Source organism: Cupressus sempervirens, chromosome 6, assembly GCF_028749045.1.
Source record: "Cupressus sempervirens isolate cs-2001-9-10 chromosome 6, ASM2874904v1, whole genome shotgun sequence".
NCBI classification, from domain to species: domain Eukaryota; kingdom Viridiplantae; phylum Streptophyta; class Pinopsida; order Cupressales; family Cupressaceae; genus Cupressus; species Cupressus sempervirens.
The window spans coordinates 397,050,149-397,122,237 of NC_143123.1; positions in this window are offsets into that span (position 1 = coordinate 397,050,149).

A 72,089-nucleotide genomic window follows, 5' to 3' on the forward strand; every position below is an offset into this window, starting at 1 on the left:
CTTGTGTCAACACCATGGATGGTGATAGTGTTTCTTCTGATGATACTAATAATTCACATCATACCCAACAAGAGAAAGGAGAGTCTAGTCATGCTTTACACATTGAGTATCTTTGTAAAAATCTAGAGGATAAAGGAGAGTTTTTCCTTATCACTATTGGGGAATTTTATAGTCTGTCACCATGTAGCATAGATTCTTGAGAATATGAATTTGACTCCCTCAGAAGCAACTATAGACAAAGACATAGATCAAGTTCATGTCTATGAAAATATCCTCAAAGTAGGTGAAGTGTCTAGGGTTAGGTCAGATGAGTCTTATCCAAATAGTGTCGTTGAGTCTTCGATTAGTGATGTTAAAACTTAGAGGCATTCAAACTCACTTGTGGATGAAGCCAATCTAAATCTAAAATTACTTGTCCAAGAATTTGATGATTATACAACAAACACAACTAAAGCCACCACTTCTCTCTCACTCACCTATCTCGAGCTCATAGACTAGAATTCTAATATATCTAGTGAAGTCTCTACATTCTAGAATGACTATGCTCTTGCCTGTTACTTAAACATTGTCAAACCTATAACATCTTCCACCACCAAAAAAAATATTGACATGAATGAAGCTGACATCAACTATCTTAGTCATACAATAAAAAAGAAAACAAATAAAAGGTTCAATGGTGAAAACCACATTGTGGTAGTGTTAGAACCCAAAAAAGTAAAAATAAAAGACATATCCAAGGGTGAAAACCTCTCTGAGGTGCATGTAGATGAGATATTTGATGCACTTCTTAGTCATTTTTAGGAAATATCATCAGTGTTGATAGAGCCACTAATCAACTTAGGAATAGAAGAACATCCTCACATGATACATCTAGCATAGTCACTATCTCTAGAAGAAAGAGAGGAATTTATTGCCTTCTTCCAAGATAAAAAGATAAATGTTGCGTGGACATAATCAAACATACTAGGATTAGATCTAGATCTCATAATGCATCACTTTTCTATTGCACTAGGAGTTAAACCATTTAAACAAAAACTTAGAAAAATGCATCCTCATATTGCATTGCTTGTCAAAGCTAAATTGGAAAAGCTTTTGAAAGCTAGTTTCATCTAAGCTATTGATTATGCTGAGTGGATATCAAACATCATTCTAGTCTCCAAGCATGACAAATCTATTAGAGTCTATACAAATTTTTGAGATCTAAACTTAGCATGTTTGAAGGATGATTTTCCACTTCCTAACATTGATATGATAGTGGACATGACGACAGGATATGAAATGTACTCACTCATAGATGGATTTTCTAGATATAATCATATTAAAATTGCACTAGAAGATCACAAAAAGACTACTTTTACTTGTGCATGGGGAAGTTTTTGTTGGAATGTAATGCCATTTGGCTTGAGAAACATTGGTGCTACATATTAGAGGGAAGTCACTACAATTTTTCATGACATGATGCATAAAACAATGGAAGACTATGTGGATGATACTTTGGTTAAGAGCAAAAAATGCAATACTCACCTCCAAGATTTGGGACCTATCCTAGATTGCATGGAGAAATTTGATCTAAGACTTAATCCCAAGAAATGTGAATTTGGTGTAACATCTGGAAAATTGATTGGGTATATCTTGTCTGCAAAAGGAATTGAGGTTGACCCAAAGAAATTTCAAGCAATCATGGACATGCCTCCACCTTGTAATATCAGTCAAATGAGGGGCTTACAAGGAAGACTTCAACCCATTCATAGATACATCTCACAACTAGTGGATAGGTTATAACCTTTTACCAAGACTCTGCATAAAGGTGTGAAATACAACTGGAGCCAAGAATGCGAACAAAGCTTAACATACATAAAGCAATATCTTGCTAATCCATCAATCTTGGTGCCTCCTATTTAGGGGAAACCTCTCATTTTATACATCTCAGCATTAGAGACATCTCTAGGTATCTTGCTAGCACAAGAGGACAATGATAACATAGAAATAGCTATGTACTATCTGAGTTGCATGTTGATTTCTTATGAAATGAATTATAGTATCATTGAGAAAGCTTGCTTGGTAGTTTTCTTTGCTTCTCAAAAGTTGAGACACTACATGATTTCCCATACTATGCAACTGGTCACTAAAATTGATCCACTATAGTACTTGCTTAGCAAGGCAGCTCTAAGAGGAAGGTTGGCTAAGTGGGTCATGATACTAAGTGAGTTCGACATTCAGTATGTTGAACGAAAGGCTATCAAAGGAAAAGTGATTGCTGATCAATTAGTAGAAGCACCAATGGAAATCCTTCTTCCACTCAACATTAATTTCCCTGATGAATCAATTTTAATGATTACACATCAAACTTGGGTCATGTTCTTTGATGGTTCCTTTACAAAATAGGGATATGGTGCTGGGCTCTTGTTCATCACACCATAGAGGTACTCACTGCCTAAGGCATATAATATTCTATTTCCTTGTACAAATAATATTGTAGAGTATGAAGCCCTTATTAATGGCATAAATATTTTAGTTGCATGGAGAGTGGATCAATTAAACATCTTTGGTGATTTACAGATTATAATCAACCAAGTCAACAATGTATATCAAAAAAAGGATGAGAAGTTGATTCCATATAAATGCATGGTGGATGACTTGAAGAAATACTTTGCTTACATCACTTTTCAATAGATTCCTCAAGTAGACAAAAAAGTGACTGATGCCATGGCTACTCTTGCTTCCTTGTTACAGATGCCAGAAAATGATATTTGACATGAGTTCCTAGTGGAAATGTCACTCTACCTTGCATATGACTCTCCTGAATCTAGGATGATCTATTCTATTGTAGGACATGACTCATCTCATTGCCATCACATATACTCTTACTTGCGTGACCAAACTACTTTGGACAATCTAACCCAGAATGAAATACATAACCTTATCTATAATGCTTCATGGTATGTTATTATTAATGATGACTTGTTTTGGAGAGGTCTCAACAGAACACTCCTTAGGTGTCTAGAACCCACTGAGTCCAAATGTGCATTAATAGATGTACATGAGGGCATTTGGGGATCTCACTCTAACAGCGTGAGACTAGCTCATAAACTTATTAGAGCTAGTTTCTATTGGACATATATAGAGCAAGAGGTAATCAAATATGCTAAGTCCTACAAAAAATGCCAACTCCATGGGAATCTGATTCATGCTCTAGCTAGAGATCTAATACCATCTATCACACTGTGGTCATTTCAACAATGGGCCTTTGATCTCATGTGTTATATTCACCCGTCCTCTTCAAATGGACATAAGTTCATCATTACTGCTATAGACTACTTCACTAAGTGGGTAGTGGTAGTCCCTCTCTCTATAGAAAATGAAAAAATTGTAGCTTTGTTCATCATGAATTACATCATATGCAGGTATGATGTACCTTCTTCTATTTTTACTGATAATGGAGGATAGTTTAAAAACAAGAATCTTAAGGAGTTGTGCAAAATGTTTAGAATCACACAACATTGGTATTCTATTTATTACCCCTAGGGTAATGGTCAAGTAGAAGCATCCAACAAGGTGATCCTTAAGATCTTGTATTGGATAGTTAGCAAATCTAGAAGGCACTGACACCTTCAGATCAATTTGACTTTATGGGCTTACAAAACAAGTATTAGAACTCCAGTGGGTACACTAGTACAGTAGGCCCCCATTTTTGACCAAAAATTTTAACCAAAGGCCTATTTGGGTTGTTAAATTCATTTTTTTTGAAAAAATGGGCCCGATATGGTCGAAATTCTGACCAAATTTTGAGTATGGTAAAATTGTTTAAATTTTAACCTTCAAAACATAAGAAAAAAGGTCATGGCAGTGTTAATTTTATTTTGGGATGCACCGTGACTGTAATGGGCAAGAGTTTGGTGCAGGGTCAATAGGAGAGGAGAAAGGAGGTAAGAATCTGGTCATTAGATATCATTCCAAGTTTTTTATCTATCAGAAAGTTGTAGAGGTGGATTCCAAAGCTATTCAATGCTTTTACATTTTCTCTTTCTCTTCTACTCATAGAAATTTAAAAAACAAAACCACTATTAATTCTTTCAAGTCATAAAGTTGTTTTATAGATGATGTTTAGGTTCAAGGTTAGCATATATTTAAGTGCAAGGATAAAGTTGTGGAAAATTTATATTTCAGATATAATGCACCATTCATTTTTTGTATTTCTTTTGCATGCAGGGAATCTTGAGATGTCTTGGTGTTGGAAAACTTTGGATCAAAAAAAAAAGAATGTAATATGCCATAGCTACTCCCATTTGCTTTTTCACTCAAAGTAGCAGCATTACCTCTGATAGAATTTGATCCAGACCCATTCACATAGGTTTGTGGCCATTTTACTGTAAAATTGCTTTGCAAGACATTAAACAAGAACTCAATCTTTGGGAGGATTGATATACTATAGAACGTCTGTATCTGCATTCCTTTCCTCTTCATTCCAGTAGTTTATTTTCATCTTTCTATATGGCTTGCATCTAGAACATGACCTTGTTGAGTCAGGAGTCTTTTTCACTACTTTATTTAAAGAAGAAAGGAAGCTTAGCTTGCAAGTTTTCAAAAGAACTTCATTGTAGAGTTTTGAGCCCCAGTAATGTATATACTATGAGGAAACTATATGAGATGCATTGTTATAAGTTATACAAGCTTTCCTGGTGCAATCTAGAAGTACCATTTTAAGGAACTATTTCTCCAAAATAGAAAATGTAATGTAGTGATTCTAGCAGATGATGTGCAGATGGGTATGCTTGTGTGGGAGAAAAAAGAAGAAGAAAAGAAGCAATTTTCTTTATCATCTTTGGCTAAAGACACAACTCATACTCTTGAAGCTGTGTTATATTCTCTCATAGATAGTCTTGCTATAAATAATTATTCATTTTTTCCCTCATGCTTGTGCTTTGAATGATTAGGAGTAGCGTGTATCTTGTTGGTGTTTCAAATTGCTAAAACTATCAAGCAACAAAATGCTTAATATCACAGTGAAATGACTCACACAATCTAGGTATTAGCCAATTCCCACTATCAACTATATGAATGAATCACTATAACCCAACTTCAACAAAACCAAATGATGGTTTCCTACTCTTCTGGCTCTGCTAAACCAAGGCGGGTATACCTAGGGATAATTCTAATGCAACTGTGTATGAAATTATCTTGGTTTTATTCTGATTCTCATCTATTACCTTCACATACATACATAGCTCACTTCAATTCTTCAATGCTCTCAAACTTATACACATCCCTTATCAGTAGATTTGGTCATAATTCTGCTAAAATTTACAAATATTCTTGGAAATAACAGCTATCTAAGACTCAGGAATTAGATATAAATGAGTTGAGACTAGCATTTATAATTCTTGAACATGATTGAAATAATTTTGATTTTGTAAGATGACTTGATATGTAGTAGCAGAATTCATCCTTGTTTACTTCAGATTTATAGGACCAGTGCCTTATCCATTGGGTAAGAAATTGACTATTAGCAGGAGATCTAATTCAAATAACTTGTATAAGAATTAATCAACTGCAATCACCCATCTCCATTCTTATGCAATATCCCTTTTATGAACTCATAAACCCTACTGATTTACTAAAGTATTTATATAATTGCTTGAATTAAAAGAAACAATAAAACTAGCGTACAACCCATCCAGACTGCATTCAGCCAAATAAAATTTATTCAAATGACTTCAAAGTAAACAAACCCATAAACTAGAGACATAAATTGATGACACAGATATAGTGTAAATACCCTGTTGTATTATCCTTTTCATATGACTAATACAATAACCAATAGAAAACCAATTGAATGCCCATAATAGATTGCCATTATTGTCATTTCAATTTGCTTATCAGAAAGTACAATGGAAGCAAACTCAAAACCATTGCATACTATTGGACCGACTATATATGTACTCTTCTTGAAAGAAAAAAAAAATTACACAAGTCTCAGACCATCAAAATGCCTTGAAAACTCATTGATATAGATATGATTTGGAACAAGCAAAGGGAAAATGTGATTGACAGGTGTCCAAGGAACAAAACATTACACAAAAGACAAAAAGGTCACAACAGAATGCCAGATGTATCAAATATTCTTTTAGGTAGGCTTGTTCCTGTTACTACTGTACTTTTCAACTTCTGATTTGTCTCTCATTGTTCCAGATCCTCAGAATACGTGGCTGCCAGGCTAGCCAATGAGGGGTGATCTTGTGATGCCTTCAGATCAGTTTGTTCCTGTGGGTTTTCACTACTTTCACCTTGAGCAAGCACTATTTCCTTTTCACTTTCTTCTTCCTTCAATTCTGGTGCTAATGTGTCAATGAACTGCACCTCATTTTCCTGTTCCCTATCATTATCTAAACTGCCTTCCTCCAACTACTGGTTCGAAGGAATATTTTCCATCCATGTGTTAAAAATGTATGTCATCCAGCCAGTTGAACCACATGATATCATCTTGTTTCTTTAATATATAATCAGCCTCCTTTTAAAAACCAATAAATTCTTGCCTCAAAGAATCAAAAAATAACTAGACTTTAACTAATTCCTCTGTCATGGTGGCCCACCAGGCATGCCCCTTTTCATAAACAAATTTATTTATCCTTATGCAGAAAAGGTCATCCAGTTCTTTACTCCATTCATCCTTATTTTTCAATTGGTTCTTTCTATCCAAAGCACAAGGAAATAGATCAAATTTTTGATTCTTGTATTTATTCAAATAAGAAACAATTTTCAGTTGCAAAGCAACTCTCCTGTTATCAAAATCTGTCAAGTCATTAGCAATATCATATAATTTTTCAATATGGTCATTTGAAGACCTTATAACTGAATAACATAAAAGGGTGATTTCTTTTTCCCTTTTTCCCCACTTGTTAACAATAGGATTGAGGATTTCATCATGGGTTTTCAGTTGCTCCCATATACTTATTACTCATGCTAATTGATCAAAAAACAAGGGCCATTCAATCTTATCTACCAAATACATTAGGGCCTTTCTAAGCTTAACCTCATATTGCATATTTAACTCTACATGTAAAGGCCATAGCTTATTTTTTTCTTCATCAAAATCCTCAGCTGTATAATATTCTGGCCTTTGAGGTGTGTCTAGTAGTTCTACAAGGGGGGTGGATTTAAAAGGTTCCACTGGAGGACATGGGTATGTTATTCTTGGCCTTGTGGACTTCCCCATTACCTTGTTTTCAAGTTCAATTCTCCTTTTTACCTCCCTATTATAGGCCTCAAGAAGTGTTTCATATTTACCCTATAACTTAGACATTGCCTATTCCTCTGTCTTTGCAGTATCCAAAAGAAACTTGGAAGATTCCACATTCCAAGATGCTGCCTGCACATGTGAGGTATCAACAACTCTTCTCACAATTAAGCTTCCCATCAAGCCAGAGTCATCTGACTATGATGATGTGGCTTTGGATCCTCTTCTCAGTGACCAACTAACCAATGTAGCTTGATCTTCAATGAATGCAGTGCCTTGAAAGTTCTCTTTATTCTGGTCTTGCAAAGTCAATTTATTTGAAACAGAACTAAAAACTAAAGCATCAACAATATCCCAATTTGGCAACAATAAAATGTTAGATTCCTTGATCATTTTCCTCCCTTCCTCAGGGCTTATATTCTGCAATTCTTTTATCATTTCTTCTTTAGTTTGGTTCTGAATGGAAGTTTCATCCATTTTTGGATGCTCTGTTTTCATCTTTTTACATTTCTTCTCAAAAATGTTCATTTTTTCCCTCCATGCAAACTGCTGAAAAGCCCTAGATTTAACAAAACTGTCATCAGTCAAAAATTTATGACTTTCCTACTCTAACACAGGGTCCAATTCCCTGCCACTATAATCTACTACAGTTAGATCCAAACTTGGGAGGGAAGGTTCTGGAGGGTTACCCTCATCTAATTCTGCTTGAGTAATAAAAATACCTCCCTATGATCCCATTTGTTTAATCTGTTCACCAGTGAGATGTTCTTCTCCAATCCTCAGAGGGGACTGAGTGGGTGAATATTCCTCAACTTGAGGCCTTTCTTCTGTTATTACCTTCTATCTCTTAGGACTAGGCTCATCAGGTCTCTCCTCTTGGGCTATACTAGTGGATCCTTTTATTTGTTTGCCCTTATCTATAGGAACCCTTTTATTCTGAATTATAGTATACCCAGGCCTCTTTTATACAAGTATTTTACTAGCTCCCACATTTGGGGTGAAAGCCAATCTTCTTATGACCTCTCTAGCCTTATCAGGATAGGAAACAATAAAAATTTGTTTCTTTTCATTCATGACTTCCATTATTTTAGGGAAGGTATTCATGAGTTTACTTATTTTGTTAGCCTCTGTAACAGCATTATCTAAAGGATCATATTTATTATCAAAACAATGAATGGATTCTAAGACTCGAGAATAAACTCTCCACTTTTTCTTTTTAGTTTCCTACTCCTGCAATGAGAATTCATTCCTTATAATGTCCTCTGGATAATAAGAATCATGCTTGACCGGTCCCAACTTGATTCTATGCCTCAACATCTAATTGAAAAATCCCTTAGAATCACAAAAATGGGGATGAGAGATATCCATCATATACTACTCCAAATTTTTATGCAAAAAGAGCCATCCCCCTTTTGTAATCACAAATTGATGGGCCACTATGCAGGTAGGGAAAATTGACCTTAGTTGCCTTTTCAACAAAAACATTTCTTCAACTCCCCCTAATTGCCACAAAACTTCAACCACTCCTACCTTCAAAGGTACTTGGTAAGGCAAAACATGAGGGTTCCCCTTGAAACCATAGATTCTAAAAATAGTAGAAACAAGGTAGGGGATGATATCTCCCCAATTATGTGAAACTTTCAAGTCATGGGGGTTATCCATAGGCCTGATGAGACTCATTAGTACCCTAGGGATTCTAGGATTGTCACTCAATATAAGGCACCTCAACTTAGAAGCAAAATATCTATCAAATCTGACAAAACTAGCATTACTTGCATCCTAGGTCATATTTGCACTCCACAACTATACTGGCAGTATTTCCCCATTGTCCTCTCTGTTTAGCTCCATCTCATTACCAAAATATGTCACTCCTTTGAACAAAAACATATGCATTAATAGAGATTAGTGAACAAAAGTTTTTTCCACCTTGCCCTTTGCAATTCCAACTAAACCAATGTGAATTTCTTTAGCCAAAAAGGAAGAAAAATAAAAAATAACATCTACATCGAAGGAAGCAATCTCAACCATCATGTACATGAAACCAATGGGCATAAGTTCTTGCTCATCTTCACCAAAAACTCGGCATAAGGTCCTGTATATCTCTACAGCCCAAGAAGTAAAAATACTCTTCTTAAAAGGCTCTCTAGAGGCTACAGTAATTATTGGGAAAGTTCCTATTGTACCAATATGTGCCCTCAGTGCACCTCCCCTGATTACATCCTTCTTTGCTTTATATTCATTCTCTAATTCTAGCATATTGATTTGCACATGGTAGTCTGATAATGGTTCCAGGTGAAAAACCTCTCTAATTTCTTCAGGAGTAATTGAGACTAGAGGCACACCATCCTTTCTTCTTATAACCCTAATGGCTTGGTCATAATTATTAGCAATGGCTTGAAGCAAATCATAATCCATGAAAACACTTGGGACTACTAACTTTCCCAAATAAAAATTCTAGACATTAGCATGCGAGGCAAACAACTTCCTTTCTGAAAACCACTTTTTAAACAGGATAAGACTAGTTTGAGTAGTTGTTGCATCCCTTACCCAATTCCCCTTGTCATAGAGGCCATCCGCAATTTTAAGCCTAGGGTTTAAGGAAATCAAATTTTTAACTTGTGCAGGCTCTATAGTAGACTCTGGGAGTAATTCTAATAAATCATCATGAACATTCCTATCCATATAGTTAATTTGCCTAGAAAATGGCTTCTTAGGAGGCATTTTGATAGTATTGAGAGAACTGGAATGCCACAGAGGTTATAGTATGAGTATTTACTTGACTTGCTAAACTTGTTCTTCTCTGAACCTTTGTAATTGATCTTGAACAACTGAGTAATAGTTTTCACATTCTTACCAAGCTTAACACGACGAAATCAATAGGCTCTTGTGCTCAGAAAATCTATAATCTTTGTTCTTGTGAGATTGGAATTAATGAAAATCTCTTGTATTATATTCTATTTTTTCCACACGCGAAGCTTTCATTTATCATAAATATGCAGGACAAAAAAATAAAGTGGCGTCGCATTTTCTTTTTTAAATTTGCGCCGTTGATCCATGAAAAATCCTACGACTTGGGAATGACAACTAGGCTGACTCAGCTTTCTTCTTAACACATTGGCAGTCAAACCAATGAAATACCTCCATCTGTACCTTTCCTTCAAGGCTGACACTTCAAACTGGGTCCACGGATGACCATGGACATGTGTCATCAACTCGCTAACTTGTTATACATAACTCTTGAGCACCTTTCCACAGCGAGCTAGTGATAACCACTAATCTTACTTTAATCATGTGGCAGATAATTGAAACAACCTTTAAGAACACAATGGTGGGTCCCTTGCTTGTTAAATCGCTATACTTATTTATTGCACATCTCCTTATAGTGAGTTAATGAGCGTTGTCGATCTAGATTTGATCTTGCAGTCAGCAATTTACTACAACAGTGGTGGTCCACCACTCACCAACTCACTATACATAACTTCCAAGCACTTCTTCATAGCGAGCTAATGATGGCCTTTGATCCTCGCTCGATCTTATGATCAAAAATCTTTGTACTTTATACATGGGAAGTGGGTCCATAATACCATTGTCGCTAAGCTGGCTCAACATGCTGGCACATATATAAATTTTTAAATCTCTTGATGACATCACATGTCTTGGGCCTCACTATTTTTATGACTTTCAGGTGGGTCATTATGTCACTATCAGCAAAAAAAACCAACAATCCAACTAGCAACATGGCGAGCTTTGACGAATCAAAGTTTTTTGGCTCAAAGATATTTCAACAGGATGCCACCATGTAATTTGATCTACACAGCTTAGCCTTATTACATCACTCATTTGGGGCCCACCTTTGAGGATTTTTCAGTTACATTACCATTTTTTGAGCAATCGTTACATCGCTACCGACATAAAAACCACAAATCCAGCTAGCGATATGGCAAGTTTCGGTAAGCACTTTAAAAACAACGCCCAAAAAAAGAAACTACAAAAGAAAATAACCTGGAGAGGGACAAAAGTGAAACGTGCACCATATCTTCGTCAGGATCCTCAAAATTACTTCTGATCTCAGAAACACGCCATCTTTGGAAAATTCGAGCATTCGCTATATTGCCACTGGCAAGTCGCAAGTGTTTTCAATTAGTGACTTGGCAAATTGCCAGATAAAATTAAACTCCGGTGACACCACTTGCAAATATTTCCACGTGCCTTTCTTGTTGAAACTGATTGGTCTGGGACATAGTACATGGTCAATAGATCTTCTCGCCAACACATTTCAAAGAACCGAACTCCACTTTTTAGTATCACACATAATTCTCTGATGGTCGCTACCTTGCTATGCGTAACATATGAGCATCTTGCCATAGCGAACATTCGACAACTGTAGATTCAAATCAGATCAGATGGCAAGATTAAAACCCCTTTTTCAAAAGACTTAACAACAACAATCAAGTAGGCGGGAAAAGAATATTCGCTCCTTATTGTTTATTTTTTATTTTTTAAAAATTTTGCGCCAGGAAAAATTTAAAAGGACAAACCTAAGGCTTTTCACAAATTTTTCAAAGGTATCAAAATATACTATGCCAAAACCTAAAGCCCTATGACTTATCAGAACTTCTCATCTAATTTTTTTTATGATCCTAAGAAAATTTAATTCACAAAAAATTAGACCAACATATCTGATGTACTCATTAAAAGATACTTTGTCCTCAATTGAGGGATCATTTTTGTACAATTTAATGTGAATAACACACAAATTGTATTGCACATTTATCTGCTAGATGTTGGGTACGTTGATTTGACATAATAAATTAGTGGCTGCTAGTTCTGATAGATTCAAACTTGTGAAAAAAATTCTAGAAAATATTTTTACTATCCAACATAGTTAACCTGAGAAACCAACAACTCCATGGATATATCCACACAACCTCTGTAAGTTTTTTATATGCATAGCTATGGGTATTCTGTTTAAATTTTCAAACTTAGTGCCGTTGACTTAAGCAGTCCTTGATATGTTCTCCTGATAAGTCAATGAGTCACTACTAATATGTAAGACATGCAAACAAATAGATTCTTATTATGGGCTAGGATATTTATTGCTTCTGGGCACTAACATACTGCAGATCTTTACTTCTGCATTAGAAACCTTGTGACTGTTAAGCAGTACAAACTTAATAATTTTACTACCTAGATCAGTGGGATCAAGAATGCTTTCAAGCACAGATCTAGGTCATTTCTTGATTTCCAACTCTTCAACTATTTTTTGTCAAATTTTCACATAACTCTTGTATCACTTCCAGTCCTCCAGGAAAATTCCTATTTACTTTGTGTTCTTGTGTTGTAACTTTTTAAGCTAAGCCAAAGCTTTTTGATGTATGGGTTTCAGGCTTGCATGCTTATCTGTTCAGTGAGATACATTATATGATCTTTTTCCTGTTGACATGATGAATTTTGAAGAATGCACTGGTTTAGGTCTAACCCTTTTTCGTACTTCATTCCTGCATTTGTAGAAATGTTTGTATCATACTATTACTTGAATTTGTAATAGTAGCTTGGATAGTTATTGACATTTTAATCTATAAAATATATACCCCCACTTGGGTCTACTCACCATGTCATCATTCTAGAAAGTTAATTTACAGCAAGGTAGTGCATTGTAACATTGTGAGGCCTTAGTTTTATTTGTTGTTTTAATATATAATTGAAAATAGAAAATATCTTGGGAATAGTAAATAGTTTCTAGCTACTGCTTCCAAGTTCAATGACCCTTCTCATGTTTGTAGTTCTATCTAATTCCAAGCACTACCCCATAAACTTACAAGTCAATTAAAAAAACTCATCAAATCAAGCTCAGTGTTATTCTCAATTATAACAACAACCATTTAGGCCAACTGTTCGTAAACTACATATTGATATTTGGTTCAAACTCAATAGTTTGGATGGTGAATCTGATAATGTTTTTATGGTTGTAGAAGAAGAACTCATTTTTAGCATATCCTTGCTCAAAATAGTTTCCACACAAATTAAGATCCACCAAATATTGTACACCTCAAAATAGAAAACAATCAAATGATGCTAGTTGTGCACACCATGTTTACTTTGGTTCTAATTATCTTCCTACCAAATAATAGTATAGGGCTTTTCTATAAAACAATGCTACTAGCTGCCACATTTCTAAAATGACCAACTGCATGCCACTATCGACTACACTCTTGCACCTATGCTTGGTGCAAGCACTAGTATATAGTACTTAAGATACCACTGAATATCTAAATCATTGTTTTCAAAGAAGCCATAAGGCATAATTCGAGTAAATTTAAATACTCGAGGCAATTCCTGAGTGTGGATGTTTCAATTCCTTCGTGTCAAAACTTGAATATATTTCATACTTATCATTTCCTCTAGCAATTCTTACGTAAAACATCATTAAAATAATTTTTCTCTTTGATAGTGTCAAAGAGTGTATATATACAATATTTTTGAAGTTGTTTTGTGCTAAATGAACCTTTTGTGATCAAGTCTTGTAAATATCTTGGTTGGTACAACTGCAGATTTCTTATTGGCTTTGTACTAGTACCCAAGATTAACATTGATGACATTAGTAGAATTCCAAGTTTTGCTCTTGTATTCCTATTAATTGTACTTGATTTTTGAATATGTTAAAGATGAAACAAATGCCAATTAATTTACAGACTGGAATTGACCTGAATTGCTTGATGTATTTTTTAAATGTTGAGATGCATATACTAAGAATTTTTTGTTGCTGTAGGCCAAGCCACAGCTGACAGACAGGTCAAAGCTTCCAACTATTGTGGATCCTGTGATTAAAGAGTTGCTGAACTTGAAATATCTTCAGCAAGTAAGTTGCATGTAAAATATTTCTTTTGAAGGGAATTGACATTATTTTAAAAATATATTCAGTTTATACAATTTTACTCATGTTTTGGTGGATAAAAACTTAACGTTCTTCCACATTTCTTGCCCATTTTATTTCATATCTGAAATAAGACATAATCTTACCATTTTCCAATAGCTAAATGTCTTTAACTATGATTGGAATTTGGCATAAAACATATTTTTAAGGTTAGATTGTCAACTAGGTCTGGTTGATTGCCATTTGAAAATTAGAGGTGCTAATCCTTTCATTGAAGAGAAAATTTATAGTTCACTACATATCATCACACTTACCCAATAAAGTTGAGCCAAACATTTGATTATCTAGATTGAAAGTCATTGTCCACTTCATAATCTTAGCAAGAAGAACACCATGAGCACTTGTGAACCAAGTATTTATGATGAAGCAAGAAGGAAAGAAAAATGAAAAAATGTGTTGAGTCAAGAGATAGACATTGGAAAGAAAGCCATTGATTATAAAAAGTATTAAGATCAAGTTTAAAAATAATTTTTTAATTGACAAGCACAAAGCAAGATTAGTAGCTAAAGAGCAACAAAATTTCCTTGTACATCTGTGCACTATCTCCATGATTCCATGTTTGGTCCTTAGCCTCTTTGCAATAACCACATGATTGATGATTGCCAAATAGTGCCAACATACTATGTGGAAAGGCCCTTTCTAGATCATATTTCAATGCAACAATTTATCAAACGATATTGCTCTGAGGGGATAATGATCATCTTCAACCATGTGACTTTGGCTCATTGCTTCAAATTTCTTAGAGGATATAGAAACTTACTGACTATAAACAACAGGTATGTTCTTAGAAAAAAAATCCAATTGTAAACAACAGCTATGGACTTAATGCATATTTCATGAGCTGTAGTTCATAAAAACCCATACTCATCAGCTTGAATTGTTTGTTTAATACCCAATGCATTGAGGTGACGCTTACAATTTGAATTCATAACAACTATTTCTCATCAACTTAAATTGTTTGTTTAGTACCCATTGCATTGACGTGACACTTACAAGGTTGAAGTATTGCAACTTCCTAGAAGGTCTGCCTACTCAATTCCATGATGATCCAACTTTCCTTGATCCTTGGGAGAATGATGCAAGAGCATCAAGGTCAAGGTTGAAGACATGAGAAGACATTAAGGTCTCAAGATAACCAACATGACCATGCTAGAACAGTTGATGTAATAAGACCCTGTGAAAGTCCTTTTTGATATGTTTGTAATCATTTTAGTTACATTTGAAAACATTAATTAACAAAAACCATATGTGCAGATATAAAAATTAATCACAACATGTCCAATTTATTTGTAGGTATATTTTCCTATGAAGAAAGACCATGCCTGACAATATGAACCCAGAACAAAATAATGAGACAATGGCTGCATTATGGGCTCATTTCCAAAGAAACCCTGATAAATGTTATTGTCCTTGCAAAAAGTGTAAGGGCTTAAAGAATCGAAGAATTCTAATCAGAACAACCCAGAGTCATTGTAGGTAATATGGTCATGTTGAATAGGGCCACAATTTTTGTCCATTGTTGAATGTGAATTTCCAACTGGAGGAACATGGAGGTGTGAATATCCAAGTTGAGGATAACACTCCCATGGAAGAAGATGATAATGTGCTAGAGGACATGATTGAAGAAGATGGTATTGAGGCAAGTGATGAAGAGGCTCACAATGATGGCACTAGCGAATCTGATAATAATGATGAAGATGGTCTTGATATACCTTTACTTGAGAAGGCACACAAGCCCTTATACAAAGGCTCCCAAATAACTCTACTGTCGGCTATAGTGTTGTTGGTGAACTTAAAGGTTATGAATAGTATATCCAATGTAGCAATGTCACATATGCTAAGGTATGTCACTTTTTTAATCTTTGAAATGTTAGCATACAATTACTATTCATTATATTAACAATGCATATTTGTTGTTGTAGGTTGATTAGTGACTTTTTGTTACCACCATCAAATATTTTGCCTCGTTCGTACCAAGAGTTATCTAACATTATGGATTAGATTGGAATGAAGTATCAGACAATACATACATGTCCCAATGATCACATTCTATATCATAAACAACATGAATTTGCAATAGAATGCCTTGATTTTCATGTTAGTAGATATCGGCCAGATCAAATAACAAAAAAAGTGCCTTACAAGGTTCTTCGGTACATTCCCATTATTCTACATCTTGAACAATTATTTAGGTGCACTAGCTTGGCACAATTTATGGATTACCATGCATACAATAGAAGTTAGGATGACATTATGTGAATGCTTGCCGATGGTTCTGCATTTAAAGAGATAGAAGAAACATGGTCACACTTTAAAGAAGAACCTCATAATCTGAAACTTTCATTGGTGGCGGATGGTATCAATCCAAATGGAGATATGAGATCTGTTTACTCAGTATGGCCTATTTTTGTTATTAACAATAACATTCCTCATTGGATGTCCATAAAGAGGGAGCACATAATGTTGTCAATGATTGTGCCAGGTATTTTTTTATTTTATGGTTATCTAAATTAATTTATAAATAGTGCATAAAAAAGGTTATAATAATTATGTAATGTTTATGTTCATTCAATTGCTAGGTAAATACCAAGTTAAAGATATGAACGTGTATATTGAGCCCCTAATTGACGAGTTGTTGAAATTATGGAATGGCATCACTATGTATGACATCTCTAGACCGATAGGACATTGACAATTTCAATTCCATGCAATACTTGTATGGACAATTCATGATGCCCTTGGGCTAACTCATTTTTGCGGTATGTTATATTGTTAAGATTACATATTTTTGGTATGTTATAGTGCTTACACATAACTATCGAATGCTTAAGTTGCGCATGATCATTGTACATGATCCAATTATACATGATCTTTGAGGTCTTCAGACAAAAGGAAAAATTGCATGTCTAGTTTGTGGTCCGAAGATGAAATGTCGTCATTTGAGAAGTTTAAGAAAGTAGGTGTTTGATGAGTTTAGACACTTTCTTCACCATAATCATAAGTATCGAATTGCCAAAAAATATCTTTTCAATGGGAAAGAAGAGACATCATCAAGGCCATGAAGAATGATACCTCATTTATGGAAGTTGGAATACGATTGACTAAATCATCGAGGTAATATCCAATTTGTCGTCTGAAGTTTACAATTTGTATTTCAATATTATCTTATATTTACTAATACTGTAACTGATGCTCATGAAGGTTGTCAAGGCATCAATGACCAACTTCCTCAAGGAATGAAAAGTTATCCTACTCAATTTAGTAGGTTACCATACTACAAGGATCTCCCAATCATGCATTTGTTTGATGCTATGCATATTGGAAAGAATGTAACAGAGACACTATGGAAAATGTTGGATGGAAGGCATGATAGAGAACAAATTGCTAAAATTTGTACCGACATTCATGAATATAATCATGCACTAAAAGTTTTCATTGAATCAAATAGGAATGGAGACCGCATAAATACAAGTGCCCTTCCTTGGTTATTAACGGAGCAACAAAGTGATGCATTAAAAGAAGTCATAACAAAAAAATTTCCAACAGGATTTGCTGCAAATATAAGCACTCTTTTATCAAAGAAAGGTGATTTTGGGCCAGGGTTGAAGACACATGATTGGCATACCTTCCTCAAGGTAAGTCATGTTTTCTATTTACAGTATATTTGTAAGATTGAATGTAGTAGCAATTGCATTATTTAATAATATATTGAAATGATCATTTTTTAATGATTACAGTTCGTCCTACCTCTATCCCTTCTACAATAGTTTGACAATAGTATTAAACAAGTTATATATGATCTTGAAAAATACACGAGGTTAGAAGAGTGTTTTTTCTTAGATTTGTAGCTTTTTATTTGAAATCTATTGTATAATTTTATTTGAAATCTCCTCTATTTGTTTTTGCGTGTTGAATCTCTTTTAGGTGGTTACCATCTAAAGAAATTGATAAAAAAGATATAAAATATTTGAAGAGAAAAATTCCACAGCTTATGTGTGAAATGCAAAAGTGTTTACCTCCAAGATTTTTCAATGCTCAAGAACACTACCTCATACATCAAGATGAGGAGATTGAATTGTGTGGACCTGTACAAGCTAGATCAATGTGAATGGTTGAGAGGCATTTGAAATTTATGAAGGGCTTGGTTCGAAAAAGAGTATATTCTAAGGGTTCTATGATAGAGGGATATATGATATACCAGACCATTGTGTATATCAGTGAATATCTTCCAAAGTTTGTAGCAGGTATCCATGTAGATCGCATTTGGGATCCCAACTGTAATGACAAATTCAAAGGGGAGTACCTGACGGGGATAGGTAGATTGAGGAGGGTGAGAGGTAATTATAAGTTCTTTTTTGTAATTTAACAATTCTTATCCATCATCAATATATATAAGTTTTTTCTAACTGGTGTAATTGTATTCTTTATAGTTGGTCGTGAGTGGGATGCACTACACTTGTACATTGCAAACAATCTTGATTGGATGACAGTGTGGATTGAACAGTCTCAAGAAAATGGTCGCTCATTAACATGGGATGGTGTTGCATCATTGGTTAAAGAAGCTCATTGTAATGGAGATCCCAATGTTACGCCAATGGTACTTGATCTAATATATGGCTTAAGAGATACAAAGGTATGCATAAGATTACTAATCATAAGACATAAGTTTAATATCAACTCATAGATCAATGAGAAGATTCTTGACATGTTTGAATAATTTTGGTCAAACACCACAAAGCTATGTATTACCATGGCTATAAATTCCACACAAAAAAGTTAGATGAAACGAAGAAAACGTGTGATTCCAGGATAAGTGCTGTCTTCACGGTTACCAATATTTCATCTAGAACTGACATACATCGTCAATAATCTAAAAATTGATACTATGGAATTTTGGATGATATACTTGAGTGTGACTTTGATTCATTGAAAATAGTTCTATTTGTTGTCAAATGGTTTAGGTTACGACTGAATTGAAATGATCCTAATAGGACTGTTATTGAACACGATAGTGGATTTACTATGACTAATACAAGGTCATTTGAGCTATTCAGAGATGAGCCCTATGTTCTTTCAAAGCAATGCGAGCAAGTGTTTTATTTTGGTGTTCCAGACAAACCAGGTTGGTCATTTGTTGTTAGACATGACCCAAGAGGAAGGCCAGTAAAGTATAATGTGATCGAAGAAGAAGATATTGAAGAAGCACAAGAGGAAGTAAATGATTATCAGGAGCAATAGTTACCCAGTGATGATGAAGAAGAAGATGGTGATGATTTTGGTCATGCTAACAATAATGGCGATAATGATGATGATGATGATGCTGATGATCATGATCATGGTGATGAAGATGGTGATGATCATGGCGATGATGGTCATGATGATGATAGTGATCAAGAGGATGATGATGGTGATGAAGATGGTGGTGGTGACGACGACGATGAAAGTGACAAGTTTGATGATGATGATGATGATGATGACATGAATGAAGATCATGATGATCAATGAAATCTTCAGATACGATCAATGTCAACTATGATAGGGTCTTGTATGACCAAATATTTCTTTCCAAACCATATGTGCACATATAAACATTAAGTAGAACATGTCAAATATTTTTAAAGATATAAACATTAGTTACGCTAAATTTTTAACTTAAGACAAATGATTTACATATACAATCTACTTTATTATTAATATTTTTTTTGGTAAGTCTATTACTTTAATTTCGCTGCTGATTTCTAAGACTTACTAATTTTTTTCACAGGGCGCTATGGATGCACCATCTCAAACACCTTCAATAGAGGTAAACATTAATTATTGTAAATTTTAATGTTAATATAGAAAAAAATGTCCTATTATTATGTTATTTTCTTTATGGCTTTGGAGTTATTTTGATGAAAGTATACGAATATTTGATGTCACAAATGATAGGATAAAGCTACAATGATCGCTGATCAAATGCAATTTGAAATATGGGCATCATATCTACATGACATTGGCCTTAGTACTGAACCTGTATTCATCACCCAAAAAATTATGCAAAGATACACTAATGAGCTTGTTAAAATTATCATCAAGGGTGACAGAAGTGAGGAGAAAGAGGCACTGAGAATAGAATTGGACCGCATAATCCAATATTTGAAAGTAAGCAATAATAGAAGTTCAATAGATATTAATCTTTTATAGTATCTTATGGATCATGATCTCTAATTTTATGTGTTCTTGTATAGACATATGTGCCAGTTGTGAGGTCACATGGTGAATATGGTCAAGATTGTTGTGCAGTACCTTCGTGTAAGTAACACTTTGTTTGTTTTGATCAACATTATAACACTTACCTTTTTTTGTGTGGATGTTTCTCACTAGTATCCCATTTGATATTTATCCATTGTGAATGTCTTTGATAACAATATTCTATTCTTTAGCTCATGATGAAGTGCAGACTCCTCCTTCAGTTGGAGGTCCACTATGGTCTGCTGTATTGTCGGCAACAAGGACCATGCAAACATCATCATCTATGCCCATTAGAACTGGTAAAACCTTATTTTTTCTATATTTTGTAACGTGTTATATTTTGTAATGTCTTTTTACAAGTTGATGAATAATGAAGTAGCATATTAGTGCTTAAATGATGTCTACAGAAGCTTGCATACACACAAACACATGCATACACACACCATGCATACATACATACATACATACATACATATATATATATATATATATATATATATATATATATATATATATATATATATATATATATATATATATATATATATATATATATATATATATATATATATATATATATATAGCCACACATAGAGAGACATGGACATAGGTAGGGAGGTAGACCAACAGAGAGCAGTACTAAAATTGTCATTTAATTGTATGATGTTTCAGTTGATAGAGCAACAGAGAGCAGTACTATTGAAGCTGATCCATTTCCTGGAGTAGTTCATGTGATTAGTACTGGTTTGTATGGGGGGACATTATTGCTGAATAAGAAAACTATGTTTCCATTAAGAGAACGAAAGCTTCCAGGTGCTTTAAAATTGATATTATTTAAAGTGTAAATTTAGTTTACTTTTACATTACTCATTTTGGACTGATAAATCCTTTATGTTTTTGTAGGTAATAATGCTTTCTTTGAACATCTTTTTCATATGACATTGAGACTATTTGGACCCACCATACGTTAAAGGTATGTAGTTTACTATCATTGCTACATAATTTTTGTTTTCTTCTATTTATTGTAACATATTAAAGTTATTAATCTAACAATCTATTTATTTTTAAAAAGGTGGAATTTACAAGCTGTGGAATTAAAAAATTAGCTAATTGCATCCATTGAGGAGAAATTTGGGAAAAAACATTTTTGACACTGGCCTACTTCTGAAAAGAGCAGCAAAGCATATAAAGACTATAAGGGATCAATATAGAAGGGTTCTTAAGGATAACCCAAAGTACAACCATCCTCCTATGATTCCACCGATGGAGTGGAATGAAATAATAGAAGATGCAAAGGAGAAAAGGCTATGTGAAGATAGAGATAATGAAGCAGCACAAGGAAAAAAGAGGTATGTCATTATAGTATTAAGTACATTGTAATCATGCACTAATTATTGATATTTGTAAATATATAATCTAAGATGTTTGAAATTGTTCACAGATTGCAGGACACATCCGTGGCTACAAAAGTGAGAATAGAAAAGGTTGGCCAACACAAACTTGGCTCTGGTGGCTATATGAATCTGCAGTCTCGACTTGTAAGTAGAGCAATGAATTTTGTATTTTTTTTTTAATATAATGTTGCAAATAGTTTTGTTTAATGAAACCATACATGGAAAATTGATGTTATCAAGAAAAAAACACAGGGCACATATTTCAATGTGGAGGTCACAGATGAAAATAGAAAAATTGCCTTGAAGGAAGGCTATAAAGTTGTGGTTGCACGCCTACGTGAAGAATCTGTAAGCCTTGCCCAAGAATCTAGTGCACCAAATGATATCTCACAGGTAAATTGGTCAGATGAAAAGTAAATGAAATTAAATAGTTGAGAAGATTCTTTTTTGGTATTAGTTTTAAACGTAAATTGACTACATAACAATGTGCATAACATTTTACTGCAGCCTTCATATCCTACCATAGAACTTGCTCCTGACGAAGGCCATCATGTGCATTATAGTGTTGGAGATATTAATTTGCTATTGGAAATTAATTATGCAATTATGAATACAATTTATAAAATCTTCAATTGGAATTTGACATGTATCCTTTTTTTGAATATTTCAGAGCATGTTGAACATCATGCTGAAGTAGTGGACCATGTTCCAAGTGTTCAACATGTTGATGTGGTGGCAGATCAAAATGTTAATGTAGATGATGTGGCATTGTTAGGTAAGAAAAATGCATTTTATGTTGTACTCGTACTTAATTACAAACTTGTAATAGTTAGAAAAAGAAAAAGAGTATGCCAATTTATCACATTCACTTGTTCTTGAAACAGAGCCCCCTTTAGTACAACAACCTCCAGCTCCTCCAAAAAGAAGGAGCCATTATAATTTGACATTACACATGCCAGAAGAGGAGGAGAATGAAGCAGATATGGATGCTCCTATGAGCGCTTTTCTTAAGAGAGCTCAGAAAAATTAAAAAAAAATGATGTTTTAAAAATCTTCTTTGATAAACCTTGTTGGATAATGAAAGAGCTTTTTTTAAAAGTAATTTTGTATGAATGATGCGTATTAATAGTGATTTTTAGTTTATGTTAATGAATATTGTTGTGTTAATGAAGTTTTGATTAGTATTGTTTATTAATGAATTTTATATCATATTAATGAATGTTATGTGATTGTATTGATTGAATGTTATAGTTCATAAATGGATGAATGAATGAATGAAGCATGTAATTAAATGATAATAGGTACTTTAGATTGGTGTTAGGGGGAGGGGGGTGAGGCCAGATGAGCTTCCACCTTCATGTGGTTGGCTTTGTTAAGTAGAGAATATTATAGTATTCTTGAAACCAAGTGAAGCTCAAATTTGTTAAGTCTTCAAACACACATCCCAATTCTCTTTAACAAGACTGAAGTTTTTTCACTTGTAATAGTCTCATTACAGTCATCTTTTGTTCCTTGAACATATAGTTCTTGCTTAGTTTAAATCCCAAATATTAGATATTTGTCCACATTGGAGTTAGTTTGGCATAGAAACCTGCATATTTTATTATATATATTTAGTCAACTGAAAGCAATGTAGAAAGCATTCACATAGTTGATGTCTAACAAAAGAAGACAAGATGCATATATTATTTAGCATGGAAATCCTTGTAGGTGAATTGTGTGTGTATGTACACACACACACACACACACACACACATGTATGTATGTATATAACTTCAAACAAATGTGTAGACTCAATTAGCAAGAGACACCAACCTCAAATCCTGCAATGCAGAAGGAACTGACCTTTGAAATGCAAAGTGTTTATAATGTAGGTAGATTTACCTTAGATCTCCTTCAAGGTCTTCAACAAATCTTCCTTGTACTTATGAATAATCCACCAAGATTTGAAATAGTGTTTTTCAATAAATTCTCTAAACTTGACATATACCTTCATAAAAATTCTGCCTTAGATCTGCTCATCATATTCAAAATAAGCCTTCACATGTCTGTTCACTTAGGTTTGATTTAGGTCTTCCACAAATTTGGCTTATAATTATGCTCTTGAATCTCTTAAAATATTCTTTGTATTCAAATGATATTTAATGAATTGATTGATACAAATTTCCTCATAGTTGAATCCAAATATCATTATCATTGTCAAACATAACACAAACATAAAATCATTTTGTTTATTCGCTTGTTATACAAGTTAGTCTTATCTTTTTGGTTTTCACAAATCATGCACTTATGCATCTTTGCGATATCCACAAGCTATTAGAGATGTTTGGATGGTTCATGTCCTTATTTTTTTTGTGTTGTTTGTAGGGTTTTTTCCATGAAATCTAAGGACAAACATGTTGGATGTTTGTGATAGACATGTCCACCTATAAGAAAAGTATCAAATGTAGAAAAAATGCAAAGAAAAGTTTATAAGGGTTTTAGGTGTCTTTGGAAGGGTTAGTGAAGTTATAAAACCTTTGAAAAGGTTAGTGAAATATATTAAAGGCATATATGATTGTAAGTTGTCGAAGTTGACACTTTGTGTCAGCTTAGACAACAAATTTTAGTTTATAACTAACTAGTAACAGTTAGATAGTTAGATAGCAGTGGTTGTTTACTATTTTTTGGTTATTTAGAAGGGATTTGTCGAGTGTTTGGGGGAGAAGTAGAGTTGGGGTGGTGAGACAAGGCATTGTGAAAGAATTTTAATCAATAAAATAATCCTGTTCTCTGCAATTTAGTCTTTGACCCATGGAATAGTGAGTTCCTATGATGTATCAAATGCATTTTGACTAATATTTAATGTGAGAACATTTTATTATTTTTTTTATCTTGTCCACGCATTCTTTTAATTTTCATTGCGGGTTGAGTAAGGAATAATAGACTAGTGCATTCAAACTAGTGACTGGTTAGGCACAATCAACTGTACTTATTCTAAAGTTTCCAATGTAGATTCTCTCCTACCACCTATAGTCACTGTTATTGGTGGGAGACAATGAGATTGTGATAATTTATTTGTACTATATTAACCAAATGCAAGAGAGTGGGAAAACTTGGTGTAAGTGCATTGTTGGATGGTAATTGCTGATGGAGGTTTAGCTTGGATTAGACACCAGTCTAATAGAAAGTGGATCGTTTCATGTTTGAAGATGTTTGGGGGGTGAATCCTTCATGTTTGTGGGGTGTCTCTGTTACCAAAAACAAGATAGTAGAGCACTGCTAGTGTTATGATGGGAAAAATATGTCTTTCATTGTGATAGACTATTTCTAAGTCATCTGTGTTGTTTCTTGCTATTGTCAAGCAGTCTTTGTTTTCCTTGAGACCATGAACAAAATTATCCACCATTTTTGCTAATGATAAAATTTTGACTTGAACAATGATAAAGTTTATTATTAATCATTATAGTGGAACAACTTTTGACTTGTTCAAAAATTTTAGTCGAAGGTGTTGGAATTGATAGTGAACCCCAAGCTCCTAGAAATCACCTGCAACCAAAATGCATGTTACATCTGTGTCTGAGAGAGAATATGATCCAAAAAGCATGCCTACTTTGGTGATTTGGCTACTATTGCAGCACTACAAAGTGTCTTATAGTGTTTCTCATTTTCTTAAATAATAGGCAATTAGTTCATGATTTCATCATATCTTATAGTGGAACAACTCCAAGAATCTTGGGTAAATTGCTTGCTATAAGACTTTCTTGTATAGGAAACTTAATAATGTGGGCTAAGTGGTGGGCACAAAGAGGAACAAGAAAGGATCTCTACAAGTGCATGGTGCAGTAGAATTCAAAAATGAAATTGAAGTGCTCTCATATATTCATTATAGGAATCTAGTTTAAAGGAAAATTGGCTTTCATCTCCATTCATGATGGAACTTACAATGATGCATATCCACAACAATCTTTAACATCTAGCAAACAAGTTAAACTTGAAGATAAGCTGTTCGAAGACCTGGTTGACTTTGCCAAGGAAAAAAGTAAAACTTCACCCAATAAAAGTGAAAGTTTTTAAAAATTAGAGGTTGTTCTCTGGGATGGTTTGTACTACATATCTTTAAGTAGCTTGCTACAAGTGATGGTTTAGGTGTAGCATCAATTTTATTGAATCCACTGTATAGTCTTTTGTTCAATTGAGGTTTAGTATTCATTATGTGTTATATTATTCCTAGTGCACTGCAATTTAATTTATTTCTTGTTACTTTTTTTTTCTGATATGAAATTCCTTTTGAAGATTTGTATATTGAAACAAACTTATGTTCTTACCTAGAAGGTAAACGATTTTAGTAACAATGCCAAAAGATCCATATATATATATATATATATATATATATATATATATATATATACATACATATATATATATACATACATATATATATATACATACATATATATATGTATATATATATATATATACATATATATATACATATACATATATATATATATATACATACATATGTATATATACATATGTATATATACATATATATATACATATATATATATGTATGTATATATATATATGTATATATACATATATATACATATATATATATGTATATGTATATATACATATATATACATATATATATACATATATACATATATACATACATACATACATACATACATACATACATACATACATACATACATACATATATATATATATATATGTATGTATGTATATACATATATATGTATATATATATATGTATGTATGTATGTATGTATGTATGTATGTATGTATGTATGTATATATATATGTATATATATATACATACATACATAATACATATACATATATACATATATATACATACATACATATATACATATACATATACATATATACATATATACATATATATACATGTATATACATATATATACATATATATGTATATGTATACATATACATATATATGTATATATATGTATATACATGTATATATATGTATATATGTATATATGTATATGTATATGTATATATGTATGTATGTATATATATGTATATATGTATATATATTGCAATGTATTGCTGAAGCTTGTTCTATTTTAGATCTCAAGTAGTGTGTGAGCTGTTGGTGTTTCAAAATGCTGAAACTATCAAGCAACAAAATGCTTAATATCATAGTGAAATGACTCGCACAATCTAGGGATTAGCCAATTCCCAATATCAACTATATGAATGAATCACTATAACCCAACTTCAACAAAACCAAATGATGGTTTCCTACTCTTCTGGCTCTGCTAAACCAAGGCGGGTATACCTAGGGATAATTCTAATGCAATTGTGTATGGAATTATCTTAGTTTCATTCTGATTCTCATTTGTTACCCTCACATACATACACAACTCACTTCAATTCTTCAATGCTCTCAAACTTATACACATCCCTTATCAGCGGATTTGGTCATAATTCTCCTAAAATTTATAAATATTCCTGGAAATAGCAGCTACCTCAGACTCGAGAATTAGATATAAATGGGTTGAGACCAGCATTTATAATTCTTGAATAGGATTGAAATAATTTTGATTTTGTAAGATGATTTGGTATGTAGTAGCTGAATTCATCCTTGTTTACTTCTGATTTATAGGACCAGTGACTTATCCATTGGGCAAGAAATTGACTATTGGTGAGAGATCTAATTCAAATAACTTGTATAAGAATTAATCAACTGCAATCACCTATCTCCATTCTTATGCAATATCCTTTTATGAACTCATAAACCCTACTGATTTACTGAAGCATTTATATAATTGCTTGAATTAAAAGCAACAATAAAACCAACATACAACCCATCCAGACTGCATTCAGCCAAATAAACCTTATTTAAATGACTTCAAAGTAAACAAACCCATAAACTAGAGATAGAAATTGATGACACAGATATAGTGTAAATACCCCTTTGTATTATCCTTTTCATATGACTAATACAATAACCAATAGAAAACCAATTGAATGCCCAAAATAGATTGCCATTTCTGTCATTTCAATTTTCTTATCAGAAAGTACAATGGAAGCAAACTCAAAACCGCTGCATACTATTGGACCAACTGAATATGTACTCTTCTTGAAAGAAACAAAAAATTGCACAAGTCTCAGACCATCACAATACCTTGAAAACTTATTTATATAGCATGAGTTGCAACAAGCAAAGGGCAATTGTGATCTGACAAGTGTCCAAGGAACAAAGCATTATACAAAAGACAGAAACAATCACAATAGAATGCCAAGCGTATCAAATATTCCTTCAGGTAGGCCTGTTCCAATTTTTGTTGTGAATCATCAACTTCTGATTTGTCTCTCATTATTTCGACTCCTCAGAATACGTGGCTACCAAGCTGGCCAAAGAAGGATGATCTTGTGATACCTCCAAATCAGTTTTCTCCTGTAGGTTCTCATTGCTTTCACCTTGAGCAGGCATTATTACCTTTTCCCCTTCTTTTTTTAGTTCTGGTGCTAAGGTGTCAATAACTTGCACCTCGCCTTCTTGTTTCTCATCATCATCTGAACTGTCCTCCTCTAACTGCTTGTCCAAGAGAAGATCTACCATCCAAGTGTCAAATTGTATATCATTTGGCCAGCTGAACTGTAGGATATCATTTTGCTTTTTTAAAATATAACCAACCTCCTTTTCAAAACCAACAAATTCTTGCTTCAAAGAATAAAAAAAAATTGGACTTTAACCAATTCCTCTGTCGTGCTTGCCCACCAGGCATGCCCCTTTTCATTAATAACTTTATTTATCCTTGTGCAGAAAAGGTCATCCAATTCTTTACTCCATTCTTCCTTATTTTCAATTTCTTCTTTCTATCCGAGGCATAAGGAAATAGATCAAATTTTTGATTCTTGTACTTATTCAAATAAGAAACAATTTTCAATTGCAAAGCAACTCTCTTGTTATCAAATTTGATAGGTCATTAGCAATATCATACAATTTTTCAACATGGTCATTGGAAGACTTTATAACTAAATAACATAGAAGGGTGATTTTCTTTTCCCTTCTTCCCCATTTATTAACAATAGGCTTGAGGGTATCATCATGAGTTTTCAATTCCTCCCATATATCTATTACTTTAAACACTAATCAAAGAATAAAGGCCACTCAATTTTTTCCACTAAATACATTGGAGCCTTTCTAAGCTTATCCTCATACTGTGTATTTAACTCTACATGTAAGGCCCATAGTTTGCTCTTCTCTTCTTCAAATTCCTCAGCTGTATAATATTCAGGCCTTTGAGGTGTGTCTGGTATCTCTACAAGGGGGGTGGATTTAAAAGGTTCCACTGGAGGATGGGGGTATGTTATTCTTGGCCTTGTGGATTTCCCCATTACCTTTTTTTCAAGTTCAATTCTCCTTTTTACCTCCCTATTATAGGCCTCAAGAAGTGTTTCATATTTATTCTATAACTCAGACATAACCTGTTCCTCCTTCTTAGCAGTGGCCAATAGAAACTTAGAAGAATCCACATTCCAATATGCTACCTGTACATGTGAAGTGTTAGCACCCCTTATTACAAGTATATTTCCCATCAACCCAGAATCATCTGATTGTGATGGTGTGGCTCTAGATCCCTTTCTCAAGGACCAACTGACCAATGCAACTTTATCTTCAATGAATGAAGTGCCTTGGAAGTCTCTTCTATTTGGGTCTTGCAACTCCAATCTACTTGAAACAGAATTGAAAATTAATGCATCTGCAATATCCCAATTGGGAAATAATAAAATGTTAGATGCCTTTATCATTTTCCTCCCCTCCTCAGGGATTATATTTTGCAATTCCTTCATCATTTCTTCTTTAATTTGGTTTTGCATGGAAGTTTCATCCATTTCTGGATGCTTTATTTTCATCTTTTTACATTTCTCCTCGAAAACGTTCATGTTTGTCCTCCATGCAAACTGCTGTAAAGCCCTTGATTTCACAAAACTGTCATTAGTCAAAAATTGATGACTTGCCTACTCTAATATAGGGTCCAACTCCCTACCTCTATAATCAGCTATTGTTAGATCCAAACTTGGGAGAGGAAGTTCTGGAGGGTTACCCTCATCTAATTCTACTTGAGTAATAAAAATATCTCCCTGTGATCCCATTTGTTCAACCTATTCACCAGTGAGTTGCTCTTCTCCAATCCTCAAAGGGGACTGGGTGGGTGAATATTCCTCATCTTGAGGCCTTTCTTTTGTCATTACCTTTTGCCTCTTAGGACTAGGCTCTTTAGGTCTCTCCTCTTGGGCTATACTGGTAGATCCTATTATTTGTTTTCCCTTGTCTATAGGAACCCTTTTATTCTAAATTATAGTATATCTGAGCCTCTTTTGTACAATTATTTTATCAGTTCTCACATTTGGAGTGAAAGCCAACCTCCTCATGACCTCTCTAGCCTTATCAGGATATGAATCAATAAAAAATTGTTTCTTTTCATTCACGACCTCCATTATTTTAGGGAAGATATTCATGAGCTTACTTATTTTGTTAGCCTCTGTAATAGAATTATCCAAAGGATCATATTTATTATCAAAACAATGAATGAATTCTAAGACTCGGGAATAAACTCTCCGTTTTTCCTTTTTAGTTTCCCGCTCCTGCAATGAGATTTCAATCCTTATAATATCCTCTGGATAATAAGAATCGTGCTTGACCGGTCCCAACTTGATTCTATGCCTCAACATCTGACTGAAAAATCCCTCAGAATCACAAAAATAGGGATGAGAGATAGCTATCATATACTGCTCCAAAATTTTATGCAAAAGGATCCATCCCCCTTTTGTAATCACAAACTGATGGGCCACTGTGTAGGTAGGGAAAATTGACCCTAATTGCCTTTTCAACAAAAAAAATTTGTTCCACTCCCCCTAGCTGCCATAAAACTTCAGCCATTCCCACCTTCAAAGGAACTTGGTAAGGCAAAACATGAGGGTTCCCCTCAAAACCATAGATTCTAAAAATAGTAGAAATAGTGTAGGGGATGATATCTCCCCAATTATGTGAAACTTTCAAGTCATGGGGGTTATCCATAGGCCTGATGAGACTCATTAGTACCCTAGGGATTCTGGGATTGTCACTCAATATGAGGAATCTCAATTTAGCAGAAAAATATCTATCAAATCTGACAAAACTAGCATTACTTGCATCCCAGGTCATATCTGCACTCCACAACTGGACTGGCAGTATTTCCCCATTGTCCTCTCTGGTTAGTTCCATCTCATTACCAAAATATGTCACTCCTTTGAACAAAAACATATGCATTAATAGAGAGTAGTGACCAAATTTTTTTTCCACCTCGCCCTTCGCAATCCCAACTAAACCAATGTGAATTTCTTCAGCCAAAAAGGAAGCAAAATAAAAAATAACATCTACACCGAAGGAAGCAATCTGAACCATCATGTACATGAAACCAATGGGCATAAATTCTTGCTCATCTTCACCAAAAACTCGGCATAAGGTCCTGTATATCTCTATAGCCCGAGAAGTGAAAAGACTCTTCTTAAAAGGCTCTCTAGAGGCTACAGTAATTACTGGAAAAGTTCCTATTATATCAATATGTGCCCTTAGTGCATCTCCCCTCATTGCACCCTTTGCTTTATATTCATTCTCTAATTTTGGCAGATTGATTTGCACATGGTAGTATTATAATGGTTCCAGGTGAAAAACCTCTCTAATTTCTTCAAGAGTAATTGAGACTAGAGGCACACCATCCTTTATTCTTACAACCCTAATGGCTTGGTCATAATTCTTAGCAATGGCTTCAAGCAAATCATAATTCATGAAAACACTTGGGACTACTAACTTTCCCAAATCAAAATTCTAGACATTAGCATGCGGTGCAAACAACTTTCTTTCCAAAAACCACTTTTTAAACAAGATAAGGCCAATTTGAGTAGTTGTTGCATCCCTAACCTAGTTCCCCTTGTCATATAGGCCATCAACAATTTTAAGCCTAGGGTTTAAGGAAATTAACTTTTTAACTTGTGCAAGCTCTACAGTAGATTCTGGGAGTAATTCTAATAAATCATCGTGGACATTCCTATCCATATAATTAATTTTCCTAGAGAATGGTTTCTTAGGAGGCATTTTGACAGTATTGAGAGAATTGGAATGCCATAGAGGTTATAATATGAGTACTTACTTGACTTGCTAAACTTGTTCTTCTTTGAACTTCTAAAATTTCTCTCGAATGACAAAAGAATAGTTTCACGTCTTTACCAAGTTTAACACAACACAATCAATCAGGCTCTTGTGCTCAAAAAATTTGCAATCTCTGTTTGTGTGGGACTAGAATTAATGAAAATCTCTATGTTGTACTCTGTTTCTCCCACACATGAAGCTTTCACTTATCATAAATGTGCCGAACAGAAAAATAGAGTGGTGTCCCACTTTATTTTTTAAACTTGTGTCGTTGATCCTTGAAAAATCCTACTATCTGGGAATGACAACTAAGTTGACTCAGCTTTCTTCTTAACACATTGGCAGTCAAGCCAATAAAATACCTCCACTTGTACCTTTCCTTCAAGGCTGACACTTCAAATCGGGCCCATGGATGACTACGGATACATGTCATCAACTCGCTAACTTGTTATACATAATTCTCGAGCACCTTTCCATAGTGAGCTAGCGATGATCACTGATCTTACTTTAATCGTGCAGTAGACAATTGAAACAACCTTTAAGAACATGATGGTGGGTCCATTGCTCGTTAACTCGCTATACCTAATTTTTGCACATCTCTTTATAGCAAGTCAATGAGCATCGTCGATCCAGACTTGATCTTGTGGACAACAATTTTACTTCAATAGTGGTGGGCCACACTCGCTAACTCACTATACTTAACTTTTGAGCACTTCTTCATAGTGAGTCAATGCCACCCTTTGATCCCGACTCGATCTCACGATTAGAAATCTTTGTACCTAATACACGGGAAGTGGGTCCATGATATCGCTATCGCTGAGCTGGCTCAACACGCTGGCACATATATATATTTTCTAATCTCTACATGACATCACATGTCTTGGGCCTCACCGTATCTGTGACTTTCAGGTGGGTCACTATATCGCTACCAGCATAAAAACCAACAACTCGGCTAGCGATATGGCGAGTTTTGACAAATCAAAATCTTCCTGCTCAAAGATGCTAAATGGGATGCCATCATGTAACTCGATCTACACAACTCAGCCTTATCACGTCACTCATTCAGGGCCCACCTTTGAGGATTTTTAGTTACATTACCATTTTTTGAGCAATCGCTACATCGCTACCAGCATAGATACCAACAAACTTGGTTACCGATATGGCGAGTTCCGGTAACCATTTTAAAAACAATGCCTGAAAAAAGAAACTACAAAAAACATTAACCTGCAGAGGGACAAAAGTAAAACCTGCACCATATCTTCATTGGGATCCTCCAAAATTACTTCTTAACTCAGAAGGATGCCGTCTTTGGAAAATCTGGGTATTCACTATATCACCACTGGAAAATTGCAAGTATTTCTCGTTAGCAACTTGGCGAATCGTCAGATAAATTTGAACTCCGGTGACACCACTTGCAAGTTTTTTACCACATGCATTCCTTCTTGAAACTAACAGGTCTGGGACATATCACGTGGTCATAAGATCATCCCATGACCACATTTCACAGAATCAGATTCCACTTTTCACTATCACAGGTAATTTTTCATTGATTGCTATCTTGCTATGCATAACATATGAGCATCTTGCCATAGCGAGTATGCGACAATTGTGGATTCAAATAGGATCCAACGGTAGGAATAAAACCCTTTTTTATAAGACTCAACCACGATGTTCAAATAGGCGGGAGAAGAATATCCGTTCTTCACCCCTTTTTTCAAAAAGAATTCATGCCAGGGTAAATTTTAAAAGCCAAACCTAGGGTTTTTCACAGACTTTCAAAGGTATCAAAATACACTAGACAAAAACCTAAAACCCTATGACTTACCAAAGGATTCTTATCTGATTTTTTTTACGATTCAAAGAAAATTTGATACGCAAAAAATTAGACCAACATGAGCATTATCTTTTCTTATCATAGTATTTGTAGGAAGTAATTGCCTGTGTGGCCTTCCACTATTCTCTAGTTCACATTTTGATTGTGGCATTTTGTTCGAAGAAAAGCTTTATAATTACAAATCTAGGATATTTTAATAGATCATTTACTTGTGTTATGGGATAAAACCCATTTTGGTGCCCTAAAATAAGATAACTATATATAGAAACTCAATCATTGAGACATTTCGTATGGACTTGAGCTATCTTGATCTAGGCTCAGATCTATTTCTATGCATTTGCTATAACTATTTTTGGGCTTTAATATGCAATGTGAGACACTTATTTTGTTGGCAAGTAATTTAAATATGAAGCATTTTCTACCACTAATGTTTGAGAGTTTGTTTTATAAATGATATCTAAGTTTATTATTATCAATATGCATGAAATCTTTAAGATCATACAAGATTTTCTTTCATCTAGAGTTGCATAGGTGTTGAAACTCATTTATTATATACAGGTTGTTGCTGGAACTAATTGTTTGAAAACATCATAATGTGGGTTATTTTCATATTGCAACACTGTTAGCCAATCAGAAAAGATGTAGATTCGAAATTTGTTTCACTTTTTTTTCATCCTAAATTAAAATACATCTACATTATTAATAGTCATTTTTTGTGTTTTAGGTGCAATTTATTAGATAACCCCCTTTTTGATATGTCTTTTGAGTTAGTCCTTTGCTCAAACAATAAATTAAAAGATCATTTATTGTAGGGCCTTGAAGTCAGAAGTGGAGATCTACCACAACCTATCATGCTCACAAAGGGCCAAGAGTTTACTTTCACAATCAAAAGAGGAGTGGGCTCTGAAGACTGTGTAAGCGTGAATTATGATGATTTTGTGAATGATATGGAGAAAGGAGAAACACTACTTATTGATGGTATGTTCTATTGTTTTGGCTTGAAAATTCATTTATTAGCTGAAAAGAATACAGTTACTAATGTTATTCGCAACATTTTCATAGCTTTCTATTTCTTATCATTATTTGAATTTCTCTAGGGGGGATGATGTCACTACAAGTGAAGTCAAAACATCAGATTCTATAATTTGTCAAGTAATCGATGGAGGAGAGCTTAAATCACGATGACACTTAAATGTGCATGGAAAAAGTGCTACCCTACCTTCCATTACAGGTTAAGACTATTTTATCAACTCTCAGGCATGCATAGCAAATTAGATTTTTGTTGCTTATTGACATGTACATCTCAATCTGCTTCTTTCTTAGGGACTTTGATTTCATTTTGATTTCCCCTTTTTGTACCTAGTATTGATTGATTGAAGTTACCTAAAATATAATTGAATGATATGTTTATCAATCTTGAAATATGTGTAATATTTGTATTTTGTTGTTACTTTTATATGTGATGAGTTGTTTTGACCAACATAGTATCTGAGATAGCTTAATTTGGTATTTGATAAAATCTATTTCTTGTCTTTTTTTTTCACAGATAAAGATTGGGATGATTTTAAATTTGGAGTTGAGAATGGCATAGACTATTATGTTGTTTCCTTTGTTAAAGATGCTAAGTTGGTGCATGAGTTGAAAGATTACCTTAAAAGTAAACCTTTGAAGCAAAATTTTAACTTTCCAGTGTAATATAATCCTTTGCAGACAGTATTGGGCTTGATATAGCATGTTCCCTTAATTTATATTTTAAATCAAAATTTAAAATGTGATAAAATATCAATGCATTTGTATTTGTAATTATGCGAAGGTTTTGGTGCGGATATCCATGTGACTATGAAGATTGAAAGTGCTGATTCAATACCAAATCTTCATTTAATTCTTTCTCCATCAGATCGGGTAAGTACAGTCTCCCTAGATCAGAGGTTTTAGTTGGATAATTTGTTACTTTATGATTGGTGATATTGCTTTGAATGGGGTTAATAAATTATGTGAAGTCATGCATGTATTTGTTTGGATGTTGGTGCTTTTCCATAGTTGGTTTTTGATGGTTTTTGTACGGATTTGATGTAAAATACAAAATATAAAAGCTTTACTTGTGAATATGTTATAATCTTCTTTAAATTGTTGGCAAGGACTATGAGCTTCAGTAAAGATGTTTTTAAATCAATTTTTTTGATTGTCTATCATTAAGTGAAGTTATCTAGAATGAGACCATCATTTAGTTGCCTGACTAATTCCTAGCTATTGAGTTTTTAGATTGTAGTTTCCTCATAGAGCTCAAGATGGTTTTGTCAAGAAATGAGAGAGCAAAACCTAAACGTCGACAATAATATCTAAATTGACACTTTGAAAGGAGGGATAGATATATTCTTTATGCTATAATTTTCACATGAAATAAATTAATGTGATTTTTTTCCTGTGTGAGTAAAATTTGTGAGGCCATACAGCCTTTGGAGATTTTTCTAAATGTGACATAAGTTGGTTAAAATGGCATAACTCTCAACTGTGAAAATCTTGACATCTTCCTCATTCTGAGACTGTTTGCTTCTAATGGGCATTTTTATGTCATCACAACTTCTAATAATTGATTGTACTAGGTATATTCCCATGCAAGACTTGTTGGTATCTTATGCTTATGAAATTTTAGTGTATGTATTTAAACATGGCATTCTCTTCAGATTCTACTGTCTTAATTCATAAATTTGACATTAGTTCAATCTCATAAATTATGCCTTTTTTATCTTTGTCCTCTCCATCTTTTAGCTTCACAACAAAGGTCTTAGAAGTTGTGAACTATCAAGAAACATTTTTCTGTGAGAGGAAATGTGTTTTTCCAATTCCTAACAGAGATGTTGTGGCATGCAAGGGCTATGGGTATTTTTGTGCAGCTGTCATACCATGCATGGGAAAAGATCTTCCATTTGCCATAATTTTTGTCAGTGTTGCCTTGAGAAGAATTTAGGGTTAGCTTTAGGTTCATTCTAGCTTTGATTCCATCTTGTCACCTTTTGTTTGGGTATGAGATGCCAAATTTTGAATACATAGGTTACAAGCTAGGTTTTAAAAGCTAAGAAACATTGTCTTACAAGTTAGATTTCAACAACTAAGAAACAATGATCTTATTGTTTTATTATTTTTTACCTTCTTTTGAACTTGGTATCCAAGATTTGTTGTTTTGTCTCTCGTAAACACCACTTAACAGTATTTGGCTAGTCTCTAGCATATCTCACACACCCAAATATTTAATCGGCTCAGTTGAGGTTGAAAGATACCACCTAGAGGACTGACCAAGATAGTCTCCCAAACAACAACACCCTTGTCTTTTGTCCCTATTCAGAATATTTAGCTTTCCAAATGTCTAGAGTCCATATAGTAGTTTATATGTCAGTCTGATTAAACTGTGAATGATCATGCATCTCTTAGTATTCAGGGCTCCACTATTTGTCTAGACACTAGTGTCAGAGTGTAGAATTGTTGTGGAGTAGTGTTTCTACAAAATAGTTTGTGTTCTCGGTCTGTAGGATCTCCATTCTTTAGTACATGTGTCCAGTTTTGTGATTTGTAGAGGGAAGGGCACCATTCTTTAATGCAAGTGTCCATTTCTGATGGCCATATAAGGTTGGAGCACCCAGATATTGTGCAAGTGACCTATAGTGGTGAATATAAGTTGTGTGTCTTTGTCCTAGTCTCTGTCCTGCAGAAGCATCCATCTTGAATGCTAGTGCTCCATTTGATTCTCTAGAATAAAAAATTTCTTGGATCTTTGTTCCTGTGTTTCTATTCCCTTTTCTTCTATCTGCTACTACCTACAATATATAGTTGTATAAGCTTACATTTTTATGAAAGTACTTCATTGGAGGTTTTTTGATATTTATATGCTAGTGGTCCCTTGGACATTATTGAATGTTTTCTTTCATTTAGTTTATTTATGACAAGCATTTACACACTGCTTGCATGCGAATGGTCATAGCCACCTTCATTTTTAACCACACTCATTCAAGTTATGCATGTATTGATTTGTTTATGGTATTTGTATGTTGTTTAGGATTCTAACAGTTGTCTCTTCCTTCCTCTTCTTTAGGCTATGGTAGCTCAAGGGGATCTTGGAGTAGAGCTTCCTATCGAGGAAGTTCCTTTACTCCTAGTAATTTTATAGAGTTTTCTATCATCAGTTAAAATGTTACACATATCAATGAAATTCATTTCTTGATTCTATGTTTGCAACCATTCTTATTGAATTCCCTGTTTACTACCCAAGATCAGGCTAATATTTCAAATCACACTGGGTATGATGCAGTCTTCCATGTTGACACAAGCAGTGTTAACTTGGAAGGGCTTTCTATGCTTCCCTTATCACAAGGTGCACCTTCTTCTGCCATGGAAGTCCAACTAGATGCGCTTGGGCTTGGAATTCAATTAAGCTTCTTGACATTATTCATCTTACTTTTTAATTATTTACAAGCCAAAAAAGCAAAGATGGAGGCTAGTTTCAAAATGCCCTCTAATTTGTCATCTTGCTTGGTTTTTTAAGAACTTTTTAATCCTTCATTGTAATCATAATGCAATTTCCTAAATATAATTTAGTTTTCACTTGCTTGATTCAATAGAAGAGCAAAATTGGGTCTAGAAGAATAGAATTTAGTGTTAAATTGTTAATTCAGCCAGTTGAAGAGAACTACATATTACTTAGCAATCAGGTTTGGAAGCCTATCATTGGATCCATGATGTAACCTGCAAGAGTGAATAGCGGATTTAGCATTTAGACTTTGATCTATATTTTAATTTATTTTTTATAATTTCTAAAATGAAAACTACTTTTATCTGTTTAGTATGTAAAGTTTTGATATTTTTTCACAGCAAGTTAAATTATGATACTTCTAGAACTAGAATTTAATTGTGTAGTTTTTCAATTAAATTTGTTGGTCTATTTTTCATAAGTAATCAGTGATAAGAACCCAATTAACTGATCCATAATAACTTGTCCATTTATTGCCTTCCTCTTTATTTGTCTTTTTATTGCATCCATCTACTATCATCATTCTCATGAGAGAGATTCTTGTATACAGCTACTCATGAGAAATGAGTTCATAAATTCAACTAAAAAGTAATAGATTTTCATATACGACCGATCATTTATTCATGTAAATGAATTAATAGATTGGATTAAAAAATTATATAATTGAATCCTAATAATTGTCTTATAGTTGGAATATATTTATACATAATTAGAAAACATCAGTCCATAGTAAATTGGTACATATGAAATTGAGTTTAACTATGAAAAGCTTTGTGATGCACAATTTGTTTGTTAAATTGATATGTACTGAGAATTGTTCTTTTTATTTCTTACTAGGCTAGTCTTTGCTTGAGAGTGGTAGGGGAGGTGGAGGAAAAGCTCATGGAGAACATCAATAAGCTAAAGGAAAAAATGGTGAAATTGGAGGAAGTGGGACACATGGCAAGACTAAGAGATTATAGAAACAGATGTGTGAGGATGAAGATTGTATACTATGATGCCTTCAAAGAAATGATTTTCAAGGAAGAAAAAAAGAAGCTAGATTTTCATGCCAACCTTAGCAGGCTTAACCTTGTTGCCTTTTATGATAAGTTAGAAGATATGGTGGAAACCCATGATCAAATGGGGATTATGAGTCAGACCAATGGGGATAAATATGATGGGCAATGGCTTGATGGGTTGAAGCATGGCCATGGAGTCTATAGATGGGTAGATGGGAGTTGTTATATGGGGACCTGGAGTAAGGGGCTCAAAGATGGGAAAGGTACATTTTATCCTGCATGTGGCAATCAAACTAGGCTATGCCACCTTTTGGAATCCTCGCCTTCTAATGTGGATCAACATGATGATCTCTTCGTTGATGAGCAATCTTGTTGGAAGGAGAGAAGCTCTTCTATGTCTAATTTTGAGGTTTATTTGAATACTTCTTATGCCCCTAGCTCTGAAACAACATCCTCAAAAACCCTTGAATCCAGAATAGTAAGAAGCTTTTCCTTTGATGGGATAAGAAGCTCAAGTAGTGAGGAATTTGATGATAATGACGAGGGTGTCAGAACTTGTGATCCCAAAATTTTTCTTGTGCAATCTACTATCAAGAGAGAATATGTTCAAGGAGTTTTGATTAATGAGGTATCCAAAATAAATGTGCCTTCCAAGGCTGTGAAAAGAGGGCATAAATGGCAGCTAAATGAAAGTAAGAGACTGGGTGAAATTATCTATAAAGGGCACAAAAATTATGACTTAATGCCCAATCTGCAATTGGGAATTAGGTTTGCATATTTATTTGCATATTCACTCATATGACTAGCGACTTGCTCAATCTTTTACATTTATATGGATATGCCTTGTAATGTTTATTGATTTTGCTAACAAGAAATTCAGAGTCAGACTAACAAGAGAATGAAAAATGTATATGTGTAATATTTGAATGATGAAAACAATATGGTTTTAAAATGTGTATTTATTTTTAGTCAATTTCTTGTTATTGAAGAAGACTGTATTGAAATATACTGTTGAGTTTGTGTGTTTGTCTCTAGACATATTGGATTCACAAAATTTTGAATTTGCCACACTTGGTTTTGGGTGTACAAGAGATTTACATTTTAAACACCATGCATGCTAATTTAGTCTCATCTATGCAATTTTTGCAATTAGTTGAAGAAAGTGGGAGTTATTGTTCTTAGTTTATTTGGCAATTTTTGTCAGCATCCTTGGAAATTGATGCATCTTTGTATCTTAAGATCCTAGCTGTAACTAAACGAGTCCTTTAAGCTATACATTTAGGTGTGGTAGCCAACTAATGCTAGTTGTAAGGTACACAAATTTTATATTGTGGGATTCCTCAGTTTTCCTTAATGTTCCACAGGGTTTCATCATCCTATTGTTTTTCTTTTCTTCATTGTTTACCAGTGTGACCATTTTACAGGTACTTCTTCATATGCTGCCAAATTACTATAATCATGTTCATACTTATGAAAGCACATTGATCACTAAATTTTTTGGTCTACATAGTATCAAAGCAGTAGGAGGATAAAAGGTATTTTCTATACCTTCTTACTCTGTTTTCCATTTAATCGTTGACATAATATGTCAATTTTTGGTAAGTAGATGTTATTTTCAAAATTAAACATGGTGAGTGGGCTTAAAGTGGCAACTTGGTGGGGTAAGTTGGCGAGCCGACTTAGCGAGGCCACTTAGAGACGCGACATGGCGAGCTGACTTGGTGAGAAAGCTCGATGAGCGGACCTAAAGACTGACCTTAATGAGGCACTTTGGTGGGGTGACTTGATGACCAAACTCAAAGAGTCAACTTGGCGAACATACTTGCACTAGTACATTTGGGTTCAATTTTTGACCTTTATTGGTCGAATTTTTGACCAAATTTTGACCAAATTCGACCAACCCATTGGTGAAATTTTTTTTGCTTGATATTTTGACCAACTCACTGGTACATGATTTTTCTCAATTGTATAACTAATTATATATTCTTCATATTAGTTATTGTCGATGTTTTTGCAGCATTCTATAAAATAGTTCACATGTCTTGCCTATGATACGACATTTTACATGCATCCTACTCTCTCTCATTCGGCTAATGATGGATTACGCAAAGTGATCTGAAACCATGATGCTAAAAAACACACAATCAAATCTAAAATGAACTTGCACTACAAATGGATTGTGGAAATATGATATTGGTAAAATTACATGCATGTCTACGAGGACAATCACAACTTAAACATATATTTGTCTTGGTAGACATGCATATAAAATTAACAATATCAGATTTCCATAATCCATTTGTAGTGCAAGTTCATTTTGGATTTGATTGTGTGTGTTTTTTAGAATCATGGTTTCAGATCACTTTGTGTAATCTATCATCAGCCGGATGATAGAGTGTAGGATGCATGTAAAATGTCATATCATAGGCAAGACATGTGAACTATTTTATAGAATGCTTGAAAAAAATTTACACCTTCTTGTTGGCGGAAATTTCCACCAACGCTTAAATTTTTTTTGACCTTTGTTGGTGGAAATTTCCACCAACACCTAAATTTTTTTTCTACCTTTGTTCGTCAAAATTTCCACCTTCATTGGTCAAAATTTCCACCAACGCTTAAATTTTTTTCTACCTTTATTGGTCAAAATTTCCACTAACACCTCAAATTTTTCCCACCTTTGTTGGTCGAAATTTCCACCTTCATTGGTCAAAATTTTCACCAATGCCTAAAATTTTTTCTGCCTTTGTTGGTCAAAATTTCCACCAACGTGGAAATTTTTTTCTACCTTTGTTGGTCAAAATTTTGACCAATTCCTACATGACCTTAGACAATGGCTTGTTGGGTTTTCGACCAACTAGTGAGTTGGTCAAAATTTTGACTAGAAAAATATCAACCAATGGGTTGGTCGAATTTGGTCAAAATTTGGTTAAAAGTTTGGTAAAAAATTTGACCAATAAATGTCAAAAATTGAACCCAAATGTACTAGTGGTATAATGCCCTTTGCTTTAGTATATGGAGCGAATGCTGTGCTTCCAATTGAGGCTGAGATTCCCACTTTGAGAATCTCCATGAAAGGCCTCATTACTGATGAAGACTATAGAATATCTTGGCTTTAAGAGCTAGAATTGTTAGATGAATGTTGACAAGTGGCATGTGATCATCTTTGAGCTTATCAACAATGTATGTCTAGAGGGTATAATAAGAAGCTTAAGCCATGTAACCTCCAACTAGGTGATCTCATTCTGAGAGAGAACCCTAAGAATCAACAATGAGTATAGAAAGGGAAGTTCAAACCCAACTGGTTTGGTCTATACATAATTACTATAGTGTTTGGATGTGATTCTTACCAACTTTCTACAGCCGAGGGAGAGGTGCTCAAGGATCCCATCAACACTCTCCACCTAAAGTAGTTCTATAGCTGATCTAATTTTAGAAGCTCTTTGTCCATACTTAAAAGTCCTAAAAAAAATCATTATCTTGGTGAAAACCTAGCAATAGGTGCCTTGGTAATACCAAAAAAAAATCAAATAAAATACAAAAAAAGAGAAAAATACAAAAAAAAAAGAAAAACAAAAAAGTACCATTGATGAAAACCTGGCAAATAGGTACCTCTTGTTCAAAATTCTATACCTTGTAGCACATTTTTTGGCTCATGTATAGTTGCTTTCCTACTTTAATTTTCTTCTTTCACTTATGTATCTATGAGTTGAATCTTGTCATAACTTGGGGGCAACCCCTACTGTGTCATAGGAATCTCTCGCATTAGTCACTAGTTGTCCTAACTACATCTACCTACTGTCGCTCATGTCATTTTGAGATTTCTTTCATGAAAGACCTCTCTCGTGTTAGTCACTAGTTGTTTTAATTACATCTTCCTACTATCACTAGTGTCACTTTTGAGATTCCTCTCACAAAAGATTTGTTAGTCACCAGTTGTTCTAACTGTGTCTATTTATTGTTGCTAGTGTCACTTTAAAGATTCCTCTCATAGAACATCTCTTGCATTAGTCACCAATTGTTCTAACTGTGTTTGCTTACTATCACTCATGTCACTTTAGAGATTCATATTCATGGAAGATCTCTCTTGTGTTAGTCACCAGTTGTCTTAACTATGTCTGTCTACAATCACCCAGTTCCTATCAAAGTTCTTCTTATTCGAAGATTCCTCTTTGACTTTAGTCACCAGTTGTTCTAACTATGTCTGTCTACTGTTGTCACCCTATTGAAGAGATTTATTTCATGTATGTTCTAAAAATCAAGACTTGACATCAATCCTATGAAATAACAATAAATTCAAAATGATGAATTTGTTTGGGATATGCTGAGATTTTCTTTGTTTGTTTTGCTTTCGCTTTATCATGTCTCTTTAAGAAACTTGATGATGTCACTTTTGACTAGAGAAGTGAGGATTGGGGACATGATATTTTTCTTTACTTTTTGTTTGTGGTTTAGTTCCAAATGATCTAAAACATACATATAAAAGGGGTGTCCACTATAAGAGCCTCCATCTCATATTGGATGGTCGTGTGTACCTCAACTCCTTTTATATAGATAAATCAGTGAGGTTGGTTCTTCTCCTTTCTTGTTGAAATGAACTCTTTGTGCTATAATAAATACTGATACTCATCTTGCTAAGTGAATGTATCGATCACTGTGAGTATACATAACACACTTTTGTCTTAGGTTACAAATGCGAGAGTCATTGCAGATATAATACATATTGATTACTTCGCATAAGAAGGATATCTCATGTGTCTAGTGTGTTTGCATGCAAGAAACATTCTGGTCATCCTAGCATTTATAATCTGATGCTTATGTTAACTTGCTACATTAAAAGAGACAAATGTTTTGGTCATTCTAGCTTCTTGTGCCTTGAATGCTTACATTTAATCTAAAGAAAACTAGAACATATGTCCTATTCATTTTTCCATGATTGCAATGTCAGTGGGAATTTAATACATATGGGATTTCACTATACACTCAATGATGATAATTGTCAAAGCTTGGTAACTAGACCTAGGGTTGCATTTATCCTAAGGTTGCATTTAACATAGGGTTGCACTGCATAAACACATGATTTGATTGAAAATCTACTTCCATCCTTTGTGATGAGAGATTTTTGGCTTCTTCAAAATATCATGCTTCTCCATGGCTACACAAGAATTTAGTTCTTTGGTTCGTCCTCTCGATCTTCATGGAATACCTGTCACTATCAACAAATAGAACACTGCATGAGATGTTAGTCCATTTACATTTTTGTATTTAATACATACTATCATGATTTAGCTCATCTACACTACATTTATACATCATATCAATTGTGCATCCATAAATCACATCATATTTGCATTTATAAACCATAACATAAACGTCTCATGTATAACAAGCCATAAAGACAAAGAGAGAAAGTGGCATGTGAAAATGGTACTTGAATCAAAATATCATATATATATATATAAAGTTGAAAGTGTACACTAGGAAAAAAATGGATGCTACTCGAGCAGTATCAATCTCAAAAATGATACAAAATGGTGCCGACACACCAATCACTACATAGCTAGATCAAAATCAATGCAAAATGAAGCTAACTCTCTCCTGCTCCCTCACCTTCCACTTGCAATAAAGGAGGAGGAGGAGGAGGCATGTCTAGTCTTGCTGTAGGTCATGCTCCTTCAGACTCTTAGGCATACTATGAAAATTGAAGCACCCACTTAGCCTCATCTGGCACAACTGCCACATATGCCACAAAATAGTATGCTTCCCTAGTTGACTATAGCCAGATCTCATCCTACTACTACTATGATTATTGAGCCTCTCACTCTAATTGCTCATGTAGTTTATAGATCTCATGCTCTCAGTCCACTATCAAGGAGTCTCTAATAGCTACCTATATTAGCAACTCTCCTAGTTGTCATTGTATGGTCTGTATCCACTCTCTAGCTCTCCTTAGGGCCTCTTGAGTCTGTACAAGGATATCTCTAGCATGGGCTCTTGCAATAGGCTAATCCTGAATCTCCTTGTCTCCTTGCTTGGCCTGCTCTATTGACCACTCTACCTCTGTGCGAGGCCTTTGTATATCTCCTCTATTTTGGGTGATGTGACGCGCTCCCCTTCCCATAGGTGGTTAATTATGTGGTGTTCCATGTTCACTAACACTCATGGCTTTTGGTGAAATGGAAAATGGGCCCTACAATTGGTATTAGAGCCTGGTTTTGGCTTGGTCATGGGTTCAAATCTCTTCGGTGCCTTCTCGGCCAGCGTAAGCACCTGGTATGCGCGTTGAGGGGGAGATTTTTGGGTGATGCGACATGCTCCCCTGCCCACAGGTGGTTAATTATTTGGTGTTCCATGTTCACTAACAATCATGGCTTTTGGTGCAACAAAAAATGGGCCCTACACTCTGATGGCTCCTAAGGAACCCATCTCTCCTTGAGGTCATCTCTAGCTTGCACCACTACTACCAGCACCTAGGTCTGCTCTCATTTGCCAAGGTGGAATCTACACCTAGTATATCCTATGTCTCACTGCCTCCTACTAGAGTTGCTATGGTGGTGCTTGTGGTGCTTGTATTGACTAAATAGGTACATCCATCCCCACTGGATTGATAAACCATGGAAAGGGATGACTTGCAAAATGTGCCTGATATGTGAGAGTCATATCTCCATCCACCACTACTGGTAGATAGTCCCACCATGTCACAACCAAGTTGCACACATCTATCATTGATTTGCTTGGATCTAATCTTGGTGATCATCCTTACTCTAGATCTATCACTAGCCACATGTAGGAACAATATTCTTATGATATGTCCTATGGCCGGTTGTACTATTGCCACCTGTGTCAGAGGAAATATCTCCATCATCTATAGAGATTGACCTATCGGTGGTTGAGAGGTGAACACATGACTCAACTCTACCTATGCATCATTCCAGTCCTCTATCTCTCTCTAGGGCTGCCATACTACTGACACCAAGTCATCTAGATGGTCTCTCCACTACTTAGTCTTTCCTAGACCTATCTAGGTTAGCTAGCCTCTATGTCTATAAATGTATGGCTCCATAGGCTATCGCTTGTCTACAAAAATGGGTCTAGTGATTGACAAGTGCTCTCATGCCCATATTTGAAGAACATAGACCCTAGTGGCAATGCTTTTCCTCTCGTGGTATACTATCTCATGCATCTTGTGACACATGTGTGCGAGCATGCATTGACCCCACCCATATCTCTCTCGGGTCTCTAACATCATCTACAACATTCTGCCCCATCCACACTCTAGTCTATGTTGGCATCTATCCAACATCAAGAAATAACTAATAAATATTTCCAATACTGATGGAAACTTGTGAGTGGGACCATAGGTATGCACTAACTCATCCCACGTGATGGCTCTGCCCATAATCATGTCCTCCTAGAAGATGGCCCTTAGTGCCTCTATACCTACTCATAGAACTATATCGTAAATCACCCGTGGTCCATGGAATGGTATATGGAGTATCTTGTAGATATTTTCTAGGGTGATCATCATCTCCCCCTATGGAAAATGGAATGTGTTCATCTTCAAATAGAAATGCTCTACTAGTGTAGTCAGAAGGTCATGATTCACTAACATGGGTGAAATTCGAAAAAGATAAGATAGTCCCAATCTATCAATATGTGCCATGTCAGCATCATCAAGCTGACACAATAGAGCTCTGTATGACACATAATGGGATCTAAATTCAACATTGGGAAAGGTAGTCTGCATACATGAACATAAAAGGTACAGAGCCAGTCTCAGCTAAATGAATAAGATGAAAGAAAGCACAAAATTGCAATCACATGTTAAATTTCAAACTTTTAAACTTGCATTTAACACTAGAATTTCACACAAACATTTAGGTTCTTGCACAAGATCTTGCATCTTCGCGTGATGAGACACTTCCTTGCATGAAGAGAAATTAAGCTATAAGTGAAAAATGACACCAAATTAGGGTTTTTTGTGTGAAATATGGGTATCCTTTGCATGATGAAACCCACAAAGTCACATGATGAAGTATCAGGCTAGTACTTCTTCATGCGAGAAATGATCAAGCTCACTCGAGGAGAGACATCCTCATGCAAAATCTGACATGACAAAATAAAAATGCCTACAACATGCTACAATCACCTTGAAATATGTGAAAATTAAAACATGAAGTAAGATTATCAACTACTCACCAGAGGTTCATACTCTGTCGATTGGTTGTGTCGTCGGGAGTGCTTGAATCGATGTCTATGCACAAGGACTACCATTTTCTCCTTAGAGCTCTCTTCTCCACAAAAGACAAAAGCACAAATGATGTGAAAATGACCCTTTGGGCCCTTATATAGGTTTTGACCTAATTTTTTAGAGTGCTCTGAATTGCACAAAAATCACCCCTGGCTAATTTGGTTGCTCTAAATTCATTTTCAGGATCAAATTCAAAATCTGACACACTTAAATAGCTCAAAATCGCATTTCAAGATTTTGGGACAAATGCGATCAAATGCTTGTGTAGTCCATTTTTCTAATACTTGGTGAATCTTTCTAATGCTTTTGAATCACATTTCTTAACATTTTCCAAATTTTTTGGAAAAATTCAAATATGGTCAACTCTAGTCACCTTTGGTCAAACTTGGTCTTTTAGACATTGACATCACTTCAAATCAACTTCAAAATTTTCTTTTGATCATTCTGATCTCTTCTATATTCTTCCAAACCTCAGATTTCTTCAGTATCTTTCACTATACTACTTTACATCACTATTATGGTGTGTCATCTTTCGATTTTGCTCTAGAGGGGTAGGATGATTACATCATTGAATTTGAATTTGAATTCAATCTAAATCTTATGTCTTCATCACTCAGGAAATTTCACCACTTAAAGCATCTTGTTCCCCTCTATCTAACATCTATGTCATCTATCACATCTTTTGATCAGATGATCACATCTTATAACATTTCTGATTAGAGTTTGATAGACAAGTATTGGGACAGGCTAAACCCCAACTCCTGAGGATCGAGCCTCATTCTGGGGTTGATTCTACCACTCATGATTGGATCGTATTATCTTTTATGGACCAGTATCTAGGTATTCTATGTGAACTCTAGAGCATTAAGCTCTGTTCTAGAGATGATTCCAAATTCTTGCCTAAGATTAACCTCCATTATGGAGATAACCTTTAAAAGCTTATCAATCTTGGTATCTAGGTGTTCTATCTAGATCCCCTAAGGTTAAGCTCCATTTTGGAGATAACCTTTAAAAGCTTATCAATCTCGATATCTAGGTGTTCTATTTGGATCCCCTAAGGTTAAGCTTCATTCTGAAGATAACCTTTAAAAGCTTATCAATGTCGGTATCTAGGTGTTCTATCTAGATCCCCTAAGCTTAAGCTTCATTCTGGAGATAACCTTTAAAATCTTATCAATTTCTCTTTGTGTTATCAATTTTAGAACCAATCTCATTTCTTGATCTATGCTTCATAATTCTAATTTCGTTGAATCAAACGTGTTGCTCACACATTCATTTAAAGAGGGGCAAATGTAATACCCCAAAATTGACAAATTGCCTCGTTAACCAATTCAAGTCTATTCAATCATTCCTAAGTCCTATTGTACTAGGAAATTCTAATTCTAATACTCACTACTTGACCTAAGTGTCAAATGTAGAAAACTCTAATCTACATTAATCACATTCTTTATTTAATTCCTGAAGTATTGACTGAAATTAACTATAATAAACCTATTGATTAAATTAAATTTAAGTATAAGTGTTCATACTTTAATTAAATTAAATTACTTCTTTAGCTAATAATATAAAGGAATTAAATATATTTAATTTAATAATGTCCGCATTTTAATTATTAAATTTAATTATTCAATTAATTAAAGTTTATGCATTTATGAGGTCATATTTCACTTTATTAAATTAAATAATCTCTTCAAATCTTCTCTTCAGTTCCAAAATGGAAACTCTGAGTGAACTATATCTCAAATTAGAATTAAATTGGTTAACTTGTTCTCACACTCATATGAAACTCAGTTAACTCTTCATTATACTTAGATCTGAAACCGTTAACTTCATTTGCACAAGGAAGTTTCCATTTCAACTGAATCTCATCTTCAATCTTGACTGTTCATTCCAATTGATCCTAACTATTGATCGATCCTTGAACTCTATTTAAGAGGCCTTCAGTTCCTCATTATAGAGGTTGAATATTTTATGCATCAAATTTCTGTTGAAGTACTTATTCATTTTTCTCACATAGCTTTCTTATTTGCTAGTACTTTAATGAAATTTAGCTTAATATAATGCATACATATAGATTAAATGCTATATCTTATTCTTACATTAATACTTGCATACATATAGATTAATTGCACTCTCATATAGCTACATAAATCCTTTGTACTAGGAGTTTGGTTGCTCACTTCTCATTTTGAGAGCAAAGGCAAAATCCTTCTAGTTAGAAGGCAACAGGTGGAACTGTTGGATTATTCAGATAAAAAATTCAATGTTCATTCTAGGATGATCTCTTAGGTAATGACCGTGTTGAAGTGTGTGAGGATCTAAGGCCCACATTTCACATATACACTTACCACTTCTTTGATTCCATTCACATATTGTGTAGCATTGTCTCAATCTTTCATTCTCATATCATCATACTTACCTCTCAAGCTTTGAGACTTAGCTCTTAGCACATTTGTGTCTCCACCATGAACAAGTTTCACTTTATCCCACATTTTTATAACATTAGTATAGTTCTTAATATCATCAAACTTGAAATCATTGATAGAAGATGCAATTTTAATCATTAGACTATTGTGGTTCCTTTTCTCATCATTTTTTCCACACTCAGGGGACCAACAGGGGTAGAATATTCATTTTCCAACCAATGGGTGACATTATCTCCAAGTCTAGAAAGATGCAACTTCAATCTGTCTCATCATGAAAATTCTCCTTGTTTAGCTTTGGTACCTCTCTCTTATACATCTTCAATCTTTATCTCATGTTAAATTTTTTTCTTCAAGCACTATTCTCTAATACAAACTATTAGATAGTTGAGAGGAGGAGGGGGGGTGTGGCAAGGGGGTGAATCAGATATGTAATTTAGCGATGCTTGGAAATCATTAGTTGATTGTACCATTTGGTTGAGTCTTCCGTTGTGATCTTTGTGATCAATTGCATGTTGATGTTGTATGTATCCATGCTTAATACCCTTAAAAAAAATGTATTGGATTTTATTTGTCCTTGTTCCAAGGATCTTTGGGTGGGGCATTACATCAACATTGTCTAAAGGAAAAAGCAAAGCATCCTCTTTAGATTTGTTACTTACCACAGTCACCTCCTTGTTCCCTTCTTGTTTGTCTCCTTTATTGTTCATTTGAGTCCAACAATATTTCTTCTTATGCCCTGGTTTTCTATAGTACTAACAATATCTTGGTCCTTTGGATTGAGACCTCTTTCCCTTTGATTTTCTTCTTGATTTCTCATGGTTTCTAGAATTGTTTCTAGTTTCAGTCATTCTACCTCTACTTTGTGCATTTAAAACACTTCCTAACATAAATACACCTAATATTTTCCTACGAGTTTCCTCATTAATAATAACTCCAATCACATCATCAAATTTTAAGGTATTAGACTCAGAAATAGAATTACTCAACCATTACCAAACCATTCCAATTTTCAAGAAAAGAACACAAAATCAAGAGATCCTTAATTTCTTTATCAAAATTGACATTTATAGAAAATAAATGACTGGTAACTATATTAAACTCATTTAAATGATCAACAATATTAAATAAACACTTCATGAGAAATAACTTATTTGAAGTGGAAGGATTTTCATATAATTTCACTAGGGTTTGCATAAACTCTTCTCCCCTCTTAGGTTTCATAGTATTAAATGTCACCAATTTTACCAGGCATAAAAAAATACTACCAAGTGCCTTTCAATCCATAGTTTCCTAGTCCTCATTTGTTATAACAATTAGTTTCTTTTTTTTTTTCCTTGTAATTACCACCATAAATCCCTCTACTAAGGTTAGTCCTCCATTTTCATCTTTTATAGCCTAAAGTTCTGTCTATTAAACTTATCAACCTTTAGCTTACCCTTGTTTGTCGTCAGTTCCACTCAATTGTGAGACCTACCTATAGATGATAGTTAAAACAAAAAATGATGACACCTTGAACTCTAATACCACTTGTTAGGATAAACCATGGATAAAAAATAACAATTATATGCAAATATAAGAAATATCAAAAAATAATAAATTGCATAGAAGAGGACACAAGATACAAAAAATTAACATGGTTCACCCAATCTTTGGGCTACATCCACCAACAACTCCAATATTATTATTATCCAGTCTTTACAATCTACAATCCCTTACAACTCAATACTGCTATAAGAAACTACAATCTCATCATACATTATGAAATCCCTCACCATAAGTCATTTATACAAAAAAATTCCACTTACGAAATTAGGGCTAAAATAAGTCATTCAATAGAAAAATAATAGCTGACACCTTTACAATAATCAATTCATTTTCAACTTCAAGGGCACTGCCCCAGAACTCCACAAGGGGTACTGCCCCTTGACCACATCTTGGGGGCATTGCCACTAAAACCCCATAGTAATAGTTTGGAGGAAAATTACACTAAATAAAGTGAAATAAATTAACCTCCAACTCTAATCAAGCTCCACATCACCACAAGAAGGTAGTTTAATCTTCTTATCCTTTGAGCAATGTGTTTAAGTAGTGAGCCTTTTGTCCCATAAACTTCTAACAAGGTTTTGAACCTTCTATCAAGACTCCTAAGTCCTTTAACATTGATCTATATTTTAAGAGGGATAATTATACTAAATACATTATAGTTGACCTAACAAGATCACATCCTTTAATAGGGAATTTATATATTAGTACAATGTCTAGTAGGTACCATCAACACTAGGGTTTCTCTTTCCAATCAAAGATTTTCCTCAATAACAAAAATTAGTGTATTATGGTGTTATATTTCTTATTTTTATTCATTTCCATCTTGTTTATGGGTGATAGGAACATAAGTATGTGCATATAAACATGTAGTTATTCTACTCTGTACATGCACACTTTTATTGATTCTCAAAGATATCAGATATTAAATAGATATACAATCACAATTTGTGTTAGCATGCATATTTCCTTGAACAAACATCCTATAATTTATTTTTTATTTCAATAAATGTAACATACACATATGAGCTACTACACTAAAACTTATTTTTTTGCAACATTTACGATCATCAATTTTAAATTTATTTGTAATGCTTTTAGATCATCAATTTTTAGTAGATACATAACTTTAATTGTTTCATATAATATAAACTCCCACAAAATTAAAGTATCTAAAATATATATTTATTTTTCTAATGTGATTTCTCAAATTTTAAATTTTATTTTACCTTTTAAAAGAAAAATTAGCCCACTGGCCTAATTTCTATAATTTATAATTTCTTAAATTAGCCCACAAAATAAAAAATAATAAAAATGAAATACTTCAAAGCTTTCTGAATTTAAAACAACTATAAGTAAGTTCAACAGTTTCAAATATTTATGTTAGATTTAGGTAGCTTTGATAGTTGTTCATCCACATGTGATTAATTGGCAAATAATTGTTAAGAGTTACAATAATTATTTGTTAATTAATTGACTCCTTCTAGAAGCCACTAGAAAATTCTTGCTTAGGAAGCAACTAGAAACTTTTTGGTTGAGTTGTCTTGATCAAGAAGCAACTAGAAACCTCTTGGTTAAGTAGTATAAAAGGGGGTCAAGGGAGACATTTGGAGAACAAAACATAACAGAGAACAACAAGAGTTGTAGAAGCATTTACAGTGTTAGCAAATGAGTTTGTAGTGATAGCGAACAATCTTGCAGTGTTAAGAAGGGCACAGTCATAGTGTTGAGGATAGTAGTGGGGAATATCAATAGGAGAAATCAGGAGGTTGCTCGAATTATGTTAGTGAGAGGCAAGGAATTTTGTATATCTTGATTTGTTAAAGTTAATATATTTTCCATTTGCAGAATTGGTTTTCCCTTAGGGGTTTTTGTAGGGATGATTTATCCGAAAATATTGTGTTCTTTATGTTCTGAATTTATTTCCATATTTTATTAGTGAAGTTGTAGTTGTGCTATTTTTCAATAGTAGCTGTGAATTTGTTTCCAATAGTTTAATAATCATTTACGATAGGAGATTAATAATTAGTCACTGCAATAGTGTTAATTTTCACATGGTATCAGAGTAGTGTTGAGGGTAGAAAAGTTTTGCCTTAGGAAAGAAATTGTGATCTCTTTAGAATTATTATTACTTTAATCCCTTGAGATGGATTTAGTTGGTTTGAGAGATTAGGACGGATTGGATGGTGCCTCAAATTTTGGTGTCTAGAAGGCCAAATTTTTTTTATTGTTGGAAGAGAATGGTATCAAGGATTATATTACCAGTGTTGTACCTACACTAATAGATGCGACACAAATTGCAACATATAAGTAGGACATTGCCAAGGCAAAGAGGATTATCCTTGATGGTGTTAGGGATCATATTGTTCCACATATCTTAGAGCTAGATATGGTGAATAAGATGTGGGATGCCATTCTAAATCTATACCAAAATGCTACCACCAACAAGAAGATGATTCTCAGAGAGAAGCTAAAGAATACCCAAATGAACCAGGGAGCAAACATTACAAGTTACCTCACCAGGCTTAGACTTATCAAGGATGAGTTAGCAGCTATTGGAGATAGTCCCAGTGATGATGAGCTAGTGAGAATAACCATAAATGGGTTTATAAATAGTGGAGTGTCTTTGTTCAATTTGTTAGTGGATGAGATACCTTACCAAGTTGGGATTGACTATGGACTAATTTCACTCAAGAGGAGTTTAGAATACGTCTTGTCAATGGGGCCAACAAGAGTCAAAAAAGTAAGGTGGAACAAGAGAACATTGCCCTAGCAGGGAAAGGGAAAACAAAGAAGGGATCAAACTCACAAAGTGAGAAGAAGAAGAAGTACCTTTCTAAGGTCAACTGCTTTCTATGTCACAAGTATATTCACTCTATCAGTGATTGCTTAGAAAGGAAGAAGGCAAAGAAGTAGGTTGCAATTTCAGCAAGTGTAGATGAACTATCCAATAGAATGGAAGATGAGTTTGCACTTATAGCTTCTATGACCAGCTCAACCTCATAAACTATCTAGTATATAGATAGTGGGGCATCATTTCATATGGTAGGAGTTAGAGAGTACTTCTCTAGTTATAAGGAGGAGAACACCAATATCTAGATTTCTATGAGAAACTTGTCCAAACTCAACCCACTTGGGAAAGGGACTATTCAGTTTCAGAGGGAGAATGGAAAGATAATTCTAGTTCATGATGTGTTGCATGTGTCAGGATTAGGTAAGAATTTGATTTCTATATCTATTCTTCAGGATAGGGGGTGTAATGTACTCTTTAGAGGGACACATGTTGATTAAGCACAAGGATTGGAAATCACCCATAACTATTAGAGTTAGGAGTGGTCACCTTTACAGGTTGCAGTTTGGCACTCCTAAGGCACTCATGAGTAACTATAATCCTAGAGATCTTGGAGAGCTATGACATAGGAGGACGGGCCATATTCATCATGAATGTAATACCCCGTCAAGGGATCCAAAGAATTAACCTAGTATTTCACTAAGTTTGGTAGCATTTAAAAAAAAAAAGTAATTACCACTTACAACTTATGCACAATAACGGAAGCAATATCAATGTCCATCTAAAGAGTAAACTTAACATATACAACAGATTACATTCTTTAAGATCCCCTTAATGTGAATTACTTACATGAATCCATCTAGTACAACATCCACATGAAATAATATGATAAGTCCAATGTTCAATTATTACATATCCAACTGCTCATTCATCCACTGTACATGTCACAGGGTATGAAGGCTTAAAAGAATATACACATGTAGAATAAAGTACATCATCCTATTCTAATCCATGATACATCACATGATACTCATGATACATCATCATAAAAGCCATTTACATCTATCAGAAAGATCAAATAAATAAACTAAGTGCACGGTTCCTCCCAACCGTTAATAGCATCATTAGACCATCGTGGATCCTAGCCATCCCTCCGTGCGTAACATTCCAAGCACCGAAGAGGTCATCGGTATTATCATAGTAGGAATGTCACTCCTAACATCCTACAAACATAAAAAGTAAAGCATAAGATATCATCATCTAATATATGCTAATAATCAATGAAAGGATACATATCCACCATCACGAAGGACGCATTATCCACAAAGTCTCAACGAATCTCAAATGATAAGAGTGGAAAATACACTACCACCCGACCGTGTGGTACCTAAGTGGTCCACTCCCACCGTGCTGAGGAGATAATCTCAAGTCCCAAAACAGATTATCAAAACCACATAGCACACGACTCTAAAGTCCAGGAATCCTAAAAGTATACTAACTCAAAGGTTCCAAACACAAAATAGACATCTACTTCCCAGAGGCACACAATGATATGTAGGAACCTACTATGCAAGCGGGAAAGTGTCATCGCATTTATCTCGTACAAGTTACCCTGGCAGTTAGCTAAACTCCACGGGTCCATACAGATCTCATGCGGCCACTAGTATCCTTTCATACTGACAAGGCATACTATGGAATGCAAGGTCGCAACCATGCGTTCTCTCTACTCCCATCCTAGCCTATACAAGCACTCAAGGTATGGGCAAGAACCAAAACTCTTATCTTTTTAGGTTCATTCAGTTAGTATTAAGTGTGTGAATGTTATCACTTATTAACCAACTTACAATGAGTTACCCTAGCAGCCTCTTAGGGCCCCGACCCCCATTGCAAGCCACTTCCCGACACTACATGCATATATCCTACCCTAATGCTCATGGTATCATAATCATAAAGAAAGTCCACAAAATCACCATAATAAGGAATCAACAAATATCCATGATTAAAAATCATTAAATATGCATAAAAGCATCAAATCACCATGAGCAACATCCATAGAAAATCATGAACACAACAACTCTCTATTAGCAATTGAAGTATCACTGATAATCAAAATATCCATTGGTTCTCAATAACCTAAAATATATCTCAAAATCATACTGATTGAAGACTCCAAAATGGTTGAGTCAACACATGTCACATCATGACATCATCAATAATAAATCCACATATTAGTCCCACCATGGCGACTAGAATATATCCAAGGACAACTAATCGATGACCAAAATAATGGTTAAGTCAAGGGTTCCAGACATAAGAAATCTCAACTATAACAATCAGTATTCATAATCAACTCATAGAGCATTCCATCACATAATCATGGTTGGGTTTATAAAGATCGAATGAAAACATCATCAAGACATCACATTCACATAACCCCCAAGCCTCTGGTAGACATCCTATACCGGTCAACACTAGTCAACCCAGAACCCAAAACATTAGCATAATGAATACACAATGTAAACACATGTTTTTGGTTTGCTAAGTTTTCAAATTTGAATTCATATGCATAATCTTAGTTTTTGTATTCCAAGTTTAGAGAAAGAACATTTTCCTACGTTTTTCCATGTATTAATTTTTTTTGAATGGATTAAAAATTCCCTCTAAACTTTAGTTTCCAATTATAACATTTAAAAGACATTTCCACTAACTTAATTTTCATATGCTTCATATATCTTATAATCTTAAACTATTAATTCATAATAGTTAAAACTATAAAATTACAAAAGTATTCATCATTAAAAGAGATGAATTTATAAATCTTTCATTAACAACTTTAAATCTTTTAATATATATATATATATATATATATATATATATATATATTACATATATACATATATATATATATATATTTATATTTAAACATATACATAGGTACATATATAATATAATATATAATATTTTTTTTGCATTTTATAAAATACAGAACCGAATTTTATTAAATTCGATTCATAAAGGAAATCAAATTAACAAGGTTTCCTTACAACAGAGCCGAATCAATATACCGTCGGCTGATACTGTAGCGACCATTGCTGCGGGTACCCTGCTGTCGCAGGTACCCTACGACCAATGCAGTCGCGGGTACACTGCGCAGCAGGTACCACGCGCCCCTTAAATACACGAGTACGGGGTGCGAATTCCGCCCCCACCCAATATGCATAAGTTTTTATGAAATCAAACAATCACAGCGCGATTTAACAAGTTGCGATTCCGCCATAATAAGGATACCATTATATAGATACATATCATATATATATATGTATGTGTGTATATATATATATATGTATATATATATATGTATATATATATATATATATATATATATATATATATATATATATATATATATATATATATATATATATATAATATACAGAATCTCAGATTGTTTATAAAATTACAAGCTTTCATTATCAGAACCTCTCTATGAACTTGTTCTCTTAAGAATTTCTCTGATGACTAATTCTAATGGGTTTGTCCATGAAATTGCAACCCTAGTCCATATTATTTTCAGATCTAAACATATAGAATTCTTAAATAAAACTTAATTGCCCCAAATTGAAAATGCACAATGAAGACATATGGAAAAAACGAAGAAGACAAGGGAAAGCAAGATGCAGAAGTATCATAATGAAATCACAAGAATCTACCCGAATTCTGATGCTAATCTTGCTTATCCTCAGACAACCTGCAGAGCAAGCTTCCCTTCTTCAAAATTTTCTCGAATCCTCCAATGCCTCAACTATTCTCCATGCTAACCATACTATCCACGCTATGTCCCCGCTCTCTCCCAAGCTATTAAGGAATGCCTGAATATAAAGAGCTTTCAGATAACCCTAGAATGCTTCTAGAATCAGCTGGAAGATATCGCCAACTAAGCATGGACCTATTTCCAGCCTTTTAGATAAGCCCTAGGGTTGTAGACACCATGTGCTTAATTGATGCACTAATCCCCGTGTTGTTGACACATGAAAAATAGGAAACTGCATTATTTCCCATGCAAACTTATAACTCCAATAACTTTTAAATTAATTTTCATTTAAATATTTATAACTCCCACTTTAATCTTCATACTTTTATTTTAATAATTTTTAAATTTTTTTATAACTTTTATTATTAATATTTGTTTATTAATTAATTAATATTTTATAATTTATAATTTATTTTAATTTCTAATTTTCTTTTAATTTAATTCTCCTTTAATTAATAATCAAAATATCAAAATCATGATATTTAATCTCTCAAATAATTAATTGGTTAATTAAATCTATTTATTAAAACTTAGTTAATAGAAAATTCACCATGGACCTTCATGATAAAATATGAAAACCCATCATCGAACAATTCATACCAAATCAGTCTAAAAGATTAAAAATCACAAAATATGTCATCCGACACATTCAGTGGGTACTCAACTCAGATACTTGTCCTAACTCACTAGGACAAATGGTTTTAGGGTTTGGGATTTGGACTTGAGAATTTATCTCCCCTCTCTTATCATTGAGATAGTATAATATGGTACGCTCATCTTGGCAATTCAGGGAAGTCGATACCCGGTACCTGCAACCTGCAGAAAAGCCATGCATGTACATACAAAATATATAGTGCTAAGCTAAACAGGCAATGGCAGGAAGTGGTGCATCGTGTAGATCCCGACTAAGCAGGTGACTACGACTCCCTTCCTTAACCACATCAGAAATGCCATACAATAAGAAAACACGCACACCATACACATGCAAGTATGGGGTAAGTATCCATAATAAAGCACATAAGATAATCAACCATCTAACTAATCATCAGCAGTAACTGAAAACAATATAGTGATCATCATACATACATGAAATGTGAAGTCTAAATGATCTCATCACATGATAAATGAATCCATAATATAATGTCTGATAGTGTCAAAACAATACCACTAATCCATCTACATGAAACTAGTCCATCAAAGTCTGATAACAATAGCAATAATATGTCCAGAGAAGATGTGAACGAGGGTAGGCACTACAATGAAGCACTCAAATTGCTTCGTGAGACTGTGACAGGTATTCTGAGGTGAGTACAAAGCATGATGATGTATGTAAAGGATGCATGTTGGGGAAGTTTGTGAAAGCATCTTTTCCAAGGAGTGACCCTAGATCTGAAGGTGTTCTTAATCTACTACAATCAGATGTATGTGGACCAATGTCTACAAAGTTTCTAAGAGGATATGAGTACTATGTTACTTTTATCGATGATTTCTCCAAGAAGACCTAGATATACTTCTTGAAGACCAAGGATGAGGTTTTTATTTGGTTCCAAGGGTTTAAGGCCCTAGTGGAGAAATCGACATGAAAGAAGATAAAGGTTCTTCAGTCAGATAATGGAGGCAAGTGCAAAGGAAATAAGTTCCAGGAGTCCTATACTAGGGAAGGAATCAAGAGACATTTGACTATTCCTTACAATCCACAACATAATGGAGTTGCTAAGAGGAAGAACTATTTTATAACAGAGGTGGCAAGAGCTATGCTACATGACTAAGATATGCCCTACTACTTATGGGCAAAAGCATGTAGTATAGAAGTCTACATTCAGAATAGGGTTCCACATAAGGTGTTAGGGAGGATGACACTAGAGGGAGCTTTCACATGTAAGAAGCCTAATGTTAGCTATTTTAGAATATTTGGGAGTTTTGCATATTGTCATATTCTAGGTGATACATGTACCAAGTTAGATCAGACTGTAGAGAGGGGGTACTTTGTTGGGTACAATGAAACCTTAAAGGCATATAGGATTTTTATCCCCAAGACCAAAAAAATTATTATCAGACGTGATGTCAAGTTCATGGAGGAAAAGGAATTTAAAAGGTCCAAAGATTTTCTAGCAGATGATTAGAGTGAGTAGCTAGTAGAAGCTCTAAGGCCTAGTCAAGGGCAACAAACCATAAGTACAGTTACCAGTACAAGTGTAGGCTCAAGTGGTGAAGTTTCATAGAGGATGGAGTAGCAAGTGCAAAAGGAAATGCATCTAGAAGACCTAGAGGATGATATTTTATCCCCTACAATTGGCAATAGGAACCATGAGGTTCAAGGGACACAAAGGGATACATAGGAGTTTGTGGGAGCTCCTAGGAAGAGTACTAGATAGTGGAGACAACCAACCAAGTTCAATGACTATGTGGCATTAGTTAGTCAATTGGTAGATAGTAAACATTCTAGCTATCAGGAGGCTACATAGCATCAGGTATGGCGAGACGTTATGATCGAGAAGCATAACTGAATAATGCAGAATGATGTATGGGAGGTCGTTCCTAGACCAACAGATAGAGTAGTAGTTGGATCATGCTGGAACTATAAGATAAAGCATAGTGTAGATGGTAGAATTGAGAAGTACAAGGCAAGGTTCATGGCCAAGGGGTTCCCAAACGGAGGGAATAGACTATGAGGAGAAATTTTCTCTAGTGGCCAAGTATACTTCTATAAGAGTTGTGATCTCATTTACAACATAGATGGAATGGTAGATCCATCAAATGGATGTCAAGACAATATTCCTTAACAATGAGTTAAAGGAGAAGGTATACATAGAGAAACTAGAAGGCTTTGTAGCACACAACAAAGAGACCCACATGTGCAGATTGAAGAGAGTATTATATGTTTGAGGTGAAAGTATTAGGTTGATGGGGTATACTAATGCAGATTGGATAGGAAGTACAACGAACAAAAGGAGCACTTCAGGGTGTTGTTTTAGTTTGGGATCAAGAGTTGTATCTTGGTTTAGCAGGAAGCAAAAATATGTGGCTTTGAGTTCAACAAAATTAGAATACATAGTAGCTAGCATGACAAAATGTGAAGCTATATGGCTTTGGAAGTTGTTAGTAGCCTTGTTTGAGTCAGAAGGTTGAGATTGTTGTGATACACTATAACAATCAGAGTTACAACAAGTTGTCTAAGAATCTAGTGTTTCATGATAAGTCTAAACATATAGACATTAGATATCACTTCATCAGAGATTGTGCACAATGGAGGGTTGTTTAGCTACAATACATACCTACAGAAGAGCAAGTAGCAGACATTCTGACAAAGGCATTAGGGAAAGAAAAATTCATCTTCTTCAGAGATAAGTTGGGTGTCATACAAAATAGCTTCCTTGCTAAGAGGGAGTGTTAGTTTTAGGTAGCTTGGACAACTATTCATCTAGATGTAATTAATTGGAAAATAATTCTTAAGAGTTACGATAATTATTTCTTAATTAATTAACTCCTTCTAGAGGCCACTAGTAACCTATTCGTTAGGTTGTTTTAATCAAGAAGCCACTAGAAACTTCTCAGTTAGGAAGAAACTAAAAACTTCTTGGTTGAGTTGTCTTGATCAAAAAGCAACTAGAAACCTCTTGGTTAAGTAGTATAAAAGGAGGTCAAGGGAGGCATTTGGAGAATAGAAAAAAACATAGAATAACAAGATTTGTAGAAGCATTTGTAGTGTTAGCAAATGAGTTTGCAGTGATAGAAAATAGTCTTCCAGTGTTAGCAAGGACACAGTGATATCGTTGGGGATACTAGTGGGGAATATCACTAGGAGAAATTAGGAGGTTGTCTGAATTCTATTGATGAGAGGCAAGGAATTTTGTATCTCTTGATTTTTTGGAGTTAATATATTTTCCATCTATAGAACTGGTTTTCCCTTAGGGGTTTTTCTAGGGACAATTTATCTGAAAACATTGTGTTCTCTGTGTTTTGAATTTCTTTCCATATTTTATTGGTGAAGTTGTAGTTGTGTTATTTTTTGATATTAGTTGTGAATTTATTTCTAGTAGTTTAATAATTTTTTATGAGAGGAGGTTAATAATTAGTGAGGAAAACAATAATACATAAAATAAAAAAATGGTGAGAAAAGCAGAGAAAGCAAAAAAAGTAGCCTATTGCAAAAATAATTTTCAAGCAAATCACAAACCCTCCCTTGGTAGAGGCAAAGTAGCTAAAAATGGCTGCACGAACAATGCAATAATACCAGCAAAGGAATTAAGAGGAAGACTAGTTCACCCCTGCATTCCAACCAATAACAAGTTCCAAGACCTCACAGATGGTGATCAAAAGGAACAATCTTTCCAAGATATGGTTAAAAGGCACAAAGCTTGGATAGCAAAAGAAACATTCATGTCCAAAACTAGGCCTCTGCTTCAACCAAGGGAAAGCAATTCTAACCTAGTTAGACACCAACTCGAAGCATTTGTAAAGACCTAGGAGAATCAAAAAAAATGTAGAACACCCAAAAAATAATGGGATTCGAATCCCTAATTTGTCTTCATTCAGAACGCAATGTGGTCATTCATAAATCTTAGAATAGCATGAATGAACATGAATGGAAGACTATTGTAAACAAAAAGAAGCCAAGATGAATAAATAGACAGCAAAATTAAAAACTATACAAATGGAGTGAAGGTTTATATAAACCAAGGGCTCAAAAATCAAGAGGTATTTTTCAATAAAACTAAATACCCTAGTAGAGTAAAACAAAAATATCTGTTGAAACAAAGCCAATACTATAAGCATGCAAATCAACACTCTTGGATATCCAAGCCCAATAATATACCTCCAAGTCACTCCTCACCACAAACATGGGCTCTTGTTGATAAATAGGAAGCATATGATTCTTTACCAAAAAATGTAGAATTGATTCAGAGGGGAACCAAAGCATGGTCCTGATCAATTTACATCCCACCCCATCGGAAGATGCATATTATATCAAGCAAACCAAGCGATGGAAGAAACCCTAAACAAATAAACTTTGTGGAAAAAGACTATACCAATATTATAATCATCAACAACATAAAAAACGAAGCAAAATGGAAGGAACGTGCAGAAAAAGGTATTTATGTACATTGGAATGGTCTAGACAAATACAGAGCCAATTTGGAATGCTATCTAGCAAAAATCTCTCAAGCAAAGGTATGTAACATAATAACCCATTCAAAGCATTATTGGTTTTTGCAATGTCTGGATATAGAATCTAGAAATGAACTTTTAGAATTATCAAATTGTTATTACAAAGGGCATCATATAGATTTCATAGCACGGAAGCCAAATTTCAATGAAAATGAACAATCATAAACAGGCAATCAAATGGATGGAATATGCAAACATACCATCAGAATTAAATGAAAACCACATTATAAAAAGAATAGGTCAATCTATGGGAACATTAATAGGTTTTGAATCAAATAAATACAAAACAAGAAAAATAAGATTTTTAGTTAAAACTAATCAAAATAACCCCATAAATAAGAAAATCATAACAAATAGATCAATATACAAACTAACATTCACTAAATAAATAGGAGAAATCAATAATATTATAGGAACTGGCTTTAATAATACTAAATAAAAAATAACATTAAGAAATTACTAAGGGTAGGTAGGAAAAATGATGGAAAACTTGAGGAAAACAGGGAAAAAAGAATACCAGAGAAGGATAGAAATAAAGACATAAAGAAAGCAAAAATAGATCAAGAGACTTAAATAGAGGACTTGGAAAGGAAAAAAGAGGTAGAATACATGTTGATGACAAATACAGATTATCAGCATTGACTAGAGAAATATAGGAAATGTCATGACTATAAAACAAAGACGGACTCAATAGATGAGATAGAGATAAATGTCAAAAAAAAAACATGCTCACTCATGAGATCTTGTTATTACAGAATGATTTGGAAGACCAGTGCATCATAGCAAAAGCTAATCATACAATACACAAAGGTAAGAGAATTTTGGAGATAGATGCAGAGGAGGAAATACCAAACAACAACAGTATACAATTTAAACAAGTAGAGGAAGAGATTTATAACAACCAGTTAGAAAAAAGAATTCATAAAGAATTTGAACTAGAGCCAGAAATAAATCAAGAAAAAGATCAAACAATGAAGAAGAAAAAACACAGTCCAAGTATCCCACCAGTAGAATCAACACAATGGAGTAATATAACTATTAGGAAAAAACAAAAAAGAAGAGCTATAAATTTTGGCAGACACCAAGTGACAAAAAAGATATGTTCAATCAGGACAAAGAAGAATCTAGAAAGGAGATGGATATAGGAAAAATGAAATTAGGAATAGTACAAAGAAAAAAGAAAATAAGCATGCAAAAAGAAGAATAGGAAAATCAAGTAGACGAAATAAGGGAAGATTATGGACCTTTAGGAAAGAAACACTAGGAAGAACGAAACAATAGAAATAAGACTAGATGAAGAAGGGAAAACTCTAGAAGCAGAAGATGATCAAATAGATAACCCACTTATCAAAGAAATCTTAACAGAGGATAAACAGATAATAGAAGAATCTGAAACTGCAGAAAGAGTAATCAACCAAATAAATTTGGAAAAGTTGGGTATAACAATGAATCAAGGAAGGCATAAAGACACCCATTTGTGGAAAAAAAAATAGAAAAGAGGACAAAAATTATTGAAAGAGTTAAGGGAAGCAACATGATAGGTAAAAGGACAAACTAAAATAATAGAAATCCTACAAGGAGGGAAGGGGAAGAACCTTCCCAAGGAATAATGAAAATCACTACATGGAATGCTAGGGCCCTAAAAATGCTTATTGAAGCATAACCTAACAATATTTAATATAGAGATTCTATTAATTCAAGAAATAAAACTAAGAAAATAAGGAGGTCTTAGATTAGGACAAAAACTAGGAATCTAGAACTCAAAATTTAAACCATCTCAGGGAACCTCAGGAGGATTGGGAATTATTTGGAACAACCAAAAAGTTAATATAGAAGACATCATTTCACACTCAAACTAGATGGGAAGCAAAATTTCCAGTACTAAGACAAATTTATAGATGATAGTAATTAATGTCTATGGACCTATACAAATAGCAAAAAAATTAATAGTCTGGAGTGAGATCAACACCTACCTCAGCACATTATAGGAAGAGAACATCATTATTGGGGGTGACTTTAATGCAATTTAAAATAGAGACAAAAAATATGGTAGGGTCAGAACATTGTCTAGAGCTGCAGAAGATTTCAAAGAATGAATAGATAGGAACTCTCTCATTAACATTCCAACATCTAATGGAGTGTATACTTGGAATAATAAAGAAAAATCTTTAGCTATATAGCAGAAAGATTGAATAGATTTTTCTTTAAAGGAGAATTAAGAAACCTAAACAAAGAGATCAAGGCATAAATTTTACAAATGGCAAGATTAGATTATTTTCTAGTTAAAATTGAAATCAAAGAACAAACCAAACCCAATAGAAATCCATTCAAATGTGGAAAGATGTGGTTCACGGATAAAAAATTTATGAATAATATAAAAAATTGGTGGTAAGAAGAACAATTTTAGGGATCTAAAATGTTCTTCTTTGTATCCAAACTTAAGAGTATAAAAGAAAATATACTAAAATGGAATAACACACAATTCAAAAATATTTTTAAAGATAAGTTAGATATAGAAGAAAATCTAGAAAAACTAAACAAAGAAGTTATTAAAAAAGGAACGAATAATAAAACCTACCAATTAGAAAAAGAATAATTAATAAAACAAGATGAAATATTGGCCAAAGAAGAAGTATACTGGAAACAAAAATCCAGAGAAAAATGGCTAGCAAAAGGAGACCGTAACACAAAATACTTTCATAACAACATCTTACACCACAGGGACTATAATAACATACCAAAAATAAAAAACAAGCAAGGAGTACTTGTTGATAATCCAGACAACATAGCAACAATTTTTGTAGAACACTTTAAAGATATTCTCAAAAATTATGAAACATCTAATAGATTAAAACAAGAAATATTGAAAACTATACCCAAGATTATCACACTTGATGATAAAAAAATTCTCAATAAACCATTCACACTACAGGAAATCAAGATGACTCTCTTTAATATCAATCCAGACAAATCTCCCAAATTTGATGGATTTCAAGCTTTCTTCTTTCAACAATTTTGGAGATAATAGGAGAAGATTTATGGAAAGCATTGGAAGCATCCAGGAATGGAGGAACACTTCTAGCAGAAATCAATCACACCTTTTTGACTCTTATACCAAAGAAGAATAAGAGTGAAGAACTAGGAGAGTATAGACCTATAGCTCTTTGTAACACTATATACAAGGTATTCTCCAAAACCTTAGCTAATTGCCTCAAAAAATTTCTCCCTAAGTTAATATCAGAAGAAAAAATAGGTTTTGTACCTAGGAGATATATCCTTGATGGCATCTCAATCATCCAAGAAACAACCCATTCAACAATAAAAAATAACGAAGCATGTATGTTACTAAAATTAGATATACAAAAAGCTTACGATAAATTCACCTAGAGATTTTTATGTAAATCTCTTGAAGCTTTTGGTTTTTCAAAACAATGGATAAATATCATTTTCAATGTATCTCTACCCCTAAAATATCAATCCTCATTAATGGGACCCCTAAAGGACTCTTTAGTATATTGAAGGGGATCAAACAAGGTGACCCTATTTCACCTTTCCTATTTATCATTATGGCTGAATCCTTTGGAAGAGTGATCAAAACAACACAACTTCAAAAAAAAATCTTAGGAGTAAAGGTCACCAAAAATGTGGAAAATACCACTCACCAACAATTTTCTAATGATACGATTCTAGCTAGAGTAAGTACTAAGAAAGAAGCCAACCACTTCAAAAATATCCTACATAATTACACTGAAGCTTCTGGTCAAAAAATCAATGCAGAAAAATCAAAAATCTTTTTCTTAACTACAACAGTGGACAGAGAAGATTATATCTGCAATAGACTAGGATTCAAAAAGGGTACATTCCCCTTCAAGTCTCTAGGAATATATCTAGAAAAATGAAACAAAAAAAACCAAGGTTGGGAACAAACTTTGGAAAGAATAGACAAACAAACAAAATCTTGGAAAGGAAAATGGCTAACTAAGGCAAGAAAAGCTACAAAAATCAAAGCAGTATTATCAGCCTTACCTATCTATCAACTCTCATGTTTACAACTACCTAAGAACATAAATCAAAATATTGAAAAGAAGTTTAGAGACTTCTTTTGGAACAACATAGAAGACAAAAAAAAAAGTAGCATTAATCAAATGGGAGAAAATATGCAGACCTAGAGAAGTAGGAGGTCTAGGAATCAAAAACTTAGAATGGCAGAACAAAGCCTTAGGAGCAAAACAAGTTTGGAGAATGTATCAAGAAAGAACTAGTAAATGGGCTAGAGTTCTATACAACAAATATGTAAATGTAAATGAAATAACTTCATTATTTAGAGCAAGGAATCCCCCCAGAGGTTTGGCAACTTGGAATTTCCTAATGAAGTGTCATCCCCTCGTAACCAAATATACAACTTGGGATATTGGGAAAGGAGATAAAGGGTTATTTTGGGAAGACTCCTAGAATGGATACCCCCCCTTGAAAAATTAGGTTTGAATCACAATGTCATTAGTCATTTAAAAGATAGTTGGGGCTCTAAAGTTAAAGATTACATTAGAGTAACCCAAAGCCTTGTAGAAACCTCCTAGGAATGGAAATCCTTAGTTGATAGAGGCTTGAATTAGACTAATAAGGAGATAATATAAAATATTTTGAAAGATAGGCTAATCAAAGTAAAAAATAGGGAGGATAGGCTTATCTGGGCAGCATCCAAAGATGAAAACTATAAAGTCAAACAAGGATATAAATAAATAACCAACTCATAGAGATGGGAAACATTAAACATCCCAATGAACCTATGTTGGAACCTAGTAGGGCTTCCCAAAGCTAGTATCTTCTTTTGGGAAACTATCTAAAAAAGAATCCTCATAGCGAACAGAATTAGAAAAATGGGATTAGAAGGCCCATCAAGATGTATTTTATGCAAAGAAGAATCAGAAACTATAGAGCACCTCCTATATCAATGTAAATTTGTGGAGTGTTGGACTTGACTCAAATCAAAACTAAATTGGTCAGACCCCCAACCAGAAAAATGGCAAGATTATATAATTGGATGGCCAAAACGTACAAGCAAGAAAGTATATGGAAAAATCTAGAACATCACCCCAACAATTCTAGTATGGGAGATATGGAAAGAGAGAAATAGATGGATCTTTCAAGACAAAGAACTAAATACATTATCACTCTACAATAAAATTGAAGCTAATATAGTGGAAGTTATAAACAACGAGTTAAGAAAAAAGATGATAGAAGAAGGTTCATTCACAAAATTGGACGCCGAAATCAAAAAATACTGGAAACTTCTAATCAATCCACCCCTAACATACATGAAGAATAATAAAATGGGTAGAAAATAATGTAAATGGGAACCACCCCCGAAAGGTTGGAAGAAATTGAATTTCGATGGGGCCTCTAGAGGCAATGTTAGCAAGGTAGGAATAGGATGTATAGTTAGGGAAGAAACGAGGAACTGGATAGCTAAAAGAGCAAAACCTCTAGGAGTTACATCAAATAATATGGCAGAATTAGAAGTAGTTGAAGGACTAAAAATTTGTATCAATCTAAGAATAAAGAAAATTATAATTGAAGGAGATTCACAAATAGTCCTAAATGTACTTAGAAAAGGAAAAACACCAAACTGGATTATAAACTCTCAATTGGAAGCAACTTTAAAATTATTGGAAGGATTCAAAGAAGTTAGATTCTCCCATATATTTAGAGAAGGCGGCAATGAAGCAAATTATCAAGCTAACATAGGTATAGATGAAAAACATATCTTAACTTTTAATCATAGCTAGTTCATGTATTATCCGAAGACTCCAAAATTATTCCCCTTGACACTTGGCTTTATGATTTCCCAAATCGATACATATATTGGCTCACGTTTGTATGATCACATAATATTGGCCTTACAAAAAAAAAGTATCAAAATGATACTTTAATTATGACTTTGAGAGGGAAATCATCATTAGAAAAACTTAGGAATGATGTCACCTTGTGTAGTTCTAGATCCTTCCCTCTAGATATTATATTAAACTTTCCCAGAATCCAATTTCCTCATTTTTACCCCTCCTTTCTAGCAACAGGCGTTGGTTAGCTTTTGCATTATGGAAACTAACATCGCCTGTATCATGCCTTTGAAAGCAAAGCAATGGCATTTTGTGGCCCTGTTAAGCTAGAAAGATGGAACCAGCTATTTCGACCCATTGATGACATGAGTAGAGTGGTTGTTAGCAGGGTTATGGGGGAAAGGGTTTTCAACTATGAATACTTGTGGCAAACCAACAGTAATATACTAAGGTTATGGATAGGATGTCTAGCAAGGGCCAAAGTAGCAAAATAGGACATTATCAGATTGAGCCTCAATCTATTTGATCCAAGTTGGTTGATAGGTTTGGAGGAAGTAGTATTCAACATTGATGACAAATTAAAAATCCCTTTGCCAAAGACCTATATGGAGTACCAATTAGGCAACAACCTTGAATTAGCTAGAAGCCCTAAACACCCTAGTTTGGTTATTTGAGACAACATCCTCTTTTACAACGAATGGTTGAGAATGGAGACAAGTGTGCAATTTTTATTGCGTTGGCTAGCTATCATAGAGGACCCAACAAGGGATTGGTTCACAAACTACCTATAGGTGTTTGATGCCTACATTCACTCAGAGGTGATTTTTTTTGACTTGGATGCAACTGAATTCTACCTACCCAACTATGATAGGTCAAGCAGGTCTAGGAACACTTACAAATTTCATTCGGGTTCAAGGGCGAGAAACCTCCAAGAAGCCACTAAAATTATCATGGTCTTTAAGAAATGGAACTAGGCAGCTTAACCAGGTTTGTAGGTGAAACCTATGTCTTTGCTCTGGTCTTTTCTTTTTCCCTTGTCTATCAATACAACTTCGAAGAGGATATTGCTGTAGTTAGTCTATACTTTTAGAGGATTGGTTTGGATGTATTTTCCTTTGACAATGTATATAATGTATAAAGTTTTAGATATGACTTAGCTACATTTTATCTTGGTAATGTATATAATATATAAAGATTAATAGATGTTGTCATGTTGCACTTTACTTAGGCTGCTAGGATAGTTTATTGGGTAATCAAGGTTGGATAGTTTGTTTTGTATAATTTAGACAATATTAATATGAAATCCATATTTAGTTTACCTTGATTCAATTTCGACTGGGTTTAGTTTGGCTCTTGGCTAGAAAATCTTTAGTGAGTGCATTCTATCATTAATTTTAATTCTTCATATCTCTACCCTTAATCTGAATAAAAAGGTTATAACTTAGCACAGGCGAACAAGCTTTTTAATTATATTTAAAAATCTCAAAATTAAAATAGAATACGAGTAACATTATAATAAAGTTAACAACAATACAATTATTATTAACACTCAAAATCTGTAGAAGAGTACCTTCACCCTTATTTATCTACAATTTAATCCATTAATCAATCTAGACACATATTTTTAGTCATCCAATAATTAGAAAACTAAGGAGAGCGGTTATTTTCTTAGATTCAGTCACTCATGGATCTTTCTGGCTCCTTTGTAACTATTCCCTCTTTGGATTATAAAGTTATAGTCTTTGATTATATTCTAATTTTGGATTAACAATTAACATTGTCTCGTGGTTAGTTTGTGGTGTTTCTTATGTAATCAAAACTCTTACTCTAAACACTAGGCGGCATTCCTCAGAGTGCAAGTGAATTATCAACACTAAAATTACTAAAGTATAAATGTATGCAAAAAAACTATGAAATTTATTTCATCAATTTCTCATTGGGTATGTCCCTTTTATTTTTATATAATAAAGAAATTCAGTCTCCATTCTTTCCTACTAGTGCCCGTCTAAACAGAGACTCTTGTAATTATTCATTATTTCTTTAATATAATATAAAACTTCGACCGTTTACCAATAAAAAAAATAATAATCAGTGAGTAAAATAGCGACGGTGCTGCTAGAGGAGGACATATCGCTTCCAGATTGGATAAAGAAATTATAAATCCAAGCCAAAAGACAATAGATTGAGACAATCGATGAACAAACAAGGATAAATTTGTGCCCAAAAACAAAATATTGCGGATCGATTTGGAAAACTAGTGCTATTCGAGAACAATATTTGTAGATCGTTTTCAAAACCAGTGCTATTCACCAAAAACAGATGAATTATATAAATGCTTGATAAGAACAAGTTTTCATCAAGTACTTAAGCTATGAATCAGTTTGTTTCATAATAATATTCGTTTCGCAATAATCGATAGTTTAGGGTTTGTGTTTTATTTATTTATATTCCCTGACACATTTTTACAGAAGTAGCACGCTTACGTAGTGAATTAAAATGCCGGCTTTAGATAGCTTGCTATAATTCATTTGTTTTGTAGATCGACCGCCAATATTTGTAGATCCGTTTCCAAAACTTCAATTTTTTTTTTGAAATATCATGGAAAATGCCTACAAATATCGCCGATCGGTTTCCAACATTCAAAGCCAATATTTTTATAGATCGAACAAAATGTTGATTTGTATTTACAGATACAAATGAAAATTCACCAAAAAAATAACTACAAAATAAATTCGAAATTTTGAAATATCGCGGGAATGTCTACATAAATTGCCCCACAAAAATTCTTGAGTTGCCAGAAATAGAACGCATTCAACACGATGCCTCTTTTACTTTATGCAATCTTTGCTTGACTTCAATGTAATAAGGCAACGACTCAGGCACTAAATTTGATAAATCTTAACCTCAAAAGCTTATAGTTAAATTTCGAAAA